Here is a 72,089-nt window from a genome sequence, read left to right on the forward strand (position 1 = left end):
TAAATTATTCTCTTCACAAAATGTATTAACTTAAAAATCCTTTTGTCCACAAAACAGATTTAAGCATTTAGTGAAGCCGTGTAAATACTATTGTCTGTTAGTTTAGTATGTGTAATGCAAATATGTGGATTGCCTATGTCAGCATATTTAGTTCTTCAGAGGTTATGGACCTGTCTGGTGCAGCTTCCTTTTTTCATTTACAGTCAAGTGGAGAGCAAGGTCGATTATTTAGAGAATAGTGTATGGTAGACAAATGTGGCATTGTCCAAAAGTGCTGTAAGGTGGATCCATTTGAACATCATGTACTTTTATAAAGTATAATAGGCTTGCCATGTAAGTCTTTAATTACAGCTTCAAATTCAACAAGTCATTTTAGAGATAGTTTTTCATAAAGAAAAGTGACTGATAGTGTAACTTCTTGACAAGTTGCTGCTAAAGGAAAACTCTTTCAACATACACTATATCATTTAAAAAGTATCCATGACCACCTTCTAGAATATTATTCTCCTATTTCATATTAGTTTTTCTTAAATAAATGTCTTGGTAAATGCATGAACTATGTAATAATTTAAAAAAAATTAATTGGACCAAGCTTAGCTTACTTCATAGCATCCTTTTCAAAGGATTGTTCAACAACCTGATATCCAGAAACATACTGTTTGATATTCACTTATTGTTAAACACTGACTTTGCTTATTAAAATATGAAGTAGCAGTTTAAGCATAATATTTTTCCTTTTGATTACTATATTTATTCAATCATGTAGACTGGCATTTGTCACCAAACCTAAATCCAACTAGAATAGAGAGTTTTATAAGTATTAAATATCATCTTTTCTTTCTATACTTTATTGGCTTTATTTAATAGGCTTGCCTATTAAATATTAGCTTCTGTTATACTATTAACCTCTCTTATTCCAGTAGTTGTCAAATTATTTGATGTGAAAGATGATCATGTTTCATATCACACCTTCACAGGATTACTTTTTTGTACGACTGGAATAGATTAGGCAGAAAAAAAGTTAATAGGAAATTAATTAGATAGCTTTTGTAGAAAATGTTGTTTATGATTGAGAAGCATAAAGTTTAGGGGAGTTCCAGTAATGGCAACAATATGGAAAAGGGGTGTCTCCCAAACATTGCCTAAAAACCAATAAATATATACTGTTGGTGTTTTAAAAATTAAAATGTTGTGACAATTCTGTATCACTTAAAAAAAATGTATTGAACATACATGTGCATGTATCCTTTTGGTAGAATGACTTATTTTCCTTTGTGCATATACCCAGTAATGGGATTCCTGGGTCTAATTGTAGTTCAACTCTTAGTTCTTTGAGAAATCTCCAAACTGTCCTCCACGGTGGCTAGACTAATATACATCCCCACCAATAATGTATATGTATTCCCTTTCCTCTGCAGCCTCACCAACACCTGCTATTTTTCGACATTTTAACAAAAGCCATTCTGACTGGTATGAGATGGTATCTCATTATGATTGTGATTTGCATTTCTCTAATGATTAGTAATGATGAATATTTTTCATATATTCATTGGCGGTGTGTATTATCCTATTTTGGAAGTGTCATTCCATGTCCTTGCCTACTTTTTAATGGGGTTGTTTTTTGCTTGTTGATTTAAGTTTCTTATAGATTCTGGATATTAGGCCTTTGTTGGATGCATAGTATGCAAATATTTTCTCCCATTCAATAGATTGTCTATTTCCTTCATAGTTTCTCTTGCAGTGCAGAAGCTCTTTAATTAGGCCTCACTTTCAATTTCTGTTTCTGTTACACCTGCTTTTGAGGACTTAGCCATAAATTCTTTTTCAAGTCCAATATTGAGAAGGATATGTCCTGGGTTTTCTTCTAGCACTATCCACAAGAGCAAAAACATGGAATAAAATCAGGTAACCATCAACAGTTGATATGGTTTGGTTATATTCCTACCCAAATCTCATCTGGAATTATAGCTCCTGTGATCCCCACGTGTCACAGGAGGGACCCAGTGGGAGGTAATTAATCATGGTGGTAGTTACCCTCATGCTGTTCTCATGATGGTGAGTGAGTTCTTATGATATCTGACGGTTTTATAAGGGGCTTTTACCTCTTTTCTTGGCACTTCTCCTTCCTTCCATCACGTGAAGAAGGACATGTTTCCTTCCTCTTCTGCTACAATTGTAAGTTTCGTAAGGCCTCCCCAGCCATGTGGAACTGTGAGTCAATTATACCTCTTTATAAATTACCCAGTCTTGAGCAGCTCTTGTTGCAGCATGAAAACAAACTAATACAACAGTGGACTAGATAAAGAAAATATGGTATATATACACTATGGAATACTACATGGCCACAAAAAAGAATGAAATCATGTCCTGGAGGCCATTATCTTAAATGAAAGAATGCGGAAACAGAAAACCATATGTCAAATGTTATCACTTATAAGTCGGAGCTAAGCATTAAGTACACACAGACATAAAGATGGGAAACAATAGACACTGAGGACTACTAGAGGTGAAAGAAATGGAAGCGCAAGGGGCTGAAAAATCATCTGTTGGCTACTATGCTCCCTAAAAGGGTGACGGGTTCAGTCATACCACAAACCTCAGCATCATTCAATATACCTTTGTAATAAACCTTCCCATGTACTGCCTGATTCTAAAAAGTTGAAAAAGAAAAATAACAATAACAAACAATGTCTCCAATGGTTTTACTGTCAGAGTGAAATAAACATGTCAATAAATGTAGAGATCAGCAAATTGTCTTTCTGGATAAGAAAAGGATGCACTAAAACCATTTAAGTGTATATGTGAATTGAAGTTCACCACTGGGTTTGGACTTGAAATAAAATGAAAATCAATAATAGAGTTCAGAATTATTTTTTCTTTTTGTTTAGTTTTGTTTCTACTAACTCCATTGCTATATTCCTAGCAAGAGAGCAGAGACTGGCGGCACTTAGCAGATGTGCAACAAACATTTGTTGAATGATCAAATGAACAATCATAAATTCTCCTTCTCTGAGTACACCAGATTTTCTGTAACTTAACCAAGATATACAACATTTTGCTTTCTCCCTAAAAATGTTAATCTTCTGTTATAAATAACAGCAATGGGTGAAGAAAAGCAGCAAGTAAAAAACACTGCTAGACTAGTCTACTTTTGACAACAGAGGGAAAATTCTCATTTGCAGAAATAAAAACTAGAGTTCTAATGAGATTTGCTCCTGTTTGGGCCAAATATATGCATAAGAATTGGGTTTCCATTTTTTTCCCATAAGATCATTTTCTAATCTGTTACACATAGCAGATACAAACTTTAAAAACTATTGTATTTAAGAGAGTTCCAGATAATGTAATCCAAGCCATACTACTATTAATAACAAAGTTAAGGACAACCGTGACTAAAAATGAGACAGTTAAGTCCTATGACAAACTTCAAAAATTCTAGAAAACAGAATGACCAGCTGGAAGCTATAATAATGAGGATATTATCATTCTCAAATTTTGAATGCTTGAAAACATTGTAATACAATACTATTATGATTCTCAAAATCTCTGCTAGAGTGACATTTTCTTTTCTAATTTTATAGTCACAAATTAAGACTGGAATATACATACTGGTATTTATATATGTATGCATATATAAATATGTTTATATATACACCTATATTTACATACATATATTGTGTAATTCTATAAGTCCTGTTTTATTTTAGGATATAAACAAAATTATATGATTCACATCATATGTCACATATAAAGCACTAATGATTAAATGTTGGTCACATAGTCCATAGGCTGATTCAAAACACATTATATAAAATGGATAGTATTTATTATGTTAATTTTATACTATAGATGTTTGGCAACATAAAAATGATTATATGATAATAGCAATTATCTCTGCTTCGTTTTCATATTTTACTTATTTTTTTCCAACCATAGCCCATATTGCTTTCTAATAAAAAAGCATTTAAAAATAAAATATCTTTTTATAAACTCAGTATAAGTGTGTGTGTGTGTGTGTGTGTGTGTGTGTGTGTGTGTGTAATATCACAAGGCTGGGTTCAGTGGCTCATGCCTGTAATCCCAGCACTTTTAGGAAGTGGGTAGATAACTTGAGCTCAGGAGTTCAAGACCAGCCTAGCCAACAGGGCAAAACCCTTTCCTCATAAAAAATATCAAAATTATCTGGGCGTGGTGGTGCACACCTGTAGTTCTAGCTACTTGGGAGGCTGAGGTACAAGAATTGCTTGAACTTGGGAGGCAGAGTTTGCAATGAGCTGAGACTGTACCACTGCACTTCAGCCTGGGTGACAGTGAGACTCTGTCTCAAAAAATAAAAATAAATAATAATACATATTTTAATAAGCTACATTAACAATAAATTATTTTTTTCAGGCTAACATTATATAGTATATGTGAGTATGTACGGATATCTTTGTGAATGTGGTGTGGCAAGGGGAATAAGGAAAGATACTTTCGTATTATATGTGATACTAAATACTGCTTACCACTTTATGTAGAAATAATACCAAAATGCTTATAAACTTTAGGGGTCATGTGTGTAGTCTAGTCCAATTCTACAGTGTAGAGCCAAGTTTGACCAAGATAAACTCCTTTATAACATGACATCATACTTATACTCCCACACCAATCAGTCATTGCAGATGTACCTCCTAGGGAAGGGATATAACCATGAGCAAGCAGGCTTTGTGAACATGAGGCACTCCCAGAAGGGGCTGTCTACTGACAATATTCCCAGCAGCTAGAGAAAGAAGACTTGCCTCAATTAGGGATCTGGAGGGAACATCACAAATTCACAATGAACCTTTTGCACCAATCTTATCCTTCAGCTCCAATAACATAGAACAGTATATTTTCTAAGGATCGAGTTGTTTAGTTTAAAATGACACATATAGTTGTGTGTTTACATGTGTAGAAGAAGGTGTGAAAAGTAAGAGACAGGGATCTTCAGATATGCATTTCTGATCAGGCTCGGGCACTCCAAGGTCCCATCTTGTCTAAAGTTTCCTTGCCAAGTTTGAAGTGAAAAAGTTTCTGTTCATTATTCCTGGACTTCTGAGTTATAATTAGTGGATCCATGATATAGTCACATATTCATAGAAACAGTAAAGTCTAAATCCACACTGAGGAAGGAAAATATTTTTCCTAATTGCAGTATTAACCACACAGATTTCTGGCCAAAAATAATACAGATTTATAGTACTGCACTGAGCAAGATTGGTCCATTTTCTTTACTCTTCTTCTTTCAGACTGTATCTTAGACCTGAAGCAGAGGAAATTGTCTTCTTACCTTTATTTGCCTGGAGAAATTATATTCTTTTGTCAGGATTAAGCATAGGTGCTATGTTCTTCAGTGAGCTATTCCTAATTCTCAACATGAATTGAAATGCTCTCCTTTGTGTTCATATAGTATTCAATGAAGAACTCCAATTATGTATCTTATCATACTAAAATTACCTTTACTTATAGAACTCTTATACACTAGAATGAAAATTTCTTAGACTTCAGGGTTGTTTCTTAAAATGTATTTTTGTCTTAGCAGTAACGAAACCACTAGCTGTCACACAGAAGGCACTTACTATTCAATAGGAAAATGGCAGATTCTGCACAACCCCATTCCTGTATAAAAAGTGTGCTCCTAAATAGAGGATTTGGGTGAAAAATGAATTGATTAGTGTCTAGTTTCCATTAGTTGAAAGCCCACTGTATGCTGGGCTGGGAAATAGTGTTAACGTTATCACTTTGCATCCACATGTTGATTCCATTATAGAGCTATACAACAGATATAGAAACTGAGGCTTAAAGAAGTTAACAAAAAAATAAACTTGTTATGGGTAACACTGTTAGTGAAGGACAGAAATGAGAACCAAGTGATCTGACGGTTTTTTTTTTTTTTTTTTAAAAAGACCTCCATAGAACTCAGCTGCCCAAAGTTGGTGAAGCTGGTGAAACGCATAAATTTTTTAGCCAATAGAGTCAAATGAAATACTGTATGGAAAAGTGGTTAGCAAGTGACAATTTAGTTTTTAAAACTCCTGGTTGTCATAATATTTGTTATTCTGTAAAGCTGTTGTGATTTTTTTTTTTTTTTATTAAAAGGGCTCACATAACCAATGTCCTGTTCCACAGGGAAGGCTAATCTTGGTTAGAAAGCTTATTTCTATTACACTTTCTCTGTCAGCATCAGAAAACGAAAGAAAAAGTGCTTCTATACTGATGTTTTCTATTTTGTATTATAATTACTATCTATTCCTGCAATTGCATTTTTGAAAGAAATAATAGAAAAGAAGCAGGCCATGGTAAGCAAAGAAGCATATTGGTGATAACTTCATGTGAATAGTGACAGTCTTTTGAGTTGCCAGCATTACACAATAAAACGTGTTGGAACCAAAATGATAACTTGAGATTGGCTACATTGTATCACTAAATACCATTTCTCATCTACATCTTCTTGTACAGGCTGAGACGTTAGTGTTTAGCAGAAGTGAAAGTGAACAATAACAGGAGCAAAATGTTGCATTAATATTTAATGTAGTACTTTTTGAGAGTATAAAGGGAATAAAACCATTCAAATGCAAATGTAGTCTATAAGGATGTTTTTCATTTAAATGTTTTACTGAGAATACCTTTATGTTGCTGAAGTTTTCCTTGTGAGAAATAAGAACATGGTAAATAACTGTAAACTTAGCTTCTAATATTTTTATATGAGTCTGTGATGGTCTTCTCACCTTTTCTATAGTTCTCTAAAACAGTAGTTCCTAAACTTTGGAATTTCACACATCAGTAAATAAGGATATTTTCTTTTAAAACTACCATATGTTAACCATTATTTAATAAAAGTAATTTTAACCCAATAATTACAAAATAAATGATAGTCCTCTAATTGAACATAGTTGGTTTTATGAAATACCATGCAAATAGTTCTTTATTCTTCCTTCCTTCTCATTCAAATACAGAAAATCTATGCTTGGCAGACAAAAATAATTCTCATTTTTATCTCAATTGAAAAAAATATACACAGATAGTTCTTAGATTTGAAGTGGTGTTTTGTTTGTTTGTTTGTTCTTGAGATGGAGTCTCACTCTCTCCAGGCTGGAGTGCAGTGGCACGATCTCTGCTTACTGTAACCTCTGCCTCCCAGGTTCAAGCGATTCACCTGCCTCAGCCTCCCAAGTAGCTGGGACTACAGGCTAGTGCCACCACACCCAGCTAATTTTTGTATTTTTAACAGAGACAGGGTTTCACCATGTTGGCCAGGATGGTCTCGATCTCTTGACCTCGTGATCCACCTGCCTCGGCCTCCCAAAGTGTTGGGACTACCAGCCTGAGCCACTGCCCTCAGCCCCAGTGTGCTTTTATAAACTAATTCACTTATTATTTAACCTTATTCAATTTCAATGAAAAAGTCAGATACCTGAGAAAGTTCACTTTGCTTGGTGTTCACAGAAATTACCAAATCAGAATATATTCTAGGCCTCAGTTTACTTGATTGCATATTTCAAAGAGTAGATTCATATTGAAATGCTAAATTTCAATAAGAAACAAATGTTCTATAAAAGAAATCGATCGAACATTTTATAACTTAGGAAAGTTGACTATTCTTCTAAGAGATTTGGACCAGCAAATGTTTCTTTAATGATAAAATCATTTTATCTTTTTCTTGTTATTTACAGAACAGAATGAAAAAGACTGCCTAATTCCCTAAGCTATTATATCACAACATCTGAATTTATGCATATGTTCAAAATGGCTTCACAAGCTTGCAGAGAAGGACATTAATGTCAGTGGGGGATATGATTCACTACTTTAATATGCTCTGTTTATGGATTTCAAGACAAATAAAACATATATGATCTCCAGTAAGCAAGTGGGTAAATAACAGTTGAAATAAATTGGTTAAGAGAGAATTTCTCCCTAATCCCTATGATTCTGATAAACTCATTTCAGGAAACTATATTAATTCCAAGGAAAATAAAGAATAAATAAGAAAGAATTTTTGAGCTGAACAAAAATAATTAAGGATTTTTGTGAGAGAAAAAAATAAATCACTTGGCTAAATAGCAACCAAATAAGGGTTTACGTTAAGCGACTATGAATACTCATCAGGCACAAACACAAAAGAAACAAATTATTTGGCAGACTACATGGAAACATAAGTAAAAACAGCTAATATCAAATGATTTTCTCAAAGAAATCTTAAATTATTTCTGAGATTGAAGAAGGAGACTGCTTAATTCTGAATCCAGCATTTTTAAATTCCAAAACACTATGCTCTCTCATTATTGATATAACTCCAAAGAAAAAGAACACTCGAGTAGTTCCTATCAAAAGTTTTACACTTCAGTGTTCATATATTTACCTACAGGTTGTGTGCAAGACAACTCTGGTAAGACTGTGTATTCAGAAACTCCTCAGGACAGCACCCATCCCTGCTGTCTTATTCAGGACCATGCGATGCTAATTAAATATAGTCAGTAACAGGACTAAGCTCTCCAAGAATGGCTGGGATCCAGAAAGAAGACAGCTGAAGGAACTTGTCTGAAGGATCAGGTATCAGGAGGGTATCAAGACAGCAAGCCATAAAGAAAGGAATGGGTGCGTGTGTGTGTGTGCAGGGTATTCTCCATATCTGAGATGAGCAGCAGGCAATGGCAGACACAGTGTTAAATGAGCAAAGCACAGGATTGTGAGTTTTAGGTTGAAGCAGAAGAGCAGGCGTCAGTGAAAACTGAGATTCCAATAAGGACGTCTGATTTTTTCAGAGTATAAGAAAGACCCTGAAACTAGAGGAGCTGAGGCAGTTAATACGGAATCAAATCAGGGATTTGGGCACATGAATATAGACTGAAACTCCATTGATAGGGATACAGGGAAGAAAACAGGGACTTAGTCATAGGAGAACAATGAAGACTCCAAAACTCAGGATACTAAAAGCACAACAAATGCCACAATGACAGTAAAAGACAAGACTGATTCATAAGCTTTTAAGATATTCGGAGTTTCATTACTTGAAAGCCTTCTTATAATCTGAACAGAGTCCAGATCTGTGGCAAAAATGAAGCAGAAAACAGGACTTAATTCGCCAGTCCTTAAAAGATTCTAATCTTTTTTTTTTTTTCTTTTTCTTTTTTTTATGAGACGGAATCTCACTCTGTCATCCAGGCTGGAGTGCAGTGGTGCTGTCTCTGCTCACTGCCATCTCCACTACCTGGGTTCAAGTGATTCTCCTGTTTCAGCCCCTGGAGCAGCTGGGGCTACAGGCGCCCACCACCACACCCAGCTAATTTGTATAGTTTCAGTGGAGATGGAGTTTCATGCTTGGCCAGGCTGGTCTCCAACCCCCAACCTCAGGGAAAGATTCTAATCTTTGTGACAGGATCCTCAAAGATCTGTAAATTTCCTCAGTTGTAGTAACAGCAGTCTTTCAGCTTTCAAGTTATCTCACAACTAAGTTAGCTAAGCATTGTACAATTCTTCCCAAGGATCTGCTGGAAGAAGAAAAGCTAGTCATAGGAAGTACTAGTAGTATGAGGATCGAAAGCACAGTATAGGTAGTATTGGTTTCTAAGTCTTCTGTACTGGCATCCATTGACATACTGCCACAACTTGCCTAGCAAGTTACTGTTTATCTTGTAAGTTTAGTTACCTCAGAGGAAAATGTTAGAGTTCAAATCAATTTAACTCATTTTATTCCATTCACAATTATTTATTGGTAATTACCATGTGGCAGGCATTGTACTAGGGCTTAGAAATACAGACATGAATAAAATAATAGTTTTCAAAATCCAAACTAGTCTAGTAAAGAAATACACATAAACATCACATACATCTCACAGTAAGTTTTTATGACTCCTTTATAAATGCAGCAATGGGACCATGCAAATACTAACAAACTCATTAACAAAGACAAAAGCGCAGAATGTGAGTGATTAACTCTAAGGACCTTTTGTTCTTTTTTCTTTTTTGAGACAGGTCTCCCTCTGTCGCCCAGGTGGTGTGATCACAGCTCCCTGAAGCCTCGACCTCCTGGGCTGTTAGAGGGCTATTGAAAAAGGTCAGTGACTAACTCCCCACTGACATTAAAATGTGTTTAATCTCTTCAAAACACAAAATCAGGGTGTGTCATAATTGGGTTATGACTAGTTTTTTATGGGGCAGGCAGGAGTTTGGGAAAGAATAGGTTGAATTATTTTGTCAAGTTTTAAAAGTTTAGAATGGTTTACCAGGCCGGTCGTGGTGGCTCACGCCTGTAATGCCAGCACTTTGGGAGGCCGAGGTGGGCGGATCCCCTGAGATCAGGAGTTCGAGACCAGTCTGGCCAACATGGTGAAACCTCATCTCTACTATAATACAAAAATTAGCAGGGGGTGGTGGTGGGTGCCTGTAATCGCAGCTAGTCCAGAGGCTAAGGGATGAGAATTTCTTGAATCCAGGAGGCGGAGGTTGCAGTGAGCCCAGATCACGCCATTGCACTCCAGCCTGGGAAATGAGAGTGAAACTTCATTTCAAAAAAAAAAAAAAAACAGCCAGAAGAATGGTTTACCAGTATTTCCAGACTTGCCTTTTGCCTTATTCTCTTTTCTACCTGCTTTGATGTCACAAGTCATAATACCATTTTATCCAGAGCAAATGCACAAAGTGTCTTAGTCAATTTGTGGTGTCTGATTATAACCCTCAGCTGTCGGATAAGTTTTAGGAACTGAAAGAGCCATTACATAGACAAAGACAATAAAGTAGGAGAGGGAATCCTAAAATCCCTCCATTCTTAAGCCAAAAAACAAACAAACAACAAACAAAAAAACCCAAAAACTGATTTGAAGACTGTCAGGCGAAAATGTTATTTTTCCTTTTTTTCATATGTTCAACTAAAAACTTCATATATAAGTGATTTAACTTTCTAATAATTTTTAAAATATAGATTTACAAACCTAACTAGAGCCAAGTGCAGTATTTGATATATATCTTAATAAATATTCATTGAATAAAGTAATAGATGAGTTGGAGAAAGAATTACACTGTATAACACTACAAATTGAGATCAAAAGGATTATCTTAATATTCCTAACCTATCCTAATGGGATTACTTTTGACCTTGGAAAGGGAATCAATGTGGTCTGTGAGTATAGCATTTTTACAGCAAGAGATAGCCTTATCTAATTCAGGGAGGTAGAAGAGCTGATTATGCTGATCAAACCGTACAAATGAGCAGCGCTGAATTACAGTCTTTGACTTGCTGCTACATTGCTTTGTGACCTTGTGCAAATCACTTAATCCTGGTTTCTGCATTGGGAAATGTACATAGAATTTACAGGCTGGTTAAAAATTTGGGTAGCTTTAGACCACAAGTTTTTGTCATAATAATAATAATAATTATTATTATTAAGAACCTTTTAAAAAATTAATCACGACTAGTTATATTTATTCATGATCATTTTTAGTTGTAAATATGGACTTACTTTATAAATCTAATAGGAATGTGAAAGTCTCAACAGAATTGGTTTTACCATTTTTGAAATTTTCCTCCACAGAAACTTTAAGGTTTCTAACATGCCTAAATTGGTGCAGAGTGGTCTCATTTCAATTCAAAAATACTGACCTTTTTTGGGATTCTGATTGAACTCTGGAGTAAAAAAACAAAATTAAGTTACACTGATTATAGATGGGCATTAAAAGTTTATTCGTAATTTCTGCAAAGGGACAGTTATAGGCAAAGCATGTGTTCAACTGAAGCTGCAGTGTCTGATTGGGTGATCAGGCACAGTAATTCTAATCTCATCTTGCACTCTGCTGTTGATTGCTGTTCTTTGTGTTATGGCTACAAAATCCCAGAATAGCAGTTACAGGATGAAGATGCCATCAGAGATTATAAAAATGAATTTGATTTTATATAGCATCTTTCATGTGCCTTGTGTTTTAAAAATGGAAAAGAAAACTCATGAAAGATATCTGAATGACAGAAACGGAAATGAACCTCACTATTTGCAGAACAGACATAATCCAATCCAATGGCAATGGAAACTTTTCCCACAAGAAGTGAAACACAGTCCACTCTAGAGGCATTTGCAGGCATTGAAGGACCTGTGTCTCTATAAATAGAGCTTTTGGCTACATTCCGAAACTGCTAATAAGAATACTGAGACCACTTCCATTTTATTTTCATGTGGGAAAAATTCCAGAGAATTGTTTATAAAACATCGTATTACTGTCTTTCTTATCTTTAACCAGTAGATGAAAATCATATCAAAGCTGGTGTTTCTAGTATTCACAACATGAGAACAAAAGAATATGGCAGGACTCAGTTTAATTCCAATGGCATTCTTAAGGAGTAAAATTTAATTGCTCACCATTGAGCCAATTATATTAATATTTTGTAATGCCAAACCAAAACATATTTAATGCCTCAGCAAGCTAGAGAGGGGGTTGAAAAATTCCAATGTAACGTAATTTCTCTTGTTCTTGTCTTATAATCAAGCATTTGTTATTAAACTTATCTCAGGAGGTATTTGGGGAAGAAAAACATGATTAGATGCAAAATGCCTTATGTTAAAAATGATGAGATAATAATAATATTCACTTACTCAGATGTATATTCTTTAGGAAAATCTTCCCTAAACACCGCCACCTCTCCTATGAGATCAGGACACCTGTTGTATGTTCTCATAATGCTGTACTTCTTCATGGTAGTTGAAATGATTACAATACTACCTATGATTAGATTCTGTCTTGCTACTAGACCATAACCTTCAGGTGTTGTTTGCCATCGTGTTGTCAGTAATTAGCACAAAGTATATTCAGTTAATATTTATTGAAATAAATTATTTCAGAAAGGAGTAATCTTATTTCCTACAAACCACAACTATCATCTACCTCCTATTCCTAAGTATACCAATTTCAAAAGGGCATTGCCTTTGTTATAGATTCGAGAGTTTAACCTTGTTAATTGGAGCAAATAAAGCAAACAAAAGTATCTAAAGCTTTAAGAGACAGAATTTTCAGTCAGCTCACTTTCTTTTCCTGTAAAATCTTTATTGGCAATTTCTGCATACCCAACTCAGGAAAGGTCAAGTGATCCTAATCCAGCTGCTTCCTAAAGGGAGATACTCTGCTTTACTGAGAGACCATTTTCAGCTCAATTAAAACACTTCCGGACAGAAAGGGAAGCAGCAGTGTAACCAGGGGAATTCACCTACTAAAAGATGTCCCTACTAAAAGGTTTCCCTGTAAGTAACAACATTTTAGGACAAAACTATGGTAATAATATTTTAAAGATGTAATTACATAGTGGTTTTCTACCTAGGGGTTCAAGACATTATTACATTTGTCCTCTCAAGCAGCTTTCTAAAAATTACAAATGGCTCATCACACAAAAGCCAAGACGAAAAGCACATTATTAACATGCAGGGCCCATTTTCTTGGTTCAAGTAGATTATTCATTCTCCCATTAAACCTTCATCATTCAAAAGATACTGACTGAAAAACCACAATTATACCTGTTTCTTAAATAATCAGAATCTATAGCTCATTTATTCTAATAGTGATTTTATATCATTTTTATCATAGTCTCAGAATCCTGGCCAAAAAAGAAAAAAAGAGATATTCATAAAAATTATCTGGGGACTTAAGTGTATATATGTTTATATTTTTACTAATAGAAAAATTAGATTGAAATAGGTAGGTAGGTAGATGTAGATATGATTAACAGGTCTTTTAGAATTCGACTTTAAGGAAACTCCATGCCATAAGGCTTAGAGCAGGACAACAAGGACTTCATTTTTAATACAGTGCTTTACAGTATGGCCACTGAGAAAAGATGATAGAGAAACTCAGGGGTGTTGTTTCAATTTTCAAATGAAAAACATTAAGACTTTAAACTTCTTTTGGATCATTCACAAAGAACTTTTTCAACACAGGTAGTATGACCCAGTCCATCTTATTTGATCTGAAATCCCCATCACTTTTTCAAAGTCAACACTGTCCTTTGTGTCACAAAAGAGATTTCAAGGAATCCCCTGTTCCTGCATCTTGGCCTTTTGTCCCACATCTTCTACTTCTAGAGATCCTAAATATTTTATTCAATTTTTTTTTCAGAAAATTTTACTTTTCTGTTTGAAATAAGGAGAGAAAAGATATTGGTAAGGGCAGAATTAGAAATATTTTGACTTACTACTCTCCAGGTGGAAATATTCAGTTTATTTCAGTCCTCACAATAAAGCCCTGTGCCAATATTTAAAAATTAATATACTGGCTCCTGAAGTCGTTTTTTCCTCCACAAAATATATAACCATTCACAGTTATTTTATTACTCAAATCACCAATGCACAAAGCATCTTGTTCTTGCACAAATGAAGGAGCAAGAACATGTGGCCAAAATTGAGAAGTAGGCAAAGTTCATCTTTGTTTCCACAAGATGTCAATTCAGCTGTCTTTCTCTATTCTTTGGAATTCCCATCAAATATTCCTAATTATTTCCTAGTGAGCTAACATTTTCTCTACCATTAATACAGAGAAGTATACAAAATATGTCATCTTCTTCTGATTAAAATGTAGTCAAATGTATTCAAAATTTTAATATTGTGTGAGCAAAGCAAGGAGATAATCAAAGATTAGAACAAATGGATGTTTCATTTAACATTGACGAAAAGAGCAATGATGTCTAAGTGACAGCTACGGTGTTATGAACTTGATGTCCATAATAGTGAATACTTAACCATAACCATATGTGATAGGATGATTATCTGTACTTTGCATATGAGAAAACTGTAATTCAGTGAAGGTAACTCAATTGCCATAGATTACACTGCTAGCAAATGGTGGAGTATGGTATAGTTTGATGGGAACTTAGTGTTGTGATTTCAAAGCCTTTTAGTCACTGTGTTACACTAGATGACCCAGAGAAAGCAAGACTGTTTGTTGTCAGTTTAGTTGCTGCATTTTCAGTTAAAAAGAGATATCTTCAGAGTATAAAGGTCAGAACTATATTAGTACTAAAGAACTAAAGTCCAAAACTAGAGAATAAATCCCCAGAAAGAGAGTATTTCTTGAAATGGGCTTGTTCTCCTAGGTTCAGACTATTTACATTTTTAGGAAACCAACTGAATTCCAGCCAAGATTACAGAACTACTTTTTATGATAATGGAAAATCTAGGATAATGAGAGAAGCCTAAAAAAGATTGGAGATAGACAAATACCCTTTAATTTTTAAAAAGTGGTGAATTTTTTTTTTTTTTTTTTTTTTACAACCTATAGCCTAGTGAACTGGACTTTGATCATAGGCAAGATTCTCAAACACTAATAAAAACATGGTTGGTGAACAGCAAGGAGAGAAGAATCAGTAATTACCAGGATATAGCAGGGGTCAAATTCGTATCAAATTCCCCTCTCTTCTGTTTTAAAACACATAAATTGTTAGGCCTACAATATGGCGGGGGAAGTTATATTTGGAACTCAGCTAGATACTTGATAAAATATGTAATGTCTTTTCAGCCAAGATGGAGTGATACAGGTTGTTTGAGGGAAAAAATCATTAGATAAGTACCTCAGTGAGATAATAATTGTATGTCATTTGAAATAGAGTCCTGTGGCGTGTCAGTCATATGGCTCTCACTGGGCATTCCTGTAATAAAAATCATCTGGGTTTTCATTGAAGCAACTTATGATTTGTATATACATAACATTTATAGGTAATGCTGAGATAGTCAAAAAATTGGTTGAAGAAAATGTTTTTTTCAGACTGAACTAATTAAAGGATTTCAATAAAATGAGAATAAAAAGAATAAAATTAAGGCCAGTCCACAATGTATACGTATTTCAAAACAACAAATATATACATTTTATTTGTCAAATAAAAATCTATTAAAAAGAATAAAATTAGGTCCAAAAATAGAACTCTACAAACGTAAGACTGTAGAAGTGTGGCTTAGTAGTAGGACATGTGGGAAAAAGAGCAACTCAAGGATCTTTGTCTATATTAAGCACATCATAAATAAAGAATAAGGTGGGAGGAATACAAAAATTGATAAAATAATTAAAAGAAGCCTTAAAGGTAGTCAGATAACTAGAATGATCCAAATGAGAATTTTACTATTTTCTATGTAATTTCAGATTCACTTGGAATATTTGGTTTAATTCAGGGCATTATGCTTTAAGTAGCATTTAAATAAATTGTTAAGTCTTAGGAAGAGGCAAAGTAGAATGATAGGAGCTGAATAAAATTATGAAAAATAAAATGATTGCTTAGTTGGGAATAAAGATAATTCACATAGGAATATACAAGCTATCTTTGTATGATGATGAGATGTCATGTAGAAGAATTAATGCAGAATTAGGAAGCTATGTAGACAAAGATTTGTAGTTAATATAGGCAGGAAAGAAAAATGTTGGAGTTTACTAAACTCATGTGCATCTGACTCTGTGCTTTCCACTTTGCAGTTGTACCTCACTCTGATCATCAGAGCTCTCAAAGGAAGGAACAAGCTTGGAATTAGCATAACCTCCATCAGAAGGAGTGCTTACGCCTAGGTCTACAACCTAGAAGACCACTCTATAGTGCTTAAATATAGAGAACTTAACTATAAGGATGGGTTAGGAATACCTAAGCATTTTTCAACTGGAGTGCTACTGGATTTGTGCAAGAAGTCTTCGTTGTACAGGACTTTGTTACACATTGCAGCATATTTAGCAGGCTTAGCTCCTGGGGCATTAAATGCTAGTAGTATCCTCCAGTCATTGGGCTTGAGCAAAACTGACAATAGTTATTTCCAAGTGTGCCCTGCTTGAGCACTTCTCTTATGCTGAAGAACCACTATATTACTAATATTGAAAGATCTTTTTGATTCCAAATTTGATTGTAATCAGATCATCTATTGAGATGTTAAATTTGTACATTGCTATGAATGCTTCAGACTACCATGACTTTGTGTGTCTGAGTTTTGTCCTTTCTATTCTTCCCTTCCTTCAGATATTTACTGAGTAGCTGTTATGTGAAGTCACTGTCTTTGATACTGTAGACACAAGAGTGAACAAAAAAAATGGAGAAAATAAAAGCTGTCTAATGGAATATGCATTCTAGTTGCTTGTGAGATAGTACCTCTCCCCACATTCCTATGCCACCAATGCTGAAAACTTTGCTTTGAAAGGTTAAACCTACCAAAATATTAATCTGGCTTCCTGGAAGGGAAGTGTTGAAGATGGTGCAGGTTGTTTGGTTTGAGAGAGTATGACTGGATCCCAGGACACTGAAAGTCAGGGGCAGCTTTTCTAGAATGACACAGATTGAGGTAGGCTTCAATAATGAATTAGTGCAAAGAACTGCAGGCATAGAAATGAGTGTATGGAGACTCTAAACTAATTTCTGGGGATCTGGAGCTGTAGGGCTCCCTTGAATTTAGCAGAGGTAGCTAGTACTGTCCCAGAGATACCTGTTTTCAAACGGAACATGCAAGTATTAACCAAATGAGAGAATCTAAAGAAGTTGCCTAATAACAGAAGACTGGAAGATCTGCTCACTTTCTTCAACCACATAAGCTTTCAGTTTATTTCCCCAAGAATTTGAGGAGAGACCTGTCAAATGATGTTGGGCTACCCCCTCTAAAGGGAAGGAATAAAAATTAAGCCAAATTTTGTTTAGATTTTTTTGAATGATGCTATCGTGTCAGATCATCTGAATGATGCTATCATTTTTTTAAAAAAAATTATTATACTTTAAGTTCTAGGGTACATGTGCACAACGTGTAGGTTTGTTACATATGCCATGTTGGTGTGCTGCACCCATTAACTCGTCATTTACATTAGGTATATCTTCTAATGCTATCGATCCCCACTTCCCCTACCCCACGACAGGCCCCGGGGTGTGATGTTCCACTTCCTGGGTACAAGTGTTCCCACTATTCAATGCAGTGTTCTTATTGTTCAATTCCCACCTATGAGCGAGAAAATGCAGTGTTTGGTTTTCTGTTCTTGCGATAGAGTTTGCTGAGAATGATGGTTTCCAGCTGATGAACATCGATGCAAAAATCCTCAATAAAATACTGGCAAACCAAATCCAGAAGCACATCAAAAAGCTTATCCATCATCCACCAAAAAGGCTTCATCCCTGGGATGCAAGGTTGGTTTAACATACACAAATCAATAAATGTAATTCAGCACATAAACAGAACCAAAGACAAAAACCACATGATTATCTCAATAGATGCAGAAAAGGCCTTTGACAAAATTCAACAGCCCTTCATGCTAAAAACTCTCAATAAATTCAGTATTGATGGAATGTATCTCAAAATAATAAGAGTTAGTTATAACAAACCCATAGCCAATATCATACTGAATGGGCAAAAACTGGAAGCATTCCCTTTGAAAATTGGCACAAGACAGGGATGCCCTCTCTCACTACTCCTATTTAACATAGTGTTGGAAGTTCTGGCCAGGGCAGTCAGGCAGGAGAAAGAAATAAAGGGCATTCAATTAGGAAAACAGGAAGTCAAATTGTCCCTGTTTGCATATGACATGATTATACATTTAGAAAACCCTATCGTCTCAGCCCAAAATCTCCTTAAGCTGATAAGCAACTTCAGCAAAGTCTCAGGATACAAAATCAATGTGCAAAAATCACTAGCATTCTTGTACACCAATAACAGAGAGCCAAATCATGAGTGAACTCCCATTCATAATTGCTACAAAGAGAATAAAATACCCAGGAATCCAACTTACAAGGGATGTGAAGGACCTCTTTAAGGAGAACTACAAACTACTACTCAATGAAATAAAAGGGGACACAAACAAATGGAAGAACATTTCATGCTCATGGATAGGAAGAATCAATACCATGAAAATGGCCATACTGCCCAAGGTAATTTATAGATTCAATGCCATCCCCATTAAGCTACCAATGACTTACTTCACAGAATTGGAAAAAACTACTTTAAAGTTCATACAGAACCAAAAAAAGAGCCCACATTGCAAAGATAATCCTAAGTCAAAAGAACAAAGCTGGAGGCATCATGCTACCTTACTTCAAACTATACTACAAGGCAACAGTAACCAAAACAGCATGGTACTGGTACCAAAACAGAGAAATAGACCAATGGAACAGAACAGAGCCCTCAGAAATATACCACACATCTAAAACCATCTGATCTTTGACAAACCTGACAAAAACAAGAAATGGATAAAGGATTCCCTATTTAGTAAGTGATGCTGGGAAAACTGGCTAGCCATAAGCAGAAAGCTGAAACTGGATCCCTTCCTTACACCTTATATGAAAATTAATTCAAGATGGATTAGAGACTTAAATGTTAGACCTAAAACCTTAAAAACCCTAGAAGAAAACCTAGGTAATACCATTCAGGACTTAGGCATGGACAAGGACTTCATGTCTAAAACACCAAAAGCAATGGCAACAAAAGCCATAACTAACAAATGGGATCTAATTACACTAAAGAGCTTCTGCACAGCAAAAGAAACTACCATCAGAGTGAACACGCAACCTACAGAATGGAAGAAAATGTTTGTAATCTACTCATCTGACAAAGGGCTAATATCCAGAATCTACAAAGAACTCAAACAAATTTACAAGGAGAAAACAAACAACCCCATCAAACAGTGGGCAAAGGATATGAACAGACACTTCTCAAAAGAAGACATTTATGCAGCCAACAGACACATGAAAAAATGCTCATCATCACTCGCCATCAGAGAAATGGAAATCAAAACCACAATGAGATACCATCTCACACCAATTAGAATGGCAATCATTAAAAAGTCAGGAAACAACAGGTGCTGGAGAGGATGTGGAGAAATAGGAACACTTTTACACTGCTGGTGGGACTGTAAACTAGTTCAACCATTGTGGAAGACAGTGTGGTTATTCCTCAGGGATCTAGAACTAGAAATACCATTTGAACCAGCCATCCCTTTACTGGGTATATACCCAAAGGGTATTGGCTATCATTTTAACAGCTAACTTTAAGTATATTTTGCTTCCTATTACATGAATTTTATGTTTAAGGTAGAACAATTTAAAGAGATATGTGGTAAATAAAAGAATATTATCTTTGCCTTTAAATCTTGTAATTATTCAAAATGAACCTAAATAGTTAACTTTTTAAAATCAATTTGGGTGCCTGGGATGGAGCTGATGAGGGCATTGAAAGAGTGAATGACTTGCAAAATGTCTCCATTTTCTCACAGAAAGTATGTATTTGTGGGGGAGATGAGTGAAGATTGATTCTTTATAATGTTATCTTCCTTAAAGATTATAAATAAAAATGCAAATATCTATATATTTGAGATAGCTCCTATGTCAGTAAGAAAAACTATATATATGTAGTTATATATATATATATATATATATATATATATGCAGAAAGAGTCACAACAGAAATTCTGACTTAAATAATTACTATGATTAAACACTAAATTTAGCTCTGCATTCTCTGAAAGTGAAGGTAGGAAGACAAACCGTAGATGCCAGTTCAACAAAGACATTTTTTTGTTCTTCCTTGGCATTATGTAAGTGTTGAGTGAGTGAGTGTGTCAACAAGAGAGGGATATATATATATAAATTGGTAAATGATAAATATATATGACGCATATTATATATATTTGATATATATATCAAATATAAGTTTAATATATGGAAAAATCTTATATGGAGCTTCCTAATTCAATCTTTAATCCAACTATCCTACATAAGATGATAAATAGTATAATATTTAGATGTTATTTTTACGTGGCATCTTTCTCTTAAAAATCCCATATTGATTCTGTTATTGATTTAATCATCTCAGATAAGAACTTGAAAATTTTACCTGTACTGGATTGCCAAATCTAGCCATATGCATCTTTTTTACTCTTCAACTTGATCTCTATGCTTCAGTGGATATTTCTGAATTTTTAAAATTATATTAAATAATACTCAATATTTAATATCACCATTAAATATCTTATAAATAGCTAATAATCAATTATTTTTTCTTTTATCTCTAAAAATAGATTTATGTTTATTTCTTCCTCTGCCATGTTTATTTTCAAATTTTCGCATACTTCTTTTAAATCTATTATTCTTCCTTCAGAACTAGGTTCAAAACTGCCTCTTCATGTAAGCTTTCTTGATGTGCCACACATCATTTACCTTTATAACATTTTAGCTCTTGTGTACTTGTTCTCATTATGATTTTGTATGTTTGACAAAAAGTAAGTTTCTAAAAATGAAAGTCATATATGACATCTCTTTTGAACCTTATTTCCCATTCCCCCTCTTTCCTGAAGACATCCAATAAATGTCTGTTAATTAAAATTTAGATCAAGCAATTTTAACATGCACTAGAATAGTAGAACCCACATTTTTACTTCATGAGATTCTTCATTAGGAATGCTAAACTTGCTTCCCCATGTAATTAAATACTTCGCTTTTCGAAGAGGCAGAGAAATAATTGCAGGTAAGTAGAAAAAATGTTACTAACACTAAGACAAAATTAGTTTCAGAGTGGTCCTCTATCCAGTCAGGCAACAAGATGCCTTGGCATGAAGGTTTAAAAAAAGCATATGAACTAAGTGTATTGAACGATAATCCATAAACTAAATTTCTAAAGTTATCAATTTTTAAGTCAATTTTATTTCTATAATGTATTCAATACTTAATGTTATTAAATTATAACTTGTATTCAAGTGTATTTTGCCACTCTAATGATTTGCAACCCTGATCTCAAGTGTATCATTTTTAAGACATAAGAAATACATAATACTTTTGGTATGCACTTTATTTATTTGTAAAGGATTGGATATCAACCTAATTCCTTGCTTAATGTTATTGAGACAGAAGAGAATTACAGTGCTAGATATCAAGAGTGCATAATTTTTCTGAGAAGCAAGATTTTCATAAAGTCATTGCATAGAAAACAAATAGAACATATTGATAAATATGATATAAGGGAAGTTTTAGCAAAGTTTTAGATGTGTGATATAAAGCCATTGCAAAGGGAGTTAGCTACAATTATAGATAGAAGTGAGATGTCGTAACAATGACAACACTGTACATAAGGCTCTGTTTTGTTAAGTGTTGGAAAAGCAGATGAAAGTGGGTATGTTAGAAGTAGGATAATTCCACGAGCAAAGTACAAGGATCTGAGTGATTGTGGTTATCTGGGAAAGAGCAAGAAGTCTGGACTAGCTGCTGGAGTAGTGGTTTACCAAGGTAGATCAGACTACAGGGTCAGTATATGAGGTAGGGAATCACTGCTGTGGTTCATGAGCTTCACAGGGTACAACATGATGCAAATGGAAATGTTAAACATGCCCATTCCCTGTGGAATCAACAGATACTTTACACAGATATTTACAAAAACTGCCATCAAAGCTTTAGCTGGATATGTATGTAGCAAAAGGAGCAGCCATAAAGACATACACGGTTCAGAGTCAAATATTTTTCTTTTTCCCAAGAGATCTGAAGCGGGGAGGGAAGTTAAGGTGAGAGTGATCATGGGAAAGTAACTGTTCTTGCTATAATGATGTAAAATACTAATGTAAATTGTTTAAGAGATAGCTTTAAACATAATGGAACAATTAAGATAAGGTTTCTGTTTCTTATTGAAAGTTTCCATGCTGTGTTTAAGAATTGGGTTTTTCCCTAGTGAGGTATGTGTTTATGTGTATGCATGTGTTTGTGGGTGTATAAATAGAGATGAAAAATGGAGAGTAACTTTGGAAACTGAGCTATATACTAAGAAAGATGATGTAAGTTATTTCTCTCAGTGTCATGCTGGAGCCAACTCCTATTAATTAGCTGGCCAAAAAGCCCATTGCGCACATCTTTTCCCAATTCTGTGTTTAGTGATAGCACGTCAGTAGAATAAAATTGGTCATGGTGAGAGTACTTACACCAACCCTTACAAATCTGGGTTTATTTGGAAACCTATTTGTTAAACATTTACTATTATAACACTGTTTAAAGGGCACTTTTCACTTGGACTGGGCTGAGTAAGGTCATATTTAGTAGATAAATGTAAAACTATTCCCTTGAATATTGTGATACTGTCATTTTCCCTAACATTCTGTAATATCTAACACCACTGCACAATTGAGAGGCTATTCTGTGGCTAAAAATGGGGAAAAGAGCAATGAAGGGACATGAAGCTCTTGGTAACCAATAGTAAGAGACTAAAGGAAACTGTTCATGTATCATATTCATTCTGGTGTATTATCTGGGTGTTTCAATGCTGGCATAACTAAATAAACCCTAAGGCAAGCTGCAGAGAGCCCTTTACTCCTATGCCTCTTCTCCTGCCAGCTCTCAGTGTCTGCTGTTTCAGGGTACAGAAAGAAAGAGACACATATGAAAAAGAAATATAACATTTTTCTGCTCCTTGGAGTTCTTGGTCATGAAAACCAAGACAGTCTTTATTGCTCCACTGTGTATTTCTGGCTCTTAACCACAGCATTTCATGTTGGGATTGTATTTACCTGTCCCCATGTGATTAGGGGTAAGCAAAGCACCCCTCATGTGACTACTTCTGCCCAATGAGTTGTGAACATAACGGCATGTTTTATCTCTACATTAGAACATGTAATTTTTAGGATGAGACTCTCCAGAGATTCCTTCTCATCTGACAATGTTCAAGATGGTGGATGCTGTATTTCCCTGGATCCCTGAGGTGCTATGATGTGTGGGTCCCTCCGCTGGGCTGTAGCGGACATGAATATGAGTAAGAAGTGAAACATAATGTTACTAATATTTCATGATACTTTATTACTGCCCCATAATCTATCTCATTTAGACTGATGCTATTATCTGAATGTTTACTGCATATAAGATACCTAGTTCAAATACTGCACTCTAGCCCTGTTTGAGGGAAAAATGCTCAGTCTATGACAAAAAAAAAAAAAAAAAGATTAGCAAAGATAACCTTGTGATACATATAATTATGTCTCCTGCTTCCTAATGTATGGAACTTTAAGCTTTTCTTTCATAGAAACTTGATATTCTATTGTGAAAAATCTCTCTAGTACTTATAAAATTTAAAAAGTTCCAATATTTTGTACAGATAAAATGTAATAGATCATTTGACCATAGAAAGTTAAATATACAGAAATAGCTTTAAGATAAATAACTGAAACAAATAGAGTATCACTGCCCCCTCCCCTTCCTCCTCCCTCTCACCAACCTACCCCTCACCAAGTAAAACTATAAAATGTTATTTTGGTTTCAATTTCACTACTCATGCTCTGTCCATTCCATTTCATATAGGTAAATATGAAATAATACAAAATAAGTGGAAATTTGTGGGGAAATTAACAACTATGCTCAAAAGAAAAAAATGAAGAGATATCATTATTCACTATAATGAATGTAAAATCATAATATATTTATTAATTTTATGAGAACATTTATTTCCTGGGTTGCTTTGGTAATAAATTATTACAGGCACCGAATTAGAAGTATCTTGATACAATTCTAGACTTTAAAAAATATATAACCTCAGGAGTTAACTGATAATTTTAATTATATATAAAAATATTTGGACTTGGCAAATTTTCTAAAGGTCAGAATATTCAGTTTTGTGCACTGTGCTGGAGACACAAAGAAACAAGACTGATCTGATTGCATTTAACAGATATGGGGCATAGAAATTTATACAAGCATAATGCATTTTTTTAAAAAGTGAATTTCTTTTCAAGAGCTTTATAAAAATATAAACCTGTTCAGTTGTCTTTAAATTATGCAGTTTATAGCTGATATCTGAGACAGCAAAAAGTTGTTTCATCAGCCTCAAATGTCATAGTGTAAAAATCACAGGTTAATACGGGTTACTAACAGATCCTTTAGAGTAAGAAAGGCATATATACAAAGGAAAAGGAATTTAAGGGCTCATGGCTATGACTCTCACAACTGGGAAAAATTTAATGAAAAGAGGTAAGTCTTATAATAACAACTCTCGTTTCTGTCAGGCAACTGACTTCAGGGAGTTCCCAGAATTTGACAGAATTTTTAGTCAAAAAATCTATGAGTGATATAAATGGCATTTACTGTGTCTTGTAAAAAAAAAAAAATCAATGTATTTGGTAAAACTACATATGTTACATGTGTATGTATAAATAAAAGAATATTGTGGTTTAAAAAATAGCAAATGTATATAGTGTAAGAAATATAAGCTTTCCTTCGATTACACAGTCCCACAGATACTAAGGCAGTAATTTCTGTTACCAATTTGGTATGGAGCTTTTCCTACTATTATTGTGCCTTTAAAAACACATATAAAGACATATGCTTTTTGTTTTTATACATGTTTAGTACATATTTTATACATTTTAAACAAACTACACATTTTACATATTTTCTGCAACATATTTTAACCTATTTTGAAATAATTGTAGAGTCTGGAAGTTGCAAACAACTTGCTTTTAAACTTAATGTGATTGGACATTTTTTCATAAAAATATGTCAGATTCCATCATAGCCTTTTAACAGCTGAAGACTGGTTAGTATTCATAAAATGAAGTCACAGTATGAATTGGCTACAATTTATTCAAACTTTTCCTTTTTGGTGCTTAGATTGTTTTCAATTTGTCACATAAGAAAGATCTGAGAAACAGCATTTCAGGTAGAATGAACCATAAATGCAACACATTTGAGTATCTTGAGCTGGGGAAGTGTGTAGAGCCCTCTAGGAACTGACAGAAGACCAGTGTGGCTGCAGAATAAAATGTGATGAACAGAGGGGTGTAAGAGGAGATGGGAACAGAACACTGAAGGCCTTGGAGATGGTGGGAACCCATTTAGGCATTATTCTAAGGGCAATGAGGACCCATAAACAAGTCTTAAGCACATCATGAACGCAATCTCCTACAAATTTGTTAAAACATAGATACGGTTCAAGTATGGAGAGTGGACCTGGGGACAGGCAAAATTTGAAAAAGGAAAAAGAATTAAGCTCTTCTTATTGTCTAAGCAATAGATAAAGGCTTGGACTCACGTGGTCAGGTGGTGCCAAGAAAGACATGAATAGATTGCACATTTATTTTTTGAAGGCATAGGTGGCATAGGTAGATGAAATATGAAGGGCTAGGGAAAGAGGTCAAGAATTAATCTTAAACTTCTAACCTTCATAATGGATGGTGATGGTGCCATTTATTTGAAATATAAAAACATTGGGAATTATTAGATTGTGTAGCGTGTGAATGGAATGGGTTTTGTTTTTAACATGCAAATTTGGAAATTCATCTGAAACACTCAAATAGGAAAGTTGGACATATAAATTTAGAGCTCAGAAGTCTGAGTGAGAAATATAAATCTGTGAGTCACCATAATGAGACTTTGAAAGTCATAGAAATGAATGAGATCACTAGGCAGAGGTAGAGCAAGAAAAGAAAAGGCAGTCCAGGACTGAGCTTAGAAGAACTTTAACATGAATGGTTATGAAGATAAGAATATAGCAAAGGAAAATGCAAAGAAATAAAGTGGTAGTAAGTAAAGAGCATGCTGTTCCTGAAGCAGAGAGATAAAAGTGTTTCAAGGAGAAAATGGTCATCTGTGTGAGTCATTGTTGAAAACCCAGTAAGGGAATGTCAGAAAAACATCCATCATATTTGTCCACAAGTAGGCAATTAACAAAGATTTTAGTTGAGATATGGTTTGAAAGTCAATTTTGAAGTAGGTTGACATAAATTGTGAAACAAAGGAGTAGAAATTGTGTGTGTGTAGTATGTATACCTTATGTGTGTTTAAAATTATATATATACACAAATATATAGTATAATTATATATACTTTAAATATAATTATATAGTGTATATAATTTATCTAATCCCATTTCTAGATTTTTTCTTAAATTATATATGCACATTATTCAATATATTATATATAGTATATCTACAATATATAATGTTATAAATACATTACATATTATGTTATATATACTATAGTATTATATATTATACATACTATATATTACTTATATATGTATATATTATATATTATGCATACATATACTATATACTATAAATGTATATTTATATTAATATGTATTATTTGTATTTATAAATATTAATATGTAAATATAAGTAGTATAATATAAATACATATACTATATAATATACACTATAGAATATGGTATATAATTTAATATACTATATAATGTATAGTATATTATATAGTATATAATTTATCTAATCCCATTTCTAGATTTGCTTTAAAAGTATACATATACACAACATGCTAGATATTATATATTTATACTATATATTAATGTAAACGAGACTTTGGAAGTCATAGAAATGAATGAGATCACTAGGCAGAGGTCGAGTAAGAAAAGAAAAGGCAGCTCAGGACTGAGCTTAGAAGAACTTTATATAATATAGAAAAACTATATATAATATATAGTATAAATATATAAACATATAAATTTATATATTTATCCAATGATTTATATAATATATAATTATACATATTATACATTATAATTATACATTATACATTTATATATTATATAGTATATATTATATAAATTATATTAGCTATATAAATTATTAGAAAGGAGAATTAGTAGAAAGGAAAAGATATATATACATCATTTTAAGACACTTGCATAACATATGCTCCATTATACATATACACACACTCTCTCTATATATAATATAGAGAGTGTGTATATATATATAATTTTAAAGAAAATCTAGAAATGGGATTAGATTATACCTGGCAGGGTGGAAAAGGTATAGGAGGACGTTTTTTAAACCAGGAAATGTATTATAGCATGTGTTTATGATGATAGGAATGATACAGTGAGGAGGGGTAGGGATTGATGTTGGAGGAAAGAATGAGGCTATCTGGGGAAGTTAAGTCTTTTAGTAGGTAAGACAGAATTATATTAAATAGGATGCCCATACATTCTACTTTCCCTTGAATAGTCTCAGTTTCCACATACCAAATTGTTATTATTAATAACCTCTCCCCTGCACTCTCACATACACCTGGAGAGATCAGTTTCTCTAGTATAGAGGAGGGAAAAGGGAGAAAATGGGTGCAGAAGCAGGTAAGAACATGGTTTTCATGGTGGGAAGATGAGAATGTCTCAATCATAAGACATATAACAAAAGCTGAATTTAAAATTCAACGACTAAGATCTTCTCTTCACAACATCCCACCCTATGGAATCCCACAGACTCTATGGGTTGAGTTTGAAAACCAGTGTAAGCCTGGAAAACATAGTCTACTAAATTCAGTGGTTATGGTGACCAGAGGAAAATGATCATCGTCTGTATTCTCTGGCTGTGATGAAGCTTCAGCACAGTGTGGCAGGAAAAGCCAAATGCTTCTAGGAAAATAAGTACCCCAAGGATTCTGTTGTATTGTAGTCTCCCAGGAGTAAAGTGCTGATCAAATCTCTACCCCGGAGTATGAATAAGTTTTACCAGCATATGAATTCACAGTGGTTCTTACTATTAAGTCATCATATGTCCTTGAATCTACCATTAGGACATATATTTAAACCCATTTGAGCTCTTTTAATATGTCTCTATTGAGGTATAGACAGCATAGAAGGTATTTGTATTTATTTCACCCTCTTGGCAAGAATTCCTTGCATATGTTATAGAATTTTCTTAATAGATGCTGCTTTAATTTTTGTAATATGAAGTGACACAGTACACTGGGTAAAGCCTTTTTCAGCTCATTACAAATAATGTGATTTTTGAGATAATACTATTGGGCCACTCCATAGGAAATGCTATCTACAAAACATTCTCTCAACACTTGAAATATAATCCAGAAGATCTCCAAACTGCAATGTTGAATATGGGGTACAACTCTTTGTTATAAACAGCATTGTCTTTTTTAGGCCGTTACTTCCATATGTGAAAAGCAAATCTCTAAAACATAACTAGGGACTTAGAAAAGTAGAATTTCAAAATTGCCAACAGTCTCCTGATTGCCTTAAGGTGGAAAGGAAAAGGAATATGTAACAAATTATGACACCGGATAACATATGTTCCAGTTGTCTATTGCTGTGTAACAAAACCACTACAGAACATAGTGAATTAAAATGATAATACACTATTATCTCTCATTGTTCTGAGAGTTGACTCAGGTGGTTCTCACTTTTGGTTTCTGATGCAGTAGCTGCCAGATAGCAGCCAGGTCTGGAGCTGACTGAGAGCTTGACTGAGAAGTCAGTCCGGGATAGCTAACTGACCTAGTGTACCAGTTATCAATGTATTGACTAAGCTCCAAATTCTCCCTTTTTGCCTGCTTTGTGAAATGCATTTAGGTTTTTAAAATGTTTTTCCTGTTTGCCAGATGCCATTGGAGTTTGGTCAATAGAAGTCATTGGAGAGCTATTACAAGAGAAAAGGGTTTTGCTTTCTAGTTCCAGTTTTGCTCACCTTAGTAGTTTTCTACATTGGTGCAGCTTCTCCAGCACCTGATTCCTGCAGTGCATGCTGATCTGTAGTACCCAGCAGCAGCAGCTCTGCCCAGCACACTTCTTGGGCAGCTTTGTAGTAGAGCACCTCCGATGAGACATCTCCCTGTGAACAGCTTTCCCTGAATCCCTAGTATCAGATTTCTGACAATTTACAGAAATTTTCTGTCATTCAGTAGCTATGCTTTATTTGAACAAGGATTGGATCTCAGCCCAACCCAGGTTCAGGGGGCAGGAGGTCTTGCGGGGCGGGGCGGGGGGTGGGGCGGTTCTTGAGGGGGTGGTGGAAGCAGAGCGCCAGCTCTACTTTTGATACTCTATCTCAGTACCAGTTGTAATGATTGTTCTAGTTTATACTATATAATATGTGCTATTGTATTTTATATTGTATTTGCTATTCCTATATCTTTATATTGTTTCATACTAGCCAATTCCTTACTATTTAAATCCTGTGAAACTTTCCAGGTTCAAATAATTGAAGGGTTTCTCTTTCCTGATTGAACTCATCCTGATACACATGTCCAGAAATTGATGCTGGCTTTCACCAGGGGGCTAAACTAGGGCCAAAAAGAGAACCAGTACACGGTATAGCCATGTGGTTGGAGCTTTCCATGGCATGGCGGCTGGACTCTAAGAGAGCCAGGTGGGATATTCAAGGCTTATGACCTAGTTTGAGAAATCCAAGAACATCACTTCAGTATCCAGTTGATCCAATAAATCACTCAGGGTACACAGTTTCAAAAGGAGAGAGGTAGCAAAGAATTTGACATCAGATTAATTGCAGCTACCATAACATACAAGATTATGTATGGTAGATATTTGTATATAAAGACATCAATTTAATAAAATTGTTCATTCATCATTCTTCTTTCATTCATTTCTCCTCTGATTGATTTATTCTCTCAATAAACATTACCAAGTATCTTCTCTGTGCCACATCTGTGGAAATTCTCCCTGAAATATAAATGTGTTACAAGACCCAATTTACTTCCAGTGAGCTCTCTACATTGTTGGGAAGTAAAATTCCTGCATATTTAGAGATAAATACAAAGTGTACCCCAAAGAGTTAAACTGAACATAATAAATTGCCAAAATGCATAATATTGCAGTGAAGCCAAGAGCAAATCCCAGAGGTCCTGATTTGCAGCCCAGTCTCTGATTTACCGAAAACAAACAAAATACAGTATCTAATTGAAAATAAAAGGTCTGGTTGTAGAAATAGTTTAGAATAGGCATCCATCATTTTGCATGTCACAAGTGTGTCAAGAAGTCCCAAGAGAAATTATTTCTGCGAAAACATTGATTTTCTTTTCTTTGTTAAAAATTGTATTACCATCTCCATCAAAAACTAAGAAAAATGTGATTAGAAGTTTCTCTTGTATATAACTGGCATCCCAACCATGTCGATTTTTGGCAGAGCCATATTTTAATGACTTTATCATCTTCAACTCAAGACCCTGAAGAAACTAAGATTACTACAGCCGTTGTCAGCAGTTTCGGAAATGCAGGAGAAACAAACTGCGTTGCCTACCTAAAGACAGAATGCCAGGCAACAACAAGCATATTTTTTTTTTTTTTTTTTTTTTTGAGACGGAGTCTCACTCTGTCCCCCAGGCTGGAGTGCAGTGGCCGGATCTCAGCTCACTGCAAGCTCCGCCTCCCGGGTTTACGCCATTCTCCTGCCTCAGCCTCCCGAGTAGCTGGGACTACAGGCGCCCGCCACCTCGCCCGGCTAGTTTTTTGTATTTTTTTTTAGTAGAGACGGGGTTTCACAGTGTTAGCCAGGATGGTCTCGATCTCCTGACCTCGTGATCCGCCCGTCTCGGCCTCCCAAAGTGCTGGGATTACAGGCTTGAGCCACCGCGCCCGGCCAACAAGCATATTTTTAGTAACAAAACTAGAACTGAAACTGACAAAAAAGGCTATTTCGCTTTGCAAAAGCCATTATTTTCTTTACATCTATTCTAGAGCGTAATTAAATTCTTAGCAGCATTAGAGTTCTTTCTCACATCATTGATAAAAAGACTTGGGAAAAGTCCTATCATGTGATTTACTTCTAAGTGAGCAGATAAAAGTAAATTGTAAAATGAGAGTCTCACCTGAGACTCCTGCTAGAAATGAGACTTCTCTGAATGAAGATCAGGAAATCATCTTCTAAGGAAGCAACCTGAATTCCACTCGGGGAATTTGCTCAAGGAAACTGTTGTAAGGAAGGTGAATTAGCATTTAAAGAAGCCCTTTTGAGTCAGAGTGCAGAATGTCACTAAGGAATTATTAAATTCTTCTGCTGTGAACCTTGATTATGAAGAAAAGAGTTTTCCAATAAAGTAGGGTAACACATTGAGCTCCCCCAACGCATCCCGAAACATTGGCTAACATCACATCGCTATAAATGTCAGTGTTCTTTCCTTCTCTCTTTTCATCTCTAAGCAACTCTCTACCTCTTGAATGTCTTAAAATATCAAATTCATTTTGAATCATTACAATAGTCATTTATTATGTATTTCCCTTCATCATTAAGGATGGCACTATTTTCAGAAATAAAGCCTGAATGTTGGCTTCAAATAAGCATTCATTCAAATTCTAATTAAATTACTTTGCTGAAACCTATTTGAAACAGTTATTGGAGCCAGTAGTAATCAGAGATTACATACATCGAATATTTGTGCAGTCCAGAATTTTGAATAGGTTATACATAAAAATATAATAAAGATGCTACTTAGGAGGTATTTTAAAAATGAATTTCTCCATTTTAAACTGGCATTTATCGTATTTATCGTGAATGTAACTTCAAATGTGTCCAAATCTCCTGGGGGTGTGTGTGTGTGTGCGCTGAACATAAGCGGAAAAGGTGTGAATGGGAAGGAAAAAATGGGTAAGTAGACTATGTGATATGCTTTTGGGAGCATGGTATATTGAAAGAATATGATGATGGTATAATGGCACTTGTCAAGAGAAAGTCCCTGAAGCAGAAAAGTGTCCCCATGCTCCCATCACAATGTAACCAGGTATCTCATTCCATTTTTTAAGAGTCATTCAAGTTCCATATCATGACGGTTGCAGAAGTGAATTAATGATTCATTTTTATTTTAATGTTGATGTTGAAGAAGCTTATCAGTTCCTTCCTTCATTCTTTGGATTCTCCAATTTTTGTCTAGCCTTATTTTCTTAGCTATATTAGTTAATACAATATAGGCCAAACTAGCTGTTTAAATACTGAGAACATTAGAAATCTTTTTTTAAAGATGATTTCAAATGTGCAAATCTTTCTGGCAAGAATGAGTTTTTGAGCTAGATAATTGAAGAATAGAGGAACACTGATAAAAATTAAGAGGACATTTTCAGGAAGGACATTAAATATGAGTGAAGATGCAAACCACAAGATTTTACCAAACTTTTTATGATGTAATTAGCTCATTTATAAAATACTTTATGGTTTTATTTTTCAAATATTTTATCTTCTCTTCTAGATCTAACCTTTTGTTAGTATAATAACCCACACAGAATTTGCTTGCATCTTTAATGCTGAACAACCACATTAGAAAACATTTCCCCTTCTTGCTTCTGCTTATTGCCTGTATATGTTTGTCTACCATTGGACCATTTCCTATAGCACTGTAAGCCTCTGAAATTATCCAGATGGATGTATATCTAATCGAGATCAATTCTGGGTCGCTTATTGTGGCCTTCAATATTATTCCATAAGAATCAAGTGTCATAATGTGAAATTTTATCATAAAATTTTCTTCTACTTCTCATATTTTTATAAAAATCCTATATATTAGTTAATTTGTATTTTCTTCATTCTCTTTTTCCATTAAAGGAGTAGAGGAGCATAGATAAAATTAAGAGAATATTTTCAGGAAGACATTAAATATGACCGAAGATGTAAAACACAGATCTTTTGCCAAAGTATTGTGATGTAATTAACTTTTATAAAATACTTTATATATATGTATATAAACATACACACACACACACACATACATATATATTTAGGAGAGAAAGAGCAACTCTTACATACACAAGAATTTCATAAGTTAGTTTCCACGAAATACATTTCTATACATTTTTCATCATGGTTGTCATGTTGCCTGTGTAATACCTGGCTATCTTACCAACTGATCAAGGACTTCTTTCTACCAAGTGCTTTTCCTTAAGTAAACATCAAAAACATTTTTAACTTAAAAACAGTTAGCCATGATGAATTTAGGGATTTTTCTACCTCGTTTCCCTAAATTATTCTGCAGTTATAGTCACTCATGGACTTTTTGAGAATTGCCCTGTCTGAATAGGACAACTGTAAACTGAAATCCCCAATTGAAACTTCTGCCTACCATGCAAATTTACAAATGGTGCAAACTACTACTCCAAAGTTCACAGATAATGTGTCATCAGAATGATTTATGTGAATGTCTCACACATACAAACTCTGTTGCAAGTCCAGAAAAAGATGGAGTCAGTGATTTGAGGGGACATTGATATCTTCAATACAGCTATTTTCACTCATAACCAAATCAACGACCCTCGCCATTTTGTCTCCTAAGTGGTTGCCAGTTTCCTTCTTTTAGGCTCACAAGCTAGAATGAAAGCTGACTTAAAAATCAGACTGTTCAAAGCTCAACATTATAAAAATGCACTGAGTCAGCAATTAGTAAACAGATTATGTAAATAGAACTCCTGAACCAAGTGCTGACATTTAAGTACCAAAGCTTAGCTAGCCTCAGGCTCTTCAATTCATTGCAGCAAACTGAAAGGTAGACTGCTAAATCATTTGTTTTCAGGTTGTATCATGGGTTTATCAGAAACTATATTAGTTTGTCCATGAAAACAATTTTGTCACTGTCATGGTGCCAGAACAACAATAACAACAACAACAAAAACAAAAAAAAGGAAAAGAGAAAAGAAGAAAGGTCTTTCAAACATTAAAATCAGCAGCTCTCTGTAGACACAGTATAAAAAGTAACAGGCTGCGATTTAACAGTGAGCTGTTCTTAAAACACTTTTTGCACATTTCATATGGATTTCAAATTCTGTCACCTCAAGAGTTCCTTTTTCTGTGGTTATAGTATTCAGCGGTGTCTATGTGTTATCTGGAGCATATACGTTCTTTTCCTTAAATTTATTTGGTTCATGAAAAACTATAAATCATCCACCAGGAGTTTGCATCATAAAGAAAAAAAAAGACATTGTTACACCATTGACTCCCCTCACTCTTTTTCTTTCCTGAAAACCCTAAAACAGTCTATGTTAACAATGGGAAACATATTCTTTAGCTAGAAAGGAAATGCCTGCTTAACAAATGATGATTTATCATTTTAGAACGGAAAGCTGCATTAGCAAACCAATGAAAATGGCTAAAAGTGTAACCACTTTGCCTGGCAATTACATGTGTGACAGATTCATTTATCTACCTCTATGGAGCCTTAATTTGCACTAGCACTTAACAGTTAATTGTTGAAGGGCACTTTTCTGCAATAAAAGTGGGTTTTTTTTCAGAGTACCCTGAAACAGAAAACACTTTTAAATCAACACCTAAGCCATTAATTATCCGATCAAACAATAATGAAAAACGCCAGAGAAAAGAGATAACAGAAAAAAGAAGGTAAAATACCATTTGTGTAAATAAATTAAAACATCAAATATTGAATGATTAAATGATATCATGTTATTTTTTGACCAATGGATGATGAAGTTTACAAGAAGCTCTTGCAATAAATTTTCTAAAAACCCTTCACCGAAAGATATTAATTATACTTGTTTATACTTAATTATTATTAAAATACAACCCAAACCTTACCATTGTTTGGAATATTCAATATTCTTATTTTCTTCAGTTTTCTGTCTTATGTATATTTATTGTCATACTTTTCTATATATTTTAGGATTTCTTTAACTATTACTTGATGAAACTCTCCAATATAAATAAGTGGTAAGAAGAGGGCTTGAAATTTCGTTGTCATTAGCAGCTTTCATAAAAAGATGGGGCAAGAATTTCATAAATTCTAAAACTGTTTATATATCAAGTCAATAAAACCATAATTAGAAGAATTTGGATAAGATGAATTTAGAAGTTTCATTGTATTTTATCAAGATTATTCAAGATTGGGCTTTATATCACAAGCTTCTTCCTAGTTTTTAGGAAAACCCCTAGAACCTTGCATTTTAAATAGCACTTTCCCTAAGTACTTACTTAGTGACACCTTAGGAGAAGAGGAGGAATTGTCAAGGTATAAAGGGATTGTTTGGTAAAAATGAAACAAAAGAAAATAACAACAATAAAAAACCCAAGGCCATACAATTTGAACATGAATGCTCACTTCAAATGATGTTCTGAATAATCATAGGTAAATAACTTCTACAAGGCTCGATGTCTTCAGCTTTAAAAAGAGGATAATACTGCTTCCTCAGAGGATGTGTATGTGTGTGTGTGTGTGTGTGTGTGTGTGTGTATGTATGTTTGTGTGTGGTGAAAAATGAACTATGATATTGCAAACCACCCAGCACAGTTAGTTCCTGGTCTCTAGCTGTTGCAATACATGCAATTATCATGGCTTTCCTTTACCTCTACATACCTTCCTCAGATTCCCTCCTTTAAGATTTTCCAAATTCAACCATCAGGTAAAGAATGGCTTCCATGAGCCAGGAATTCATTACGTTTTACAAATATTAATAAAACCATCACCACTGTATGCTAAAGACTGTCAAATTGTCCTTCTACCTGTCTGCTTCTTCCCTGCCTTTCTTGCTACTACTTCCAAGTGTATTTTCATAGATCTTTTCAGGAACTGCCAATTATCTCCTACAGTTTTGCCTGTCAGTAAGAAGTAGCCTCACTGATTTCTCATATATTCTAGATACTCTTGTCTTGATCCAGTGCTTTACAAGAGCAGTCTCAAGTCTACCTTTCAGTTGTTGCCCTTTGTGAGTCATGCTTAGCTCTGATCCCTCCTCCTCTGGGGCAGATAGATGTATCAGGTGCTCCAACGATCAGAAGAGATGGATTTTTCTTGCCCAGAGCCATTATATCAAAAACAGAACCCAAAGTCATATCTAAGGAACATAGGGGAAGGCTGTGAATGTCCACTTGAGGATTTTAAAAAGCACTACATTTTCCTGCTATTGAGATATTTTTTCCTCTAAAGCAAGCCATTACTATAAGTCCTCAAAATGCAGTAGGTTTGTATTTCCATTCATTTGAGCTTTCTTATGGATTTTATTCTACCACTTGATTAGTAATATGTATACTTACTAAATTGTGCTTTATTTTAAAAAACAAGATATTATGACTGGATAGAACCTAGCATATCATCCAGAATAAGATGCCCATGTTGTAGTTCTAATTTTACTATGAAGAAATCGAAGATTAGAGAGACAAGTGAGAAAGTACTATTTATTAAATATCTAATTTGTACAAGACAATAGACATTTGTCCCATAATCGTGACTTTTCAGATGAGGAAGCTGAGGTTCATAGCGTTTCTGGAACCTCTTTAAAGTCATAAAACTTGACAAACTACTAAGTGAAAGAACTTTAGCAAGGTTCTAACACTAAACTATTTTTGACATCATCTTTTGTTATAGAAAAATGTCTTTTACTTAGATGAATTGTCTTCAAATATTCCAACTAGTTAGAGTAAGAAGTAACATTTATAAGTCAAGTCTGCCATTCTTCAATCTACTGCTTATACCACCATGCCAAAAATGCCTAAAACTTTTAATTCTGAGATAATTCAAAAGCTACAACCACTATATAACATATTCTAATTTCTCTTGATTATTACCCTTTTTTGGAAAAGTTATTTTAAATCTTAAAAAGATACATCTATAGAAAATATGTAAGCATGTTCCTTCTGTCTTTCCGCTGGATATTTTACTAGATTACAAATAAATAAAAGTAGTACATCTTGAAAAATATTTTAAATACAAAAATGAACAAAGAGTGAAATGTAATTCCATACACATATATTTATCCACTTATACAATCGTATTTTAGACAATCATGATATTAATGAACACATATCAATCATTTGCTATGTGCCAAGCACTATTCTTTGCACTTAATATAAAATATATAATTTAATCTTTATGACAATTCTGTGAAATATTTATTACTTTATTGATGCCAAACTGAGTCAAAAAGAGGTCATGATGTATAAATAAGCTTCTGAAAATTGCTCTTTAACTATATTTTAAAATCATTCTTTCAAGTAGTACACTAATGGCTACTTTATAGTATGCTTAGCAGAGACCATCAGCTTCTTACCAGTATCTGTTATCCCTTTGTCTAAAGCAATACAATTTTTAGTTGGTCAGATGACCAGTTAGAATAATGACTACATCTTTGCTGTTAAGCTTGGCCATGTGACTACGTTCTGACCAATACCATGTAAGCAGACATTTTTTTCTGCAGCCTCTAGATCAGGGTTGTACAATCTTCTGGCTTCCGTGGGACACATCAGAAGAATTGTCTTGGGCGGGCCACACATTAAATAATCTAACACTAATGATAGCTGATGAGCTAAAAATAGCAAAAAAAAAAAAAAAAAAAACCTCAATGTTTCCAAAAAGTTTACAAATTGTGTTGGGCCACATTCAAAGCTGTCCTGGACCACATGCAGCCCACCCCCATGGGCTGGATAAGCGTGCTCTAGATCTTTTCTTAAGAAATACTAAGGCCCCTTGCCCCTTTTTCTGTTTCATACATTGTTCCATTCTACATCTTGAATATGGTTGCTTCCCAGCTGGACCATGAAAATGAAGAGCCGTATCATATAGATGGTGGGCAGTGAAAGAGATAGTCTGGGTCCCTGAGGGCTTCATGAAATAGAGATGGCATACCGACACTCACATTCACATGAGAGAGAAATATTTTTCTATTTTGTATTACTTAATTTGTGTGTATGTGTTTTCTCATAGTTAAATTCAATTTTAATTAAACAGTATGGATGAAGGAAATCTTCCCCAAACATTCCCCTAATCCTGAGTATGTACATTTATCTTCAGGTTTTGTCCTTTTGTTAAAAAACACGTTGCAGTGACTATCCTCATTTTCATACTAATATCATAGTATTTTAGTATTCTGCTATTATAATAGTATTCCTAAAAGAGATTTCCAGAAGCAGAACTGCTAGGTTAAACAGCAGGCAACTTTTAAATTTTAATAGGTCTGCCCTTCAGAAGGTGGTACCAAGTTCCAACAGTACGTGAGATTAAGCTACTTCCTACAGGCTTTCTACTACTACATACATCTCTTTTTAATTTGCTTTCATTCATATGCCTCTGACAGATAAAAATTCATTCCATTTGTTGTTTCAAATGTATTTGTCTAATCACTTGTAAAATGCAACACATTCCTTATGTTGATAGAAATTTCTACTTCTTAATCTGTGAATTACCTATTGACCTCTTTGGCTGCTTTTATGTGAAGTTGATAAGAGCTTTTTTATTGAGAGAAAGCTAATTTTTACTAATGTGAGAAATGTTTATTTTTTAACTTTCTTACAGTGTTAATTACTTGAATTTGTATTTACATCTTTTTCTTTATAGCTTCTTGTCAAGCTTAGAAGAGAATTACAAATGATGTTCTCCTATATTATTTCTGAGTAAATTAAATTTTGTTTGCAAACACAGACCAATATATAATTGTTTTTGGCATAAAGAGTAAGACAGTGTTCTAATTTTTTTGAATATATAGACATTTGTTCCATCAAAATTTACTGACCACTACATCTTTTCCCACAGATTTAAAATCCTAACTATAATACATTTCAATGTCTAGTAGAAAAAGTTCCATCTGCATTTGTGTTTTAATTTTTTCTAGGATAGTCTTGAATAATAATAAAATTTGAATGTATTATTTTACCTTATCTGTCTTCCTTTTATTTAAAAAACTCACACTAAGAAATACCTCATTAAAATCTATTGACTTTTACAAGAATGGCATTGTAAAAAGCAAATGCTTATGTAATATGTGGTTAAAGTTAGTTGTTTTATACAAAATAGGCATTCTCAGGACAGCTACCATAAGGGGTTCTTTTTAAAATATATATATATATATATATACTTTAAATTCTAGGGTACATGTGCACAACGTGCAGGTTTGTTACATAGGTATAGATGTGCTGTATTTGTTTGCTGCACCCATCAACTAGTCATTTACATTAGGTATTTCTCCTAATGCTATTCCTTCTCCTGTCCCCCCCAACCCCCAACAGGCCCCAGTGTGTGATGTTCCCCACCCTGTGTCCAAGGGTTCTCATTGTTCAATTCCCACCTATGAGCGAGAACATGCAACGTTTGGTTTTCTGTCCTTGCGATACTTTGCTGAGAATGATGATTTCCAGTTTCATCCATGTCCCTGCAAAGGACATGAACTCATCCTTCTTTATGACTGCATAGTATTCCATGGTGTACATGTGCCACATTTTCTTAATCTGGTCTGTCATTGACAGACATTTGGGTTGGTTCCAAGTCTTTGCTATTGTGAATAGTGCCACAATAAACATACGTGTGCATGTATCCTTATAGTAGCATGATTTATAATCCGTTGAGTATATACCCAGTAATGGGATAGCTGGGTCAAACGGTGTTTCTAGTTCTAGATCCGTGAGGAATCACCACACTGTCTTCCACAATGGTTGAGCTAATTTACACTCCTACCGACAGTGTAAAAGCATTCCTATTTCCCCACATCCTCTCCAGTATCTGTTGTTTCCTGACTTTTTAATGATCACCACTCTAACTGGTTGTGAGATGGCATCTCATTGTGGTTTTGATTTGCATTTCCCTGATGACCAGTGATGATGAGCATTTTTTCATGTGTCTGTTGGCTTCACAAATGTCTTCTTTTGAGAAGTGCCTGTTTATATCCCTTGCCCACTTTTTGATGGGGTTTTTTTCTTGTAAATTTAGTGATCTACCCATCGATCTTGGTACCACCTTCTGAAGGGCCGACCTATTAAAATTTAAACGTTGCCTGCTGTTTAACCTAGCAGTTCTGCTTCTGGAAATCTCTTTTAGGAATACTATTATAATAGCAGAATACTAAAATACTATGATATTAGTATGAAAATGAGGATAGTCACTGCAACGTGTTTTTTAACAAATTTGTTTAAGTTCTTTGTAGATTCTGGATATTAGCCCTTTGTCAGATGGGTAGATCGCAAAAATTTTCTCCCATTCTGTAGGTTGCCTGTTCATTCTGATGGTAGTTTCTTTTGCCATGGAGAAACTCTTTAGTTTAATTGGATCCCTTTTGTCTCTTTTGGATTTTGTTGCCATTGCTTTTGGTGCTTTAATCATAAAGTCTTTGCCCATGCCTATTTCCTGAATGGTATTGCCTAGGTTTTCCCTATTGAATAGGGAATCCTTTCCCCATTTCTTGTTTTTGTCAGCTTTATCAAATATCAGATGGTTGTAGATGTGTGGTGTTATTTCTGAGGCTCTGTTCTGTTCCATTGGGCTATATATCTGTTTGGTACCAGTACCATGGGCCTCTTATATTTATAAGGGCTTTTTAAAAAAAATCAGCTAATTCATCATTTATCCAGAGTCTAGGGCTTATTCCTCAGTTTTAAACTGTTAATCTTGTTAGTTCCCACCATTTGTGGGCACCTTTTCTAGATATGCTAAACTATTTGTAAGGGAATCCTTAGTTTAAGTCTTGATTGGCCTATGGTAGTTCTTGTAAGTGGGACTATATGTCCAATAAGGAAGCATTTGATCAGAAATTCCCCTTTACCATGGCCTCTTTCCTCAGTTTCCAGCTTCACTACCCTTATAGAGAGTCTCCACCCAGAAAAAGGGTACTGGGCAACTTCTCTGAAGAGAACTGCAGCTTTATATGAACACTCCATTTCCACAGAGTATATTAGCCTGATCCTCTAATGCCTCCTTTCACCTATAGCAGAATAGGTAGTTTTTTCATACTACCTTTCATACTGAAAAGAGTAATATCTGGGTTTGATTCCTTGTTCTGTTATTTATAAGCTGAGTGAACTTGAAAATATTTGTGACTCCTTTACAGTTTTAATTTACTCATCAATAAAATGGGGATGACAATGTTTACTTTGCCAGGCTATTGAGAGTATTAAATAAAACAAAACCACACATGCCTCCTATAGTGCCTGACATAGGACACCCCTAACAGATAGCACACGTTCATATCACTGTTGATTATACAACTTCCCAATCATCTCTCTTATAGAAATTTGGGCATAGAATCTCAGTATTAGTCTCCAGAAAAAATAAGCTAAACCATTCTATTATTACAATAAGAAAATACACATAAATAAGGTATAAACAAAATTTTGAGCTTTTAATAATGTATCTTTGAGTCAAAATTGTTTAGTTTTTAAAGAAGTTCTCAAATACTCAAATTTTATACCAATGTAAACATTTTAAATTCAATAACTAGTCACATCACATAAACCTTACTCATTTCTATAACATGCTACTGGTATTATACCAAATTTTATAGAAAAAAACAAAACACATACTTCTTATTTTGATGGCAGAGTGTATTTTTTCCAGAAACTTGTATTGATTTGGAAACAGCATGAGATCCTAAATCGAAAAATGTAGCTTCAAATAAAAAGGTACAAGTTAGAGAATTTGGAACAACTGAGTCATTTTGAGATTTTAAAAGGTGACTTTAAACAATGTATTTTAATCATATAAAATGATTATCCAAAGATTTAAATATAGGAAATTTGGAACTTCCAGTTAAATATATGCATGCAAGTGCCTACTGAGTTATTACAATTCCACTGTGCACATTGAATAGATAATATACACTTGAATAGATCATAATATTCTATCTCTATGCAAAGTTCACCAGAAACTAAATCAAGTACCAGATGAAGCACTTCACGTATTTCTTAAAAATAAAGAATATTGGAAAAATACCATAGGGACAAGAAAAGAAAGGATAAAACACATTTAGTCCTTAAAGATATAAGTGGAAGGTTTTTTTGTATGTGAGTAGTACAAACTCGGGTTTCCAGATTTTCACAGGAAAAGAAAAAAATTACCCACAAACAAGACAACCTTGAGAGAAAAGCATCAAAGCTTGTATTTTTGTTTTAGATATTGCATAATGAAATAATTAGTGTATTTCTGAGGAAATAGGATTGTTTCCTCTTGTTTTATCTTGTACAATTTCCTTAGCTGAACAAAAAGCCTTCAAAAATCTTCTCATTTTAACTACTTACAAAAATTATAATCATCTATAATTTTTGCCCGTTCTTCTCATAAGGTTAAGTTCAGTTCAAACTACTTATATAAGCCAAGTCAGTATTTCATTGTCCAACTTTTGCCTATAAAATCGATCTGTGTGAGTCCCTTTTGTAACGCATGTCAGAAGAAAAATACTATACCCAAGTTTGTACTTTCAATAAGCACACTGTTAAAAAAAAAAAAATCTTCATTTTGCTTATAAAACTTCAATTTGTATTTAAACTATTTCTATTTAAAGGAAGAATTACTGTATTAACATGTACTTATTTGATCCTAAAACTCCCTTGAGTATTCTCTATCCATCTACTCTCCACATCTTGGTGGAGCCATTGCCTGGACTGTGCAATGGACACCAAGATGATTGATTGCCACAAATGTTGCCTACTCCCTTCTCTTTCCACCCTTGCTGCCAAGCTCCCTCCCCAACCCCCACCCACTGCTGCCAGATTTTTTTTTTTTTTTGAGATGGAGTTTTGCTGTTGCCCAGGCTGAAGTGCAGTGGCACCATCGCGGCTCACTGCAACCTTTGTCTTCCAGGTTCAAGTGATTCTCCTGCCTCACCCTCCCAAACAGCTGGGATTACAGGCCCGCTACCAAAATTACCAATTACCTGGCTAATTTTGTACTTTTAGTGGAGACGGGGTTTCACCATGTTGGCCAGGCTGGTCTCAAACTCCTGACCTCAACTAATCCATCCACTTCAGCCTCCCAAAGTGCTGGGATTACAGGCATTAGCCACTATGCTTGGACAATCTTGAACCCATTTCAAACCTTCTCGTTGCTGTGGAGTGTAAAACTCCTGATTCCTTTACCTCCCCTGCTGACACACACACATACACACATACTGCCTAAAGGATGGAGTAAAAACTTACTAGCATGGAACAAAATGTACTTTTCGCCACATCTCCTATCACTACCTTAGAGACAAGTCTATGCTCAAGCTGATCTGCTTATTCTTCCCTAAACACAGCTGGCATTTTCACATCATGTCTTTACCTGTTTGCATTTCCTGAAAGGTTCTTTTTAATTAATGCACATAGCTTTCTCTCTGAAAGTTTCACAACCTCCAGGAGGCAGTATAGTGTGTACTTTCCTATCATCCCTAATTGCATTTGCTGACATATCATTGCACTGGTCATACACCATAGATGTTTTTAGATCAAAACATTTTTTGCATCTCCCTGATGAGATGGTTCTGGAAAGACTTCCTATTCTAGTGATGACAGGTTAGGCCATGAGATATGCTTTATCTAACAAAATGAAACTGGCGTGGACACTTAACACTTCCAATCAGAAGATCTGGCAGAGGGCAAAGGTATTTTTCTAGTTCTCAATTTCCCCATCAGTAATGTAGGACAAATAGTAAAACTGAAGAGCTTGACATAGTTCTTAGAATGTTGTAGATGCTTAGTAAACTTTTAAGTATTTTGTTACTTGTAAGAATCATTTTCCAAGTTCATTAGAACACAAAAGCGTAAGAGCATTATATTCAAAGATTAAGTAGAGTAATAATTCTCTGATTGACTACTCATTTTCAAAGCAAATTTAGTTCTTCTAATAGCTTTTAGTTAGGTGATCTCATCAGACTCTATAGGAAAATTGGCAGGATGAATAGTGGACTGGATCTCTAATAAAATAGATTCTGTAAAATAGCACCACAGAAAAATTGAATTATTTGCTAACACTGCACTCTAGGGTTCTATATATGAGGATAGTGAGATGGACCATACTTGAGAGACAACACAATCTGGTTAGCATTTACCTTTACATTAGTTAGTGACATTCATTCACTAAGTGGTAACTTTTAAGGTTGAAAAAGGAGACCGAACCAAGCTGATCAGCTCTGAAATTCACTATTCAAAATAATTTTCAGCTTTAAGACTGGAAGTGTGTTCATACAGCGATATACCATGTGCATTCAGCATCTTCCACAGAGCATGCATTATCATACTCTTCGTAGAGCCAAAGAGCGATGAAAAGGAGATAAAAAGACAAACTTCTTTGGCTCTATAACAGAATTCATCAACTGAACCAAGGTCATGCTAAGCAAGAACAATCCTTGTCCAGAAAACAATAAAGCCAACTTATGAAAAATGTTCTTGAGTTCCAGCATAAAATGAACTGTAAATCACTATTTATGAAGTATCCAATTTACACTGGTATTCTATATGATGATCATAGTCAATAACAAAATAGTTTGAGAAAACTCATTTATGTTTTTAGCACTAAGACACATAATTACTATTTTAAAATGGAAGAGTCATTGACAGAGTTTTTATATATGTAACTCATTTACAAGATGCATATATGTATTTTTGTTTTGTCATATAATAAATTGAAATTTGTTTTATGTCATCAAACATGTTTAGAACTGATTGGAACCTGGATTCAAAAATTTGGGGTGAAATTAGCTTTGTTTTTCTCCAAATAGAATGAAAGTTCTTACTGGTTGTAACAATAAATGTATTGAAAAATCTACTAATCTATACTCCAAATTCAATAGAGCATATTGCAATTACAAAAATATTCCCTCTTTTATTCTTCCTATGTACAGAATCAACAAATAGTATTTTGTGTGTGTGTACATATATATTTTTTATCTTCACTATTCTTTAGTTAAAGACTAAGGACAAGGATTAATCCAGAAGTATTTCTATTTTCTTGAAAGGACATGGGTGGAAAAATTAAGCAATCTGAGCTGAATAGTTTAGGAGAGAAAAATGAGATTGTGTTGGTTGTGTCTGTGATGAAAACCCTCTTAATGATATTACTCTGAGATTTACACCGAGAATACCACTAGAATAGGATTATCCTGGATAGGATAATACACATTACATCATTAGCATTCACTCTCTGCCCTCTTGTGGTAGATATTACCAGCTGACTAGGATGGGATTAAGGTTCTAAATCAACCAGCAATATTGATGATGTATAATGTTTCTATGACAATGTTTATTAAAATAAATGTATATCAATATTGAAATATTTCATTTTCTGTTAGTGATACTTTAATTTTGCAATTGTATTATTCAAACCACTAGCATAAAATTTCTTGGTTGGAAATAAACCAGAAGATCCCATGACAGCCCCCAGATGCAGAAACAGTCTTCGACTTTCTAGTAATCTGTTCATTGTAATCAGGTGGTTTTGTTGTGCTTATCTAGAAATACAAAGAATTTGAGAAAATCAGTACATTACATAATTGCTGCATTTATCCACATTTATCTGTTGTATTCTGAATTACTTAATGCCGGACAATTCCGCTTTGAGGCATTGATTTATTTTTCAGACATTGCGTTTGTTCAAGCATTAATTCAATGTCTACATTGTTTTTTGTACCACACATATAATTAGTAGCACTTTGCCACTCCCCTTTAACAAGGAAGGCCTCTTATGAGAGCTTTGTGAAGCTTCTCATGTGATATCATTAGAGGATGGATCAGAACTGTATTTTACAAGCTCGTGTCAAAAAACACCTTTCTTACTGATTTGTTGATGAGTGAAATTCCACATTGTAGATTAATTTCCCTGATTTACCGCCAACATTTCGGTGAGTATGTATCTATATATCTGGGTATGGTTGGGAAGAACGTGAACAAAATCACACATTTTCTTTTTCTCATGTTCTTTTGCTCTCATCCTCCTTTTGCCTTGTCCCACTAAACGTGTATGATTCCCTTTGTACACACAATCTGCGCATGAAATGACTCATCTTTGTAATAGACAGGACAGCCTAAGGCTGTGAATGTCTGTGGAGTTTTCTACAACTAGAGGCTAAAGCAGCAGCAGCATCTTAATAGGGCATAGAGTAACTAATGATGCTTGGAATATATCAAACACAGATATAATTAAAATCAGATTTATTGATTTTTACTACTAATAAAGATTTCTAGCTTAAATTAAGCCTGTGATTTTATTTATTCTTCTTAGTTCTTTTTTATTTCCAATCAAGAACTTTAATGCTAGTGGTTTGAATAATACAATTGCAAACAGAATACAGACGTATAATCAAAGATATAATACAGAGATTTAAGTGTATGAAAGTACAAATGGAATGTCTCTATCTCAGAATGGAAGAGTTTAGAAAGGTTCCAAAAAGGTAATATTTGTATTGAAGTACAGAGATGAGAGATTATTTCGTTAAGAGTAAAGGCATGTTCAAATTGGCTATCCTGTTTCTATTCACTTGGTTTTAGTCAGGAGAAACCAGGATAGGATAGATTATGCTGTGCTAACAAAGAACTCCCAAATCTCATCTTAAAACAGCAATGATTTCTTTCTCAGCACATGTCCATTTTGTGTCCGTTAATCACAGTTACCCAGGTAGAAGGAGGGGCCCCCTCTTCTATCACTGCCAATGCCAGGATGAAAGAAATTCAGAGAGGATCCCACTCCAGCAATTACATGCTCTGGCCTAGAAGCATCATAAAAGAGTTCTGTTCAAAACTCTTTGACCAAAGTTGCGTGAGACCTAGGAAATACAGTCCTTTCACATGCCTGGCGGGGAACAACCTAGAGATAGTTGATAAGCAATATTAATGACTACCAGACATGCTTTCTCCAAAAGTACCTCCCTATCGTGGAAGACAATAGCTATGGTTTGCTGCACTTACTAGAATTCTTTAGCATACTGTGTTTTTCTAATCTTACTCTTTGTTTTCTTCTAATTTATCTAATTTGCCACTGAGTTCATGTTCTTCAATTCCTCTGTACTTCTATTACCACCTGCTTTCAAGCAGCTAACATTTTACTGGAGAATATGTGCATATAGGCAAAAATATAGTGCAGAGATTTAAGTGCATAAAAGTAAAAATGAAACGTCTCTATCTCAGAATGGTGGAGTTTAAAAAGCTTCCAAAAAGGTAATATTTGCATTGAAGCGTGGAGATGAGAGATTAAGAATAAAAGCATGCTCAATGCAAAGAGAAATGATTAATGCACAGACATGCTAATTGTTTAACATAGCCACCTAAAATTCAGATTCTAAGGAAGAGTCTGATTGATCTATCTTACATCATATGTTCATGGCTTGGTTAAGAAAGAGAAGAACATTGTGATTGACAGCAACATCAATACTATTACAATTATGAAGAATGCATACCTGAGAGATAGAAGAATGAGAAGTAATGTTGGAACAGAAAAAAAATAAAATAAAATACAGTTTTTAGTAAAGTCATACCAAAATGACTAAGGTCTTGTATGTCATATCAGTTGTCTGGCTTTGTCAAATTGATGTAGAAGCAACTAAAGGAATTTAAGAATTCAGTGATAGGTATAGACTGAAATTTAGAAAAATCTTTCTCCCACAGTATCAAAGAGGATGGACTCATTAGGATTTGAATCAGGGACCTCTTAGGGAGCTATTGCTATAATTTAGTTGAGATATGAGGAAGCCACAACAAAAAGCAGCAGTAGAGGTTAAGACAAGGAGAGCAGCACTCCCAGATATGTAGAGAATGTATAATAAAGCAGTTTGTGTGGGGATCAATAGGGTGATAGATGTGAGTACAAAGGAGAAATGAAAGCTGACTTAGTAGTACTGCCTTTGGTGGACGGGTGGATGGTGGTGCCAGTGATTACAGGGCAGAGGAAGGGAGAGCAGGTTTCCATGATATGGTGGAGGTGGCAATGAGCTCAGTCCTCAGCCAGCCAGAGCTCTCTCCACTATCTTTGTGGCAAGAAGGGCAATATTTCAAAAAGCAAAATCATTTCTTGATTAGAAATACCTGACAAACAGACTGCCACCCAGGGTCACATCATTCCTAGGAGTGAGGTCATCATTCTATATTTAATTTCAGTTAAATCAGTTTTAAAAGAGTGTACAGTTAACACACACTGTAAGATTTAACAGGGCATTTTCAAATAAATAACTGTTGGAAATAGTATAAGATCACAAAATGATTGAATAATGATAATTGATAGATAAAAGTATATTTTTTAAAAAAGGAAAAAAGAAATCTTTCATCCAAGCACCTACCATTAAAGGTAGAACCATGCATGGTTGAACTGCCACAGTACACACCAAGAGTACCTTCAGGCAACTCTAGTTTCACACATTTTATTTTTCCTCTTAACTAATTTCTGTAAGTTATCATAAATCCCAAGCTACATGGGCTTCCTAGATGTCATAACCAATTTCTACCTTTCTATTTTACATGCTTGGCCCAACACTATTAAACTGCATTTAACTCTGTGCTGAGAGTCACTATATAGCATTTTACATTTCCCTATATGCCATGTCCATACAGCTAATTCTCATAGTCACTTTAAATCCATTTTAAGGCACTGTAGGATATTCAGAAATAATCATTTTAACAAATTCAAATATAATTACACTTTGTTTTGAATTTAACTTTCCATTGTGATGATTTAAGCTTACACAGAAAAAAAATACAAATTTTATTCATTTATTTATTCATGCATGCTACAGTTTGGGAAATATTAAGACCTGTATATGCATAAGACACTAGAAAATGAAAATATGAATAAGTAAAGATAAAGCATACATTCAAGTAACAGTAATATGAGATAAAATGTGAACTGAGTTAACAAAAATTTGAGATAAAATAATAAATCCTGTTACATTAGTTACTCCTCAAAAAGAGCAAATCACTCCTTCAACTGCTTACTGATAAGCACCATGCATTTAGATTGGTTTTTGATGTTGGAAAAAATAAAAGAATGGTAGAGGAAATGATAAACTAACCAAGGTAATGCCTTTTAGGAAATAAATGTAAAATCTGAACAAACGGTTTACATAAAAATGGGTATTACTCGAGTTTTTCTTTTTTAATTAAGCTTAATTTTTAATAATGTTGCACATAAGAGAATGTTTTAATTTTAAGATTAAAATTGAGAAAATATCAGATAAGTCATGTCTCTAAAACTGGTTATTATTTCACTCTTAGTAATTTTCTGTACAATCCCATTTAATAGATGACAAGTACAATTTTGCCAGTTCTCTACTCAGTTAGGAAGTTAAGACAATGTAAATTCCCAAAAGAGAAAAATAAAAATAAATTCCATCTCGTCTTAATATGGAATATGCAAAAGGCTTTAGGGGTCAAGGGAGCTTTGGTAAGATGGGATATAATTTAATCACATCACTCTGTATACCACAAATCATTTTTCATAAATTTTTATTTTAATGTAATTTCAAATTCATAGAAAAATTTCAAGAATATGAGGAACTTCCATATACACTTCACCCACATTCACCAATTGTTCAGATGTTCTCTTATTTATGTTCTCTCTCTCCGACAGATACATAAACATATACAACTTCCCTCTCTAGATAGATGGAAGGGTACACATACACATGGACGTAGCTTTTAAAAATCCATTTAGAACAGTTAGAAATATTGTTGCTCTTAATTCCTAAGAACTTTGATATATATTTTTCAAAACTAGACATTTTCTTAGTTCACTATAGTACAATCATCAAAATCAGAATATTTACAATTGATATAATATCTAATCCATACTCCATATTTGATTTTAAATTATTCCAATAATGTCCTATACTATTTTGTTTGCTGGTCAAGGATCCACTTCAGATTTACTTGCATTTATTTGTCATGTTTCATTAGTTCTTTAATACGGAACATTTCCCCAGTCTTTGTCTTTCTGGACCTTGATACATTTTAGGGGCACAGTGTAATTACCTCGGTGACTGGCAGGCATGTCATGGAAGTATGTTGTGTCCCTTTTGGTTCATTGTATCAGGAGGTAGATTCTAGGAATTTGTCTGAATATTAATAACCCTCATTACTTGGTTAAAAAGGCCTCTACCAGATTTCTGTCCAATATATTTGTATACATTATTCTTTTTTTTTGAGATGGAGTCTCACTCTGTTGCTCAGGTTGGAGTAGTACAGTGGCGCTCTCGGCTTACAGCAATATGCCTCCCGAGTTCTAAAACTTTTCCTGCCTTAGCCTCCTGAGTAGCTGGGATTACAGGCCTGCGCCACCATGCCTGGCCAATTTCTGTATTTTTGGTAGAGACGGGGTTTCACCATGTTGGTCAGGCTGGTCTCAAACTCCTGACCTCGTGATCCACCCGGCTCAGCCTCCGAAAGTGCTGGGATTACAGGCATGAGTCACCAAATATATATTAAGGTGATTACCAATGATGAGTTGTTGAAGGCTGTTTCTGATTTCCAATTATTTAAGGAGACATTTTAAAAAACTTATTTCCACAAAAAGTCTGCACATGTATGTTTACAGTGGCTTTATTCATAATTACAAATACTTAGAAGCAATCAATATGTTCTTCAGTAGCTGAATGGATAAAGTGTGGAATACCCAGACAATAAAATACTATTCAATGCTATCAAGCCATGAAAAGACAAGGAAGAATCTTAAATACATATTACTAAGTGAAAGAAGTCAATCCAAAAAGGCTATATATTGTTTGATTTTAACTATATGACATTCTGGAAAGGGCAAAACTGTGGCGACAATAAAAGACCAGTGATTGACAGGGGTGGGGGATTGGGAGATGGAGGAATAGGAAGAGCACAAAGGATTTTTAGGGCAGTGAAAATATTCCCTGTGGTGCTGTAATAGTGGTTACATGCCACTATACATTTTCCTAAACCCATACAATGCACAACGCCAAGACTGAACTCTAACATAAACTATGGACTTTGGGCAGTTAGGATGTGATAACATAGGTTCATCAATTGTAACAAATGTACCCCTCTGGTGGGGGATGCTGTTAATGGGAAAGGTTATGCATGTGTTGGACTAGTGGGTATATGGGAAATCATTGTACCTTTCTCTCAATTTTGCTTGGAACCTAAAACTACTATAAAAATACTCTTTAAAGTAAATACTCTTTACATTAAATAATCACTGTTGTGACCTTAAGACACATTCTAACAATGAGACAAAGTAGTCAAAATTAGACCATTTTATGTAGCTCAATTCAATTACACAAACATTTATCTGTGGGAAATACTACCAAGTAAAAGACACCTTGAACAAGGTACAATTTAGTAGGAAGCAAATCAGGTTAATGGACATCTATTCTGCCTCATATGAGTATCAAGCATACCTCAGGAAGTATACAAACTTTATCGATAATAAAAAAGATATATGTAATCAGGTTAGAACAAAATTAAGTCATTAAAAATATGGAGTGTAGGAAGAAGGTGTTTTCTATTTTTTTTTTTTTTTCCTGTTGCCCATGCTGGAGTGCAGTGGCACCAACATGGCTCACTGCAACCTTGACCTCCTGGGGTCAAGAGATCCTCCTGCCTCAGCTTCCTGAGTACCTGGGACCCCAGGTGCATGGCATCATGCCTGGATAATTTTTAAAAAATTTTTGTAGAGACAAGGTCATTGCTGAGGCTGATCTCAAACTCCTGGGCTCAAGTAATCCTCCATCGTCAGCCTTCCAAAGTGTTAGGATTACAGGCATGAGCCACTCACCATGCCAGGCCAGAAATTATTTTCAATATAATAAAATGCAAAAGCAGGAAAAATAAATGAGTAATTATGTAGAATATGGATAGATTTTTAAAAGGTCTTGAAAATATTTAGGAAAGAGGCAATCCTGTTTGAGAAACACATAAGTTACATGTTTAATAGTAAATCTGGAAAGATAAGTTGGGTAGATATAGGTAGAGAACTTTGACGAATACAAGTAGAAATCTATACTTTTTTTTTCATCAAGTAATGGAAAATCATTGAAAGCACGTGGACAGACCAGAACTATGATAAGTGTTATAATTGGAGATAGGAATGGGCAGGTGGATAGAGAAAAATGGCAGATAGGAGGCAGGACTAAATTACAACTCCCACTCGGTTGGACAGAACAGTGTGTGGAGACTCATGTTGTAAGCCTTGGCTCCAAGAACTACTGCAGTAACATACCAGGAAAGTCAAGAGAATCCACAGACCCTTTGAAGGAAGCAGATTGCTCCTGCAGGCCCCAGGAGACAGCCCCAAAACTGTGAGTGCCGGAAGTGTGAAAGGGGGATTCTCCATCCGCAAACATATACCATCACTGGGGACCTGAAGGTCCAGATCACTGGAGGATTTGACCTTTGGTGGAGCTGAGACAAATTCAGATAGCCAAGAAAAATACCAGGGTAGAAGAAGCAATGGAAAGAGCCCTGTAGGCTCTCTCAGTCCTTAGGAAAACCATTTCTGACTTTGTCTCACAGGGGTACTTGGGGAGGGCTGCCAGAGGAACTTGGAAAAGACCACAGGGAGAAGGAAACTTCCAGCTGAATTCTGTAACAATTTCCACCTAATACAAAGTTTCCGGGACAAAACTCAGGAGAGGGAGGTGAATCCAGAGTGCAGACACAGCACAGAAGCCCCACAGCAGGTGGGGAGGCACAAAACCTGAAAGCCCTGCTTGCTTTCACAGTTGGGAAGCTGGTAGCCTGGGGCAAGTTGTCAGCCCTGCTTACCTCCTGTCTGGAAACAAACTTAGTGTGTTGGGGAGGGTGGGCACAGTGGGAGTGAGACCAGACTTTTGGGCTGCACGGCAGCTTGGTGAGGCCTGTAACTGCCAGCTTTCCCCCACTTCTCTAGTGACCTGAAAGATACAGCAGAGGACGCTGTAGCCCATAATCCCCCGGGAATATAACTTCATTGGCCTGAGAGCCATACCCCTAACCCCCACAGCAGTCACAGCAAGTTCCACCCAAGGAGACTCTGAGCCAAGACACACCCAACCCTGCTCTCACCTGATGGTCTTTCTCTACTCACACCCAACCCTGCTCTCACCTGATGGTCTTTCTCTACCCACACCCAACCCTGCTCTCACCTGATGGTCTTTCTCTACCCACACCCAACCCTGCTCTCACCTGATGGTCTTTCTCTACCCACACAAAACTTAAGGAAAAGGAATGGAAAAAGACATTTCATGAAAATGGACACCAAAACTGAGCAGCTAAATTTTGTATTTTTAGTTGAGATGAGGTTTCACCATATTGGCCAGGATGGTCTCACTCTCTTGACCTTGTGATCTGCCCACCTTGGAGTCCCAAGGTGTATATGTATATAATTATATATAATTATATGTATATTATATATAATTATATATTATATACAATATATTGTATATATTGTAGTGTATATTTAAACTAAAATTGTATATATTATATACAATATAGATTATATATAGACAAATGGGATCTAATTAAACTAAAGAGTTTCTGCAAAGCAAAGGCCTATCAAAAGAGTGAACAGAACCTACAGAATGGGAGAACATTTTCACAAACTATGCATATGATAGTTTGTGACATCTAACATCTATAAATAACTTAAATATATATAAATACATATCATATATATAATATATATTATATATATGTATATTACACACACACACACACACACACACGTACACACACACCCTGAATACTACTCAGCCATAAAAAGGAACAAAATAATGGCATTTGCAGTGACCTGGTATGAATTGGAGACCATTATTCTAAGTGAAGTAACTCAGCAATGGAAAACCAAACATTGTATATTCTCACTCATAAGTGGGAGCTAAGCTATGAGGACACAAAGGCATAAAAATGATACAATGAACTTTGGGGACTTGGGATGAAAGACTACAAATTGGGTACACTGTATATACTCCTTAGTTGAAGAGTGCACCAAAATCTCAGAAATAACCACTAAAGAAATTATTCATGTAACCAAACACCTCCTGCTCCCCCAAAATCTATGGAAATAAAAAATCAAAACAACAACAAAAAAACTATACTATAGGGCACAGTAACCAAAACAGCATGGTACTAGTATAAAAACAGACACATAGACTGGTGGAAAAGAATGGAGAACCCAGAAATAAGGCCACACACCTACAAATATCTGGTCTTGGACATATCTGGCAGAAAAACAAGCAACAGGGAAAGGATTCTCTATTCAATAAGTGATGCTGGGATAACTGACTACCCATATGGAGAAGATTGAAACTGGACTCCTTCCTTGCACTACATACAAAAAATCAACTCAAGATGGATCAAGACTTTAATGTAAAACCCAGAACTACAAAAACCCTGGAAGATGTTCTAGGCAGTAGCATTCATAAGATAAGGACATAAGAATGGGCAAAGATTTCATGATGAAGACACCAAAAGCGTTTGCAACAAAAGTAAAAATAGACAAATGGGATCTAATTAAAGAGTTTCTGCAAAGCAAAGACCTATCAACAGAGTGAACAGAACCTACAGATTGGGAGAACATTTTTGCAAACTATGCATCTGATAAAGTTTCAGTATCTAACATCTATAAATAACTTAAATTTATAAGATAAAAACAAACACCACCATTAAAAAACGGGTCAAGGATATGAAAAGACACTTCTCAAAAGAAGACCTACATGCAGCCAGCAAACATATGAAAACAAGCTCAACATCACTGGTCATTAGAGAAATACAAATCAAAATCACAATGAGATACCATCTCATACCAATCATAATGGTTATTATTAAAATGTCAAAAAATAACATGCTGGGGAGTTGAAGAGACAAAGGAACTCTCGTACAATGTTGGTGGGAATGTAAATTAGTTCAACTATTGTGGAAGACAGGGTGGCAATTCCTCAAAGACCTAAAAGCAGAAATACCATTCCACCCAGCAATCCATTACTCAAAGGAATATATAATTGCTGTATTATAAAGATGCATGCACGTATATGTTCATTGCAGCACTAGTCACAATAGGAAAAACATGGAATCAACCTAAATGCCCACCAGTGATAGATTAGACAAATAAAATGTAGTACATATATACTATGGAATACCATGCAGCTATAAAAGTAAAAGAGATCATGTCCTTTGCAGGAACATGAAGGTGGAAGCCGTTATCTTCAGCACACCAAGGCTAGAACAATAAAACAAATATGACATGTTCTCTCTTTTAAATGGGAGTCAAATGATGAGAACACGTGGACAAATTAGGGGAAACAACACACAACTGGGCCTATCATAGGGTGGAGGGAAGGACTAGGGACAAGATGAGGAAAAATAACTAGTGGGTACTAGGCTTAATACCTAAGTGATGAAATAATCTGTACAACAAACCCTCATGTTCTAAGTTTACCTATATAACAAACTTGCACATGTACCCATGAACTTAAAAGTTAAAACATAGGAATGGGTTTAGAAGATTCAGTATATAGAGAGAGCAGTTAGTGTGGTAAAATACTAGCCCACGTGACATATAATAAAAGTCATTACTATGGTGGTTGCAGTGAGAATGATATATTTCATGTCTGTCATGGAAGTAGACAATTGAGAAAGGATAAGTGTGTATGTGGTTGCATCTCACATTGTGGTACTCATCCATATTCCATTTATGTGGACAGTACACACATCCATCAGCTACCATGAGCATTATCCCCTAAAGGCTCAAAGCTGCCTCATGTCACAGAAAATTTGCCTTCCACTGAATCGAGTGAACTAGCATGGGAAGTTACCCACCCCATCTTTAAAGGTGCCTATAGTCAGTTAATAGTTAATAATAAGGCACAAATGACAGTCCTGTGTTAAAGGGAAAACAATTCTATGGTTTAGTTTATGCTCCAAAACCATATCCCTTCCTCCTCTTTACCTAATATCACATTCTTACTATACTTCTTTCCCTTCTCTCACTTCTTTATAGGTATTTCCTGACAAGCTCTCCTCCAGGAAGTCACAGTATCCAATTCCTGGCTCAACTTCTGCTTCTCAATAGCCCAATCCAATACAGCAGATATGTGTTGTTTGGGGATTGAGGGGCTGATATCTTGGGCATGAGACATTCAAATAGTGTTTGTTTTTAATAGAACTGTAAGGAAGATAAGCTAGTTTTAAAAGGAAAATCATTAGTTTAGTGAGGATATTTTGCTTTGGAAGTACCCATCTGACATTTAAAAATACTTGAAAAACAGAAGACCTAGATCTTGTAAGGGGGATTAAAAATACAGGTGGTTAAAACAAAGAAGCAGGGAGAGAGAGGAGAGCCAAAGAGAGAGAGAGGAAGAGAGGCAGGGGTAAGAGAGAGGAGAAAAGAGAGAAATAGAGATCTCAAGAGCAAGACTACAAAGAGAAAAGAGAGTAGGCCCATGGGTCTACAATTTGGAAATGTCAAAATGTAGAGGAGTTCATGGAGTTAATTCAGAAGAATCGGTCTCCAAAGGCAGTGAGATTTTCAGAAAGGAACAACATATCTTCAACAGGAGTAGAAAATAATAAAAACTAAAAAAAAAAAAAAAAAAAAAAAAGGTTTGGGCAAAGCAGAGGATGTCGAGTTGGCTGAGTTACTTCTGTGTTTGTGGAGAAAGAAACCAAGGCTTCATAGAATCACATGCATTATCAAGATGTAAGGCAACCATAGTTAGTGATCACTTTCACCAGAAATACACTAGGTTGCATGGTTCAGAAAACGCTGCTGTGTGTCTCTAGAATTCTCAGTACAGGAGAACTTGAAGTTAAGCAGCATATGGGCTGTTGATAGAAATATTGGAAAGCTCATACTGATTCATTCTCTGGGACTTCAGAGAAAAGCTTTCAGAATCATTTTGCTCCTAAGGGTTTCCCTTTCTGCTTTATTTTTACCATCCTTTTTCCCATAGTCTGCTCTTAATTTTCTTTTGTTTGTGACTGAACACAACTGTTTTAGCTCAGGCTGATATAACAGAATATCATAAACTAAGTAGCTTATAAACAATAGAAATTTATTTTTCATAGTTCGAAAGGCTGGGACATTCTTGATCAAAGCACTGAATCGAAGCATATTTTCTCTGGGGCTTTTTTTAAAAAAGGCACTAATCCCATTCATGAGGGCTCTGCCTTGAATCATTTCCCATATCCTTCATGTATAAGAAATTCATGTATTCTCATTTTGTTCTTCAAATTCCCCAATACTCATAACTTAAGATTAACTGACCAAAAATGGTTCATTTTAAAGTAGTCTATAACATGAACTTGAAACATTAAAATACAATCATCTTAAAGCATTAACCAGTGTATTTTCAAAAAGGTCAAAGCAGAGTTAGTAACATGTTAAATTATCAGCAACACAAAGGATTTCCCAGATAGACACTTAGGGAAAATATCCAAAACATTTGCATATGGTATGTAAGTAAATTAATTTGTCTCAACTTTCTGTTTTTAAAAGCACACTCTCCTTTGTCTCTTCTCTAACATTAATAGCTTTACCCTATCTATGACCCAGGATTTTTATAGTATCAGTATAGCTTTTAAAAAACAGTTAAACACATTTCAAACTACCCAAGCCTTCAGCAAAACCATTTTTTGTTGTTGTTGTTTTAAAAATTGTGGTGGTAATATAAGCAAAATCCTATCTTCATTTTTTTAAGAGTAAATGGTGAAGTACCAGAGTGCACTGAAGTGGCAGGTGTCATAACAGGACCTTTCTCAGACCAGGATTTTACTACATGTTTCTACTGAGAAGGCATAATAGAGAAAAATACAATTTGAGTCTAAAAACCTGGGCTTGTCCACCTTTAAAAACTGATAGTTATACATAAAAAAAAATAAACTTATCTTTCACTCTATAAACAGGAGCACAGTTTTACTCCCCCAGGATCAATATTAATCATGCCATATAACCCAGAGCCCTTGGTAACAAGGAGGAGATAGTGAGCTCAATTTTATTTTTGTGACAGAGGTACAAATAAATATGCTGAAGACAAATTTTCTTAAAGGATTTAATTTTTAGGCAAGACTATGATGGGAACTCATTTATAAACATCACTTTCAATACTTATACATAGGTATTGCATGGGTCTAGCTAATGTTAAAATGTTATACTTATCACTGTCAAATATAACTTATCACTCTTGAGAGTTATCACTCTATCTGGCATATTATTCCAAAACATGTTTCCATTGCCTTAGTGTGTGTGGGAGAATATTTGAGTTTTGAAAGGTTAAAGGGCTGCAAGATTTCTTCATGAAAACAGCAAGGTCACATGTAATTGGCAGACACAGTAGAGAGAACAATAGGGAAGTGGTGGAGGTGGAAGGAAATAAAATGCAATTTAGTAAAACAAGTCCAGTTGGAGGAGAACACAGGGTGAGCGCCAAATTGATTTTACAAAAGAGCATAGGTCAGCTCCAGTGCACACTTTTAGTACAATGGACTCAGTGTTTATTGTTTTCCTTTCCACGTGGAATGTAGGAAGACACGCTCATTAAACTGTGTGAGCTTTCAAAAGAGTGTCAGCCACACAATGTCAGCCAGCAAACTTTGAGCACTGTATGACTTGCAGACCTTCAGTCTGATGTTTAATAGGTACATTCAAATTTTATTCCTTAATACAAATTGTACTTAAACATATATTGACCTAATGAGTCTCCTTTCTTCAAGATACAAATAAAAATTGACAATAAATCATCTCCTGGCCTCATTGTCCTCAAAGCAGCAAATCACAAATCTTTTCAGTTTTTCTTCTAGACCTTAAGGGTCCACATCCATTTACAGTGTTAATCTCCTCTGGTGTCACCACTTGGTCATTTAAAAGTTCTTACCTTTTACTTTGTTTCAATAGGCTCAACTGGTTTCAACTGTCTCCTATCGAGGTATCTCCTTCTGTGAGTTCCTCTAAAATCATTAAAACTAACTTTTGGGTTTTTTTGCATTTACAGATTATAGGGGATGATTGGAAAAAATTAAAGCATTATATATTTTAGTGTTTCCTGTTGTGTTTCAGATACTGGTCCTGGATTTTTTAGGAGGCAATTATTTTCCTTGTGAATGAGTGTCGGAGTGGGGATGAGGAATGGGAAAATCTATCGCAGGGAAAACAGATCAGTTGAAAGCAGTTGTGCAAAGGGTTAGCCACAGCATTCGGGACCAATAGTAATGATTATCACCTGTTGGAAGTTGCTTCAGCACCGTCCACGTTACCTTTAACGCTAGCCTAAAGTTGAGCCCTTACTAACTTCTCTAGAAATACAGAAGCATAGAATTTTAGAACCAGAGTGAATACAATGATATGGAGATAAAGAGGTTCATAAAATCTCAATAACAAGATTCATAATGAGATATTAAAAATACAATGAGATTCACAGAAAATTAGAGAAAACAGAAGAAATTTCTAGGGAGAGAAAGATATTGCCTACTCTTAAAATACTGGCATCATTTACGAATATTATGAAAAATAAGCCAATCAAATTTGGCTTAGAAAATGTCATCTTGTTTTGTATGTATTAAGAACTCGGCCGGGCGCGGTGGCTCAAGCCTGTAATCCTAGCACTTTGGGAGGCTGAGACGGGCGGATCACGAGGTCAGGAGATCGAGACCATCCTGGCTAATACGGTGAAACCCCGTCTCTACTAAAAAAATACAAAAAACTAGCCGGGCGATGAGGCGGGCGCCTGTAGTCCCAGCTACTCGGGAGGCTGAGACAGGAGAATGGCGTGAACCCGGGAGGCGGAGCTTGCAGTGAGCTGAGAGCCGGCCACTGCACTCCAGCCTGGGCGGCAGAGCAAGACTCCGTCTCAAAAAAAAAAAAAAAAAGAACTCATTTGATGTGTTCCAGAGCTGTATATAAATTTATCTTTTATATGACATAAACACAAATAATGGCCACAACTAAGCATATTAATTTTCTTTAATATTGACCCTGCTCTGTTTTTTGGAAAGATCACCTGAATTAAGGTTATCAGATGTATTCAATCTGAATAATCTAGATTGAATTCATATCCCACTCAAATCGCTGCCCCACATGTGTACCTTATTACTTCAAAATGAAAAGTAAAGACATTATGTTCATTCTGCTCTATTCACTAAGACAAGAAAGTAGATGTATGAATTTTGTGAAGACTGTCAACAATAAGGAGTAAAACAAAAGAGGTTTCTGATTTATTCTGATTTAGCTAGAAAATTAGCTTAATCAGAGCACCTGTTCCATAAGCAGGCTAGTTAATTGATGTTTTACTCGATCACCTGAGATTTCAGTAGTTACTCAGTGGATAGAAGAGATGCTAAAGACAGGTAATTCTAGAAGCAAAGCAAAGCTTGCAGATTAGGTATTTATTTCAAAAAGAAATATAAAAATAAATGAGTTCATCTTTGAATTTTACAGTATCTTGTTTTTGTTACACACAAAAAATCTATTTTTTATCTTGTAAAACTATACAAAGTCCCCCAAAATAGACAAATTTATTGCAAAGATCACCCATGACCAATAACCATGCTTTAATAAACTAAATGGAATTGTGTCACATACTTCTGTTCCCTAAAGCTACTTCTGACTATCCTGTTCTTAAAATCAGGTTCTTTAACAATACACTAACTGTATTAGTCCATTTTCACACTGCTATTAAGAAATACCTGAGACTGGATGATTTATAAAAGAAACAGGTTAAATTCACTCACAGTTCTGCTGAGATGGTTGGGGAGGCCTCAGGAAACTTAAAATCATGGTGGAAAGGGGAGGAAACACACCCTTCTTCGCAGGAGGCAAGAGAAAGACGTGCAAAGCAAAGGCGGAAGAGCCCCTTATAAAACTATCAGATCTCGTGAGAACTCACTCACTAGCACAAGAAGAGCATGGGGCACCACCCCCATGATCCAATCACCTCCCAAGAGGTCCCTCCCCCAACACGTGGGGATTACAATTCAGATTACAATTCAAGAGGAGACTTGGGTGGAGACACAGAGCCAGATCAAATCACTAATATAAATTTCCTAAGTATGTATGGTTGGCAATCTTTCACACTCAGTATTTGATTTATCTATAACAGGGCCTAATCTCTTTATTGCCATTCTTACCATGTCAGTTCAAGAGTAGATCATTTATTTCTGGATCAAAATATCTTGTTTATTTTTATTATGTTTATTCTTTCTCCAACTCCAGTTTATCCTATATAAACTAAATATTTTCCAAGGCTCGCCCTTGATCTCTCTGAATAAAGTCATTCACATCTGAAGAAGCACTGCTCATAGCAGAAATCACTTTAACAATCATTGCAGTTTAGTGTGTACTCCTTTTTGCTGTTTTGCAAAATCTTGCATCCCAAAACTCTTCCTCCACTTTCTTTTCGGCATCTAGCTACATTGCCCCATCTCTCTGAAATCTTTATTATTTTTATATCTCCAACATCTATTTAAGTTCCCTTTCTCTTCTGCTGTAGGAGTTTTCTATTGCTGCTGAAACAAATTAACAAAACTTCTTAGCTTATAATAACATACATTTATTGTCTTTCAGTTCTATCAGTCAGATGTCCATGCTGAGCTCAAGTGGGTCCTTTCCTTAGGGTTTTAGAAAGATGAAATCAAGATGTCAGTCAGATAGGCACTTATAGGTATGCTCTGGAAGAAAATCCACTTCCAAACTTAGCTGCCTGGTTAAATCCTGTTTCTTGCTGGCTGTTGTAAGACTGAATTCTCTCGTTTTCTTGCTGGCTGTGAACTAGGGATTATTCTGTTTTAGAGGCCATTAGCATTCTTTGGATTGTGGCCCCCTTATCATCAAAGCCAACAAAGATAGACTCTTGCTTATGGAAAAAGGGAAGGAAAATGTAAGCTCCCTGAATCATTTTCATGCTTTGAATCCTTCTGAATTCTTCTGCTTCATCCACATGGCAGATTTCTTAGGCTTTTAAAGGCTCACTGGTAATCCATGATAATCGTCCTGTATTGAGAGCACCTGATTACTAATAGCTGCAATTACACCTGCAAAGTCCCTTTTGTATGCAACTTTACATAGCCATGCAGGTGTAACAGAATGCAAAGGTCATGGGGACCAAAAATCTGCCTCTCATATCTTCCATTGCTAGAAAATATCACAAAAGAAGATTGAGTCAGCAAAGACAGTTTTTCCTTTTCTTTTTGTCTCTCTAGTTCTTTTTCTCTTTGCTCATTCTTTTAATTCTGATCACCAAATGCGTAGGACCAGGACTGCTTAGAGAATGAGGAAAAGCAGATGTAAATTGCTAATTACATATTTCACCATAGATGCTGGAGACATAGCAAACAGGAATCTCTTTTGTTAACATTCACATATTGTTCATTTTATCACAATAATTTATGCTAGCACTATTTTCCTAAAATATTTTTTCTCTCCTTCTAACGTTAGTGTTTTTCAATCATGACAATTACCTATTCATAAAACTCTGCCTATAAATTAAAATCCAGTCCAACTCTGTCTGCACCAGATTGTCAAGTGACCTTGTCTTCACTGAAAGTGACAAATTTATCTCTGTCATAATTTAAGACTCATGCATCAGACAATACGGTACCCTTGCAACAGCATAAGGCAGATAGGACATGGAAAGGAATCAAAACCTGGACAGAGACCCATCAGCAGAGCAAAACAGAAGTGAAAAAAAAACTCGTTGAATAGCATACAAGTAGCTTCATCATTATATATGGGACATAGTAGTAATCAATAAATGTGTAATAAATAAAAGTGAGAAAAAGTATATAACTATAAATATTAGTCTGAAATTTCCACAGATAAGAAAAGCTTGTCTGGAAGCCATGGAAAGTTTAGTAATAAATATTTGAGATGCCAGGGTGAACAGCAAAAAGACGACAGACTTTTGAGTCTGAGTCTCCGGATCGACCTTACCCAAGTGACTTATTTTCTGCACATCTGACTTTTTTCACTTGCACAATGAAAATAACTGCATTAGTCAGATGTCTATTGCAATGACGCATTTTAGGAAACAATGCAAAAATCTCAATGGCTTTCTACAATAAGTGTACATTTCTCAGTCTGCAGGTCCTCTTGGGCAATATTCTTTCAGCTGTGGATTATGCTCAGGAGTGTTCCTGTGTCTCATATTCTGAGATGATGTTTTGAGGGGCATAAACTAATGGGGCATTTTTTTTTCTTATAGTGGACGATAGAAGCTCTTCAAGGGGTCATTAGAAAAATGTGACATCTTTTAATTCCTAAGAACTAGTACACGAACATACACTTGGCCAGAGAAAGTCACATGGCAAACCCAGCACTAAGGGAGTTCTAATGAATACTTCTCCCTTGAAGATTGAAGGAGAAAGAATCATTAATTGCTGAACAGTAATCTAATCACTACAAACACTAACCTTGAAAGTTTGTTAACAAAGCCAGCCCTTATGTTTAATCAAGTAAATACAAAACATTAGTCTCCAATGTTACCTTTCCAAGGAATTTTCACAAATACTTGCAAAAATATAATTTTTACTTTATGTTATGACTTTAGAGCCAATATAAAATCCAAGTCTAGTATACAGTTCCTATCGCATTCAGAACATCGATTATATGTAACTTACTCACCATCTTCATCACTACCACTGTAGCTAAGTCCCCTATAATCTCCTTCTCAACATCCAAAAAAAACCCCACAAATTCTGTTGGCTCTACCTCCAGACTGTATCAAATTCACCTCCAACGTAGGATATCCAAGCCCCAAATCTTTTGCCAAGCCCAGGCTACTAAAAGGGCCTTCTCCCTGGTCTACCACTTCCATCATTTCTCTCCTAAAAATCTTCTTAACACACCAAATGAGGATCACTTTTTAATAAAATCTCTTTTCAGCTCAAGATACTCCAGTGGGTCCCTATTTTAGCAGAATAAATTCTTTACGATGGCCTATAAAGCCTACGTTGTAGGGCTGGCCTACGTCTAGCCCTAGGTCATGTCTCTGACTGTATTTCCTGCTAGTTTCCATTCGCTTGCTGTGCTCCAAACACACAGTATTCAGCTGTTCAGTTGTTCTTTGCATGTGCCAGAGATGCTCCTCCTTTAAGAGATTTTGTGTCTCTTTCTAGTGGTTTGTTAACATTATTAGTGTTTTCAAAGAAAAAATAACTTTGTTTTAATCCTCTTTATTAATTTTTGCCTATTAATGTAACTTTCTTTACCTTACTTTATTTGATTCTATACAATTATTATTTCCTAACTTCTTATATGGATGCTTAGCTCACTTACTATCTTTTCTGCTTTTCCAATTCATGAATCAGGCTATAAATTCTAAGAGCTACTTTTTTATATTCCATAATTCTGCTGAGAGGTATTTTCATTATCATTCAATTCTAAGGGTAATTACCATTGATAATTTTTTCTTCAGCCTATTAGGTATTTAGAGAAGTTTTGTTTGTCTTTTTAGTGTGAGGTGTATAGTTTTAAAAATACGCTTTTTGGTATTGATTTCTAAATGAATACTATCATGCTCAGAGTATGTGTCCATATCATATGGGGTCATGAAAAATTTTTGAAACTTGATTTATGGCTAGAACGTGATCAATTTGCGAAATGTTCCATAAGTGCTTGAAAAGTTGTTGTGTGGTAATGTTAGTTAGAAGTCTTATTTGAATAGGCTTGTTATATGCATTGCCCAAATCTTCTAATTATCATTGATTTATTTTGTCTGCTTGATCAATCAATAAGAGAAATGTATTAAAAATATCTTTTTTTCTGCAGTTTTTCCCTTTAACTTTTTCAATTTTACTTGATCTATCTAAAAACTATATTACGGTCTTGCTAGTGCCTATAATGCTACCTTGCACAGAGTACAGGTTTGATACCTATTTGCTGAGTGAATGCGTGAATGGTTATGGTTCCTTTGGATTTATTTTTGTTCTTTTTTTTTTTATGGAGATATAATGGTATTTGGTGGTTAAGAGCTTATATTCTGGAGCCCGACTGCATGGTTTCAAATTTCATCTTTGACACTCAAAGTCCTATGATTTTGTGCAAATTTCTTAGTCTTGCTGTGTCTCATTACTTCATCTGGTAACAGGGATGACAGCAATACTCTCCCCCTAAGGTTGTTGTGAGGACTAAATAATTTAAAACACAGAAAGCATTTAGAACAGTATATTGCACATAGTAAGTATCATATAAGCACTCTTATTCCCCTTTTTCCACCCCTCATTAAATTAGAAGTTTTATACTTTGTAGATATTATAAAACTTTAATTTACCTACTTAACTACACAAAGTCTAAAATTAATGCCAAAGAATCATGAAACACTTAAGTTCTTATTACCATCTCTTGATACATCTGCAGTGTAGGCCAAGATTATACATTTAATATTTTTAACCTTAATTAGACATAATAGTGGATGATTTATACTGTTACTGCTTACTTATATATGAACTTATTTTTGTTAATTTTAAAAATGCATCTTTCCCTCTTTTTCTTCTCCAATTTTTTTTGAAAATCCTTTTAATTATTTTGTTCTTAAATTTTTTACTTGATGAATCTAAGTACAATTTTCTTTTTAATGTTTTTATGGTTAGCTTTCATTGTGCCTCTAGAATGTGAAGGTTCATGTCTGTCTCCTACTCTGGAAAATTCTAAGTTATTATCATTCTAAATATTGCCTTTCTTTCTCTTTATTCTCACCCAAGACACCAATTAATTTCATGTTTTACCTTTCCAACTCAATCTTTGAACTTTATTTACCCATATTTAATATATACTTTCTTCTTGTATGTCTGTGCAACCTCATTAAATCTTTCTCTGAGTTCACCTTTACTCTTAATGCTCTATTCAGCTATTTTCAACGTGTTCATTTATATTTTTACGATTTTTATTTCTGATAATCTATTTCCTTTTTAATCTATGTATTTGTCTTTTTTTATGTTTCTGGTTCCTTCTTCATACATTTTAAATTCTCTTTTACTTCTGTAATAAAATAGGCAAGTGTCCTCACAACTTTATACTTTTTAAATTCTCTTTTACTTCTGTAATAAAACAGGCAAGTGTACTACTGCAGAGTAGTGTTCTCTTCATGCCCCTCACCCCTAGTTTACGCAATAAAAGTATTTATTGTCTTCGAATATAAAGGATGTCTCTAATTCAGCTCAGTCCTCTGCCTCTGGGCCCATGGTCCTGGTCTCTGCACCCAAGGGTCTGCCCTCAGAGTAGTTTCTCTTTTTTCTTTAAGGATAACAGATGTTTGTAACTGAATAACTCTATCGGCCTTTTTCCTGCATGTAGAATTTTGGGAGTCTGATAACTTTGTCTCATTTCATTCAGTCTTACTCCCTTTCAGTCTAATATGACAGCTTTTTGCTGGTATGACATTTCACAAAAACCTTGTGGGGCTCCCATGTATGTCATAAGTATCTCCATCATTAGACAAGAGGCTTCATCACAGATTTTTCCTGGATAATCTCATCTCTATTTATGGCTTCAGCTGAGATGGTTGAATGGATATATGAGTCTCATACCTCATCTCCTCAGTAAAATATTGTCCAGTCACAACCTAGGACCTCTCTCTAGGGTACACTTTCCCAACAGTGAATATCTTCATATTAGCATTCTTAGAAACCAAGAGAGGCTGAGAAGCTTCCAAACCATCAAGTGCTGGTTCTTTTTTGCTTAATAGTTACTCTTCAATTTATTTCCTTCCTCTCTCATCTTACTATAAGCAGCAAGGAGAAACCTGGCTGTATCTTCAACACTTTGCTTGTAAAGACCCTCAGCTAAATATCCAAGTTTATCACTTACACGTCCAACTTTTTACCCAACAGTAGAATGTGATTTAGCCAAGTTTTCTGCCACTATATAACAAAGGTTGTCTTTCCTCCAGGTTCCTACAACATGTTCCTGTTTTCTTTCTGAGATCTCACCGGAAACACCTTTAATGTTTATATTTCTATGAATATTCATAGGATAAAAGAGAAATTACTCTGAGGGCAGACCCTTGGGTGCAGAGACCAGGACCATGGGCCCAGAGGCAGAGGACTGAGCTGAGTTAGAGACATCCTTTATACTAGAAGACAATAAATACTTTTATTGAGTAAACTAGGGGTGAGGGGCATGAGGAGAATACTACTCTGCAGTAGTACACTTGCCTGTTTTATTACAGAAGTAAAAGAGAATTTAAAAAGTATAAAGTTGTGAGGACACTTGCCTGTTTTATTACAGGAGTAAAAGAGAATCAGAGAATCATGAGGAGAATATATATATATACACATACACACACACACACACATTCTTTAAAATGATAGAAGTTTTTTCTGTGACGTTCTTTATTTCCTTGTAAATCTACACCAGAATAGGTGTATAAATTAAATAGACTTTAATGTCTACATTTCTACCAAAAGTCACTTCGTGGCAATCTAGGCTTTTTCTATCACATGCCTCAAAGTTCTTCCGGCATCAGCATCTACCCATTATGCAATTCCAAGTCACTTCCACATTTAGATATTTCTTACAGCAGCACCTCAATGTTCAGTATCGAAATTTGTATGAGTTTCCTGTGTCTGCCAGAGCAAATAACCAAAACATGATGGCAGGAAACAACTAAAATTTATCTTATCATTCTGGAGCCAAAAGTCTGAAATCGAGGTATTGGCAGGACCACAGTCTCTGAAGTTTTAAAGACGCCTCCTTCTTTGTGTCTTCCACTGCTGGTTGCTCTAGGTATTGTTTAGCTCGTGGTAGCATAATGCCAGTCTCTGCCTCTACTGTCATATGGCACACTCACCTGTGTCTCTGTATTGTCCTTTTCATTGTGTTACAAAGACATCCCGGATTGGATTTAGGTCACACCCTAGTCCAGAATGATTTCATCTTGAAGTTCTTACTTTACTTTTATCTGCAATAGCCATTATTCCAAATGAGATCGTATTCTGAGATTCTGAATGGATATAGCTTCTGGGTGGCACCATTCAACCCACCTTAAATATTTTTAAATAATGCATCTATTTTAGACAGATATAAACTCATTGTTATTGAAATAATTGAAGTCAAACCTATCTACCACATTTGTTTCTTATCTTTCCCTCTAATAGTATAAGAAAAAGATCAAGGATTAAAATTTAATAACAAACGATACGTAAAATTCAGGTCTGAAAATTGAAACTAAATAAAATAAAAGGTGAGGGGCTTTTATGATTTTTGTTTTCTTTCTTATATTGCAATAACATTTTAAATTACATTCCTAAGGGCACAGATATAAAAATATCCTAATAATATAACAAGGCATGGTAAACACAAATGATTAAGGTCTAATAATGTGACCACTTAAGGACACTGAACACAACAAATCCTATGTCACCTATTCACACTGAGGTATAATATTCTTTAAAGTAACTTAAAACAACAAGCTGCTGCTGCTTCAAAGTACTCAAAAGGATTTCAAAGTCAAGATAAAAAGGATTTTGTTGGTTGTCTTTTCCTTGAAATAATGAAAAATTAAATGGAACTCCCTTTTACTACCACTTCAGTGCTATGCTATGTGAATATAAAATGGACATCATAATGCATTCAATATTATAAACTCTTAAAGCTTTATCTGGCATGTGTCCATGAAATTCTTGCATTGTTGATGGGGAATCCCTAATGGGAATTAACTATGTTGTCGCTGATTCAAGGAGAACACAAAAAGTTAGGAGGGCAGGAAAACTTTTCTATGAATTGATTATTTTCATCCTCATTAGTAGCTTTGAAGAGAGCAAGAGAATTATACAAAAAATAATTCAGGACAGACATTTCTCAATAATGATAACTGCCAGCTGTAATGACCTAAAGACACATACCTAATTTTGACCACAACAATGCATGCATGATAAAATCAGAACCAGTTCTAGGAAAAATGAAGAGTTTGTCTTTGATATTCAATAATAGGTAATGGCCTCCTTTCCCCATTTAATGTCTATTTTACAGAATTTATTACAATAACCCAATTTCTTCATGCTATTCTACAATAATCCATAGTTACTAGTATCATAGTCTAATAAATATTCTTCCTATTTGACTTCTATTATTATTCTTGTCTCCCATTATAGGTTTCTCATTTGTCTCCTTGATATAGAGAAACCTTATGTCTACTATCAATGTCCAATGACTAATTTACCATAAAAATAATCAATACTTGCTAATTTGATAATGTTATAGTCAAAAGCACTGTTTTCCTTGTTTTGTTTGACTTTGTTTTAAATAGGAAAAAGGAATTATCACGAGGTACAAGTACACTTCAGGGGAATGACAAATATGTTCACAATCTTGATTGTGATAATAGTTTCACTAATGTAGACATATGTTCAAACTTATATAAAAATTAATCTCTAGAAGCTAGAGACTAATTTTAGCTTGATATCATGCAGAACTTCAGAGCACAAATAATTCCATAGTGTTAGCCTTACCTTGAAAAAAGGTGTTAATCAGTTATTGGCAGTAGGCTGTCCCAGCTAAGGGCCTCTGGCACATCTAAGGACAATCCTTTCATCTAAGAGAGCAGTTGTGAGCATTAGGAATCAATATATACAGCAACTGAGGAACAGGTGCAAAGGTGTATTTGAGGGGATCTGAGTGGGACACCAACAGGATCTATGACATCAGTCTTGCCATATTGTTAGCAATTTTATTAGCATTGTCAAAAACCAACTTTTGACTTCACAGATTATTTTTTATTGTGTGTTTGTTTTCTACTTCTTTTGTTCTCTGTTCTTTTAAAATTAATTTATAATTGATAAAATTGTATACATTTGTGGTATACAATCTGATATTCTATAATATGTATTCATTGTGAAATGGTTAAATTAAGCTAATTAACATGTCTTTCATCTCAAATACTTATCTTTTTTGTGGTGAGAACGTTGCAGATCTACTCTCTTAGCAATCTTCAAGCATTATTCCCTGTTCTTTATTATTTTTGTCTACATTTGTAAGGTTTAATTGGCGATACCATTTCTAGATTCTTGAGGTGGACACTTAGGTTTCATTTTTTAGTCATTTAAATATATGTATGTTTAAAATATAAAATATAAAATTATGGTAGCATAATGCCAATCTCTGCCTCTATTGTCATATGGCAGTCTTACCTACCTCTCTGTATTGTCCTTCTCACTGTTACAAAAATATCCTGGATTGGATTTAGGTCACACCCTAGTCGAGAATGATTTCATCTTGAAATTCTTACTTTGCTTTTTTTATCTGCAAGGGCTATTATTCCAAATGAGGTCGTATTCTGAGATTCTCTTCTTGGTGATCTATATTTCCTTTAAATATTACTCTTTTTGCATTGCACAAGTTTAATATATCCTATTATTATCATTTCATTCAAAATATTTTCCAATTTTCATTGTATTTTCTTCTTTGAAAATACGGCACTTAAAAATCTATTTTTTTAACTTCAAAATATTTAATTTCTAAAAATATTTATTTTGGATATTTTATCTTTACCTTTTTTATTGTCAATTTCTGGCTTAATTCCACTATGATCAGCGACCACATTTTTTTAAATTTATTTTTTATTTTTTTATTATACTTTAAGTTCTAGGGTACATGTGCATAACGTGCAGGTTTGTTACATATGTGCTGCACCCATCAACTCGTCAGCACCCATCAATTCGTCATTTATATCAGGTAAAACTCCCAATGCAATCCCCCCCCCATGATAGGCCCCGATATGTGATGTCCCCCTTCCAGAGTCCAAGTGATCTCATTGTTCAGTTCCCACCTATGAGTGAGAACATGCGGTGTTTGGTTTTCTCTTCTTGTGATAGTTTGCTAAGAATGATGGTTTCCAGCTGCATCCATGTCCCTACAAAGGATGCAAACTCATCCTTTTTGATGGCTGCATAATATTCCATGGTGTATATGTGCCACATTTTCTTAATCCAGTCTGTCACAGATGGACATTTGGGTTGATTCCAAGTCTTTGCTATTGTGAATAGTGCCGCAATAAACATACGTGTGCATGTGTCTTTATAGCAGCATGATTTATAATCCTTTGGGTATATATCCAGTAGTGGGATGGCTGGGTTATATGGTACATCTAGTTCTAGATCCTTGAGGAATCGCCATACTGTTTTCCATAATGGTTGAACTAGTTTACAATCCCACCAACAGTGTAAAAGTGTTCCTATTTCTCCACACTCTCTCCAGCACCTGTTGTTTCCTGACTTTTTAATGATTGCCATTCTAACTGGTGTGAGATGGTATCTCATTGTGGTTTTGATTTGCATTTCTCTGATGGCCAGTGATGATGAGCATTTTTTCATGTGTCTGTTGGCTGTATGAATGTCTTCTTTTGAGAAATGTCTGTTCATATCCTTTGCCCACTTTTTGATGGAGTTGTTTGTTTTTTTCTTGTATATTTGTTTGAGTTCTTTGTAGATTCTAGATATTAGCCCTTTGTCAGATGAGTAGATTGCAAAAATTTTCTCCCATTCTGTAGGTTGCCTGTTCACTCTGATGGTAGTTTCTTTTGCTGTGCAGAAGCTCTTTAGTTTAATCATATCCCATTTATCAGTTTTGGCTTTTGCTGCTGTTGCTTTTGGTGTTTTAGACATGAAGTCCTTGCCCATGCCTATGTCCTGAATGGTACTACCTAGGTTTTTTTCTAGGGTTTTTATGGTATTAGGTCTAACATTTAAGTCTCTAATCCATCTTGAATTAATTTTCATATAAGGAGTAAGGAAAGGATCCAGTTTCAGCTTTCTACTTATGGCTAGCCAATTTTCCCAGCACCATTTATTAAATAGGGAGTCCTTCCCCAT

Source organism: Trachypithecus francoisi, unplaced genomic scaffold (assembly GCF_009764315.1).
Source record: "Trachypithecus francoisi isolate TF-2019V2 unplaced genomic scaffold, Tfra_2.0 Lachesis_group13, whole genome shotgun sequence".
NCBI lineage: Eukaryota > Metazoa > Chordata > Mammalia > Primates > Cercopithecidae > Trachypithecus > Trachypithecus francoisi.